The sequence below is a fragment of the Vicia villosa genome, linkage group LG1 (assembly GCF_029867415.1).
Source record: "Vicia villosa cultivar HV-30 ecotype Madison, WI linkage group LG1, Vvil1.0, whole genome shotgun sequence".
In the NCBI taxonomy this organism is placed as follows: Eukaryota; Viridiplantae; Streptophyta; class Magnoliopsida; order Fabales; family Fabaceae; genus Vicia; species Vicia villosa.
Genome location: NC_081180.1, coordinates 68,299,045 through 68,370,750, shown reverse-complemented (window position 1 = coordinate 68,370,750; position 71,706 = coordinate 68,299,045). Strand labels below are relative to the sequence as shown.

The 71,706-nt window shown below is 31.3% G+C and overlaps 6 protein-coding genes across 12 annotated transcripts; 4 read left to right on the top strand and 2 right to left on the bottom strand.

Annotated features, from left to right (window-relative positions):
- Positions 1–832: 832 nt before the first annotated feature.
- On the bottom strand, positions 833–1,903 carry LOC131608652 (glyoxylase I 4-like). The gene is made up of 3 exons (XM_058880203.1): positions 1,591–1,903; positions 1,384–1,501; positions 833–1,292 (listed from the first exon to the last, which is right to left on the bottom strand). Exons 1-3 carry the CDS (start codon positions 1,755–1,757, stop codon positions 999–1,001), a joined length of 579 nt encoding a protein of 192 aa, XP_058736186.1. The 5' UTR covers positions 1,758–1,903; the 3' UTR covers positions 833–998.
- A 10,965-nt stretch (positions 1,904–12,868) lies between these two features.
- Positions 12,869–19,676, top strand: LOC131640602 (kinesin-like protein KIN-7G). 5 transcript variants are annotated; one of them, XM_058910989.1, is made up of 15 exons: positions 12,869–13,039; positions 13,121–13,179; positions 14,002–14,392; positions 14,925–15,014; positions 15,136–15,236; positions 15,313–15,426; positions 15,499–15,580; positions 15,728–15,795; positions 15,882–15,947; positions 16,055–16,179; positions 16,631–16,967; positions 17,429–17,533; positions 17,617–18,651; positions 18,788–19,092; positions 19,189–19,676. In XM_058910989.1, the coding sequence occupies exons 3-15, from the start codon at positions 14,179–14,181 to the stop codon at positions 19,508–19,510; spliced, it is 2,964 nt and encodes a 987-aa protein (XP_058766972.1). In that variant the 5' UTR covers positions 12,869–13,039; positions 13,121–13,179; positions 14,002–14,178; the 3' UTR covers positions 19,511–19,676. The 5 variants fall into 5 exon arrangements, with proteins under 5 accessions (XP_058766972.1, XP_058766981.1, XP_058766990.1 ...); XM_058910998.1 differs by having other exon boundaries at positions 13,112–13,179; XM_058911007.1 differs by lacking the exons at positions 12,869–13,039; positions 13,121–13,179 and adding an exon at positions 13,561–13,585.
- A 5,716-nt stretch (positions 19,677–25,392) lies between these two features.
- On the top strand, positions 25,393–30,733 carry LOC131640591 (probable serine protease EDA2). Its single transcript, XM_058910979.1, has 12 exons — positions 25,393–25,658; positions 25,836–25,961; positions 26,910–27,065; positions 27,651–27,833; positions 27,918–28,034; positions 28,155–28,208; positions 28,309–28,380; positions 28,528–28,733; positions 29,084–29,178; positions 29,466–29,540; positions 30,125–30,208; positions 30,444–30,733. The coding sequence occupies exons 1-12, from the start codon at positions 25,443–25,445 to the stop codon at positions 30,557–30,559; spliced, it is 1,500 nt and encodes a 499-aa protein (XP_058766962.1). The 5' UTR covers positions 25,393–25,442; the 3' UTR covers positions 30,560–30,733.
- Positions 30,734–34,021: 3,288 nt separating this feature from the next.
- LOC131608626 (protein CHAPERONE-LIKE PROTEIN OF POR1, chloroplastic) lies at positions 34,022–36,582 on the bottom strand. 2 transcript variants are annotated; one of them, XM_058880202.1, is made up of 5 exons: positions 36,330–36,557; positions 35,919–36,135; positions 35,708–35,811; positions 34,613–35,057; positions 34,022–34,439 (listed from the first exon to the last, which is right to left on the bottom strand). In XM_058880202.1, the coding sequence occupies exons 2-5, from the start codon at positions 36,059–36,061 to the stop codon at positions 34,283–34,285; spliced, it is 849 nt and encodes a 282-aa protein (XP_058736185.1). In that variant the 5' UTR covers positions 36,062–36,135; positions 36,330–36,557; the 3' UTR covers positions 34,022–34,282. The 2 variants fall into 2 exon arrangements, with proteins under 2 accessions (XP_058736185.1, XP_058736184.1); XM_058880201.1 differs by having other exon boundaries at positions 34,023–34,439; positions 36,428–36,582.
- A 14,712-nt stretch (positions 36,583–51,294) lies between these two features.
- LOC131644764 (AP2-like ethylene-responsive transcription factor AIL7) lies at positions 51,295–53,486 on the top strand. Its single transcript, XM_058915358.1, has 8 exons — positions 51,295–51,602; positions 51,722–51,804; positions 51,975–51,983; positions 52,091–52,179; positions 52,271–52,344; positions 52,426–52,476; positions 52,555–52,631; positions 53,056–53,486. The coding sequence occupies exons 1-8, from the start codon at positions 51,295–51,297 to the stop codon at positions 53,484–53,486; spliced, it is 1,122 nt and encodes a 373-aa protein (XP_058771341.1).
- Positions 53,487–60,289: 6,803 nt separating this feature from the next.
- Positions 60,290–67,006, top strand: LOC131640579 (uncharacterized). 2 transcript variants are annotated; one of them, XM_058910972.1, is made up of 15 exons: positions 60,290–60,726; positions 60,812–60,885; positions 61,002–61,514; positions 61,800–61,968; positions 62,080–62,232; positions 62,836–62,933; positions 63,114–63,205; positions 63,441–63,511; positions 63,619–63,754; positions 64,148–64,207; positions 64,288–64,370; positions 64,544–64,620; positions 64,717–64,787; positions 66,397–66,454; positions 66,590–67,006. In XM_058910972.1, the coding sequence occupies exons 1-15, from the start codon at positions 60,525–60,527 to the stop codon at positions 66,761–66,763; spliced, it is 2,031 nt and encodes a 676-aa protein (XP_058766955.1). In that variant the 5' UTR covers positions 60,290–60,524; the 3' UTR covers positions 66,764–67,006. The 2 variants fall into 2 exon arrangements, with proteins under 2 accessions (XP_058766955.1, XP_058766951.1); XM_058910968.1 differs by having other exon boundaries at positions 60,291–60,726; positions 60,804–60,885.
- The last annotated feature ends 4,700 nt before the right edge of the window (positions 67,007–71,706 follow it).

The window sequence follows — 71,706 nt, the reverse complement described above, 5'->3', positions numbered from 1 at the left end:
ACCATTTATTTCCATGCTCCAGTTGTCTAGTCCTGGGTATGAGGGGGTGTGTTAAGAATTTCAGGGTGTGAGGGGGTGTGTTAAGAATTTACATGATAGAGATTAGCTATAGTTACACATAGGGGTGGGAATAGGCTGGGCCGAGCTAGGCTTTGCCAAGCCTGAGCCTGGCCTGCTAAAAAATTCAAAGCCTAAGTCTGGCCTGTAGCCTATAGTAGGCTTATTTTTTTGGCCTGAGCCTGGCCTTTTAGAAGGCCTGATTGGCCTGTTAGCCTACTTAAAAGCCTATTTCATTTGAACATTTGTAAATAAGTCATTCAACTCAACTTTATATAGACTAACAAATTAAAAGATCAGTGAGATTAAATGTTTGTTTGCATTGACTTATTTGAGTTTACCTAGTAGTATAAATTTTGTGATACTATTTGTTTGAAAAAACTTATGGAAGTAACTTATGACATTGTTCATAAGATTTTTTTTCATCTTATTTTCATAATTTCTTTAAGATAACTAATATTTATTTTTATATTTTAATTCAAAATACAAAATACAATATAATATTAATAAAATTATTCAAATTTATTTAAATAGGCCGGCCTCATAGGCTTAAAAGGCTTTTTATATGGCCTATGGCCTAGCCTTTTTAGCTAAATAGGCTTATAAAAAAGCCTAGGCCTTTTCTATTTATGTAAAAAGCCTGGCCTGGCCTTGGCCTATGTAGGCTGGGCCGTAGGCCCCTGTTAGTCGGCCTGGCCTATTCCCAGCCCTAGTTACACATAACATAGGAGTATCATGCAACAAACCAGTCTCACAAATTTATCATTATTATTTCAAGCACTTCAAATACAATATATTTTTGGATATAATGATTACATACATAAACTAACAACAATGTTATGCACTTTTTCCTTTTCTTTTTTTATGAACAGACACTTTTCTGATCTTACATACAAAAAAAGAAAATTATTTTCACCAACTTATTTTGACCTTATGAAAACTTAAAACGCAAAGTTCATCATGTCCATGCTCAAGCTTCGCATCATAACATTTTCCATGAATCCACACTTGGTGGGAGCCTTCTTAATGCTCGGGCTTCTTGCCTTGAAAGAGCACGAAGAAGAAGAAATAGGCACAATTGGGATATTCTCACAGTTGCAAAGTTCTATCATGTATCCATCTGGGTCATGGAAGAACACCTGCTCCACCTTGATTCCTTCATCTTCTACCAAAGCTGTAACATACTTCATCCCCATTACTTCCAACCTCATTTTCACAAGTCCAACATCTGTACACTATACAAAACCAAATTGCAAATACTTTCAATAATTGTTTGTTTAAATTATATATTAATTCAAAACTTACTAGACTGCTTAGTTTAATTACCTGGAAAGATATGTGATTGTCCTTGGGATTAATGGGTCGTGGTTCATCCATAGGGGTATCAAATGCATCATAGTTTGGATTCTCCAGCAGGTGTATTCCAAAACCATAATTATACAACCTACACCAAAACAAAATAAAAAATTAATGCATTGAAAACTCATAAAAATAAATAAATAAGATAAGATGGTAATGAATCAAAGTACTAACCAGGCTCCATTGAATTTGAAAGAGGAAGGGCGTTTGATGAGACCAAAACCCAAAACTTCCTCATAAAACCTCATAGAGTCTAACACAGATCTGCATAATATAGAGACATGATTGAGTGAGAGAAGTGGGAGTGGTGCTTCATAGCTGCCAGTTATCTCCATGTTCATATCTTCTCTTTTTCAACACTTCACTCACCTAAACTTTTTTAGATGTTAGCTTTGAAGTGTGAATTTCATTTGATACGTTGTTTCCTATATATACATATCAGGAATTTCATAACGTAATATTTTCTTGTCCTTGTGAGTAGGAGATTTCCGGGAAAGTTCTTGGAATTTTCATGAAAGGAAACAATGCTGCAACGGTGCAGTTCATATATAGGATAAAAAACCAACTGAGTATGAATAAAGTACAAGAAAGAAGGCACTATTAATATAATTTTATCAATTAGATTATTTTTTATTTATATATATTTATATTTCTTTATATTTATATATTCTAAAAGCATAATTTAAGATATGTTTAGTTTCCAAGTTATAGTTTTCATTTTTTCGCTTTCACAAATAAATATGATTAATATGGGTTAAATTTTAATAATATCTCATCTTATTCTTTTTCAATTATCCATTATTGAGGTGCTTAAAAGAAAATAAAAAGCAATTGAGGAAGGTTTGTGCGGCGGTGGATGTTTTTAGTGGTCGGAGAAGAGGATGTCTTTTAAGATTCACACTGTTAGACTTGATACTTCACACACAAGAGAGGTGAATTATATGGTCTGGAAAAATTTTGGTTTTGAAAACTTTTGGCAAGTTAAATCATAATTTGAAAATATTTTAAACATTTAAGCATTGGAGAATAAATAACAGAAAATAAAAGTTAAGGGAAGAAGAACACAAAGAATTTTAGAGGTTCGATAAAAAAAGACTTACTCATCTCTCTAAGATTTGGTTTTGAGAGTTTCCAATTATACTTTAGAGCTTTTAGTTGGAAAGACTCACGAACCCCCTTATACAAGGAAATTGTGGTTGACCTTTAACCAAAATATTACAAGACGATCTATATGGGCGTTTGCGTCTTTTCTCCAAAATATTGTTGAGAGTGAAGTGGTCAAGCTTCCTTCCCAACTGCGGATTGAAGAGGTTAATCTCCTTTCCACGAACACGGACCTTGTAGCGGTTAGTCTTCAAGTTCCAAAAAATTTGAGCTCAATTTTTATTTAACAGTATAAACAAATAAACTCTAAGATTTTAATCAGGCTGATCTCCAACCAAGGAAGATTTTACTATCGACTAGTATTCAACCAGTATTGGTTTTACAGGCTAACCAAGAACCAGGGAAAGATTTTTATAATGGCTAATCTTCTACCAGTCTTGGTTTTAACCGGCTAACCAAGAACCAAAGGAAGATTTTGGAATCGGCTAATCTCCAACCTAAATAGGAACTGATCACACAATCTCCAACTGAAGATTTTATCGGGTTTAGCTTTTAACCGCAAATAATCCCTAATTGGGCAATGTTCAACCAAGGTATATAAAACATTTCCTTGGTGAATTTTACAATTATATCCTTCCAAAAGTACACAAATAACCTCACTCACAAAGAGACTTTTCTCACAAAAGCATTTGGCTATAACATCTGACTAGATAAAGTGAAAATAAAAGTTAGAGAGAGAAAAGGTAGTGTAAAAACACTTTTCTGGAATATTTGAAATGAGAAATGAGGCCTCTATTTATAGGCAAAAGGTGTGCCCAAAACTAAATTCTCATTTAATGAATTTTACCGTTGTCTAGTCGATTATACAAAAATGCTAATATATTTTATTTCAAAAAACAATCGATTATATGTTTCCAAAATGGAAGTTTTGGATATGTTACAGTTGCACATCATTAAGGCGTTGTTTAAATGATTTAGGGCTTAAGTTTGATTTGCTCTAATCGATTATACCAAAGTCCTAATTGATTAGATGACTCAAATATTTCTCTATAGCCATTTCCATAGCTCCAAAGTCATCTGGCACAACTCCAAGACATATTTGAAAAAGTTTTCTCTTTAATAAAATATATTTAAAGAGGGCTTTAGTGTGTGTGTGTGTGTGTGCTTATAGCCATATACTTTTACGGAAAAACCCATTTTCTTTTAATTAAGATCACTCACTTACTAATCTAGGAGATTAACTTCTTCTACGAGCCTTTTTCCAGATATTATGTTCTCTGTTGACATTGCTAGAGATCAGTTGAGGTTTTAGATTGTTTGCCTTCTTTGAATAGTTAACTTCATCAAACCATATTACATGAGTTTGTATCTTTAACCGCTTAAGCATTATGCTTGACTTATCATCAGTTGTCTCTATGATTGACCTTATGATTGACCTTATAGATGCCTTCTTAGTTATCTTTACAGTTGTCATATATTTCAACTCATCAAAAGATAATGTCTTGGTTAAAGGTCTGTTACCTGCAAAATAAGGTTCCACAAACACTTCAACGCTCAAGTTAGCAAAGTCATAGATAAACTTGAAAAGGTGTAATGAATCTGGTGTGGTGCAAAGTCACACTTGTAAAAAAATGACAGTTAGAACCGTCCTTAATGGACTTGATGCTAGGTGTAGGAGACCATTAGATGAACCCTAATAGTTGAGATGGAGTGACGCCTTGCTTTATTGCGGGGATCTTTGCCTAAACCTATATTATAGCCCATGGGTGCTCTTTAATTGCGACCCTACTGACTAGAAAGCTAGGTGGTGGATGGAATTGTAGTTGTGTACCCTTATTCATGGTCATAACTTTTTATTTGTTGACGACATTGGAGAAATGGCGTGTAGGGGCTTATGAGATGTTGAATTTCCTATGGATGTTGATCAATCATCATTAATAGATCAAGAAACTTTGGGGACAACCTCCATCTTTATCAATAAACAAAGTTTGGAGACCGCCTTCTGGTATGTAGTTCATTCTTCTAATTGGTGGTGCACCACCCTGAAGGTATACCTCCACATGAGTGTGTCATACCCCAAAATTTGCCCATCTCATTTCACCTTTCAAACTCATACCAAGGTTCAGGACTCAAAGACACATTCTCCTAAACAATGGCTCAATGAACTAGGGTTCTGATTTCTCTGAAGAAAATCAATGAATCAAAGTATCCAATGGATTTCATATGGCTTATGATGTTTCAAACTATCTCTATGGAAAAGTACAAGCTTCAATTCCAAGGATTGCCCAGTCAATTGCTCAGAAAGCCAACAGTCGACTAGTTTAACCTAAAAGTCAACTGTGGTCAAAGTACAGTCAAAATTCCTGATTTTTTGTCAACATCCTCATTTTGAAGTATCATTCATCATTTGATCAAGGATTGATCATGATTCATCAAGGAAAGTTCAGAAATCAACAAAACCTAAAGTTTCTAAATTAGGGTTTTTGACCTAAAGTCAACTGAATTTTAACCAGCCATAACTTTCACATGGAATATCAGAAATTTCCCATCCAAAGCTCATTTTGAAGGAAATTGAATTCTATACAACTTTGTCTCTCACATGCCAAGGCTAGAAATGTTTCATTTGAGAGATATGGATCAAAATATTATAGGTCCTTTTTGAAAGTCAACCAAAAGTAGTTTTTGTCAAAGCCCATATCATCAAAATAAAATCCTCAAATGGAAAAAAGCTTCCAAAGTGGCTTGTAGAGAACATCCTGAGTTTTCCAAAAAGTCCTAGAACTCCTCCATACCTTAAATATTGAAGGAGATATGCTTTGTCAAAGTTGGACAATTTTAAGGGAAAAAATGTGAAACAAAAGGCTTCAAAATGGATTTCTTTGTAAAGAGGCCCAACTTTTTATGGTCCAAACTTGTTTCCCAAGTATCCAAGAGTCTCAAATCTGAATGCCACGAATTTTTTATTAATATTTGATTTTTTATTGAATTTAATTCATTAAAAATACAATATAAATCAAATAATTGAGAAAATATTCAAAGATTTGATTTGAGAAAGAGTTTTAATCAGAATCAATAATCAAAATACACATTATTTGATACCAAATTCGTGCACAAGGAGATTGGTGGAAAAAGATTGAAAATTGGCCATAATTAGAAAGATTGAAAACTAATTTCCAATCAAATCCCAAAATCTATGATTCAAAGAGATTCAACACAAAATTGTTAACCTAATATGTCCCATTATATAAACCAAACAATTCCAGATGCAAGGCTCACGAAATTTTGGCCAAGAAGAACCCTTATTCAAGTGCTTTTTTTCAAAAAATCTTGAAGTCGGTTTTAGAGTTGGAGAAGGATTCAAAGAATTCTAAAGGTTCAAACACAATCCTTGGAGGTTCTTGAAGAGATTAGGATCACTGCACGACATCAGCACCCCCAGAAACACCTCCTATCACCCAAGGTAAGTCGCTAATTTTTTGAGTTCGATTTCACTCATTCATGCATCATTCTGGAAATTTAATTACATATTTGTGATTGTTATGATGCTGTGACTGTTTCTGGAAAATTAATTGTGTTTATATGACCATATGAGGGATCTGCCATGAATAGGGTTTGGGACCTTGAATTAGGGTTTTTCGTTTTAGGACAAATTACAGGCAATTGCAGGTACTATTGTGTTCGTGAGGATGAGACGATCTCGTCCATGACCTCGCGAAACATTTATATGGTGTTTTGACTGTATTCGTAAGAGGGAGTTTGTAGTGACGTTTCAATACCGTCACTAAAAGTCTTTACAGACTTTAGACGACGGAGCAAGGTTAGGGATGACCTCGTGGCACCCATTCATTGGCCGATTCAAAAAGGCGCGCGCGTTTCTGTTTTGATTTCCCCTTGGATCCGGTGTGACTCATCTATACCAAGTAGGGGTGCTCGCGGTGCGGTTTGGGCGGTTTTGACGAAAAAATTCATCCGAACCGCAAGAGAAAAAATAATGCGGTTTGGTTTGGTTCGGTTGGCTTTTAAAAAAAATCCGAACCAAACCAAACCAAACTAATGCGGTTTGGTTCGGTTCGGTTGGTTCGTTTTTTTACAAATATTTTATTGAGCCATACATACACATATAGATGATAACATAATTTTGTATTTATACATTCATACACTATCAAATAACAACAAAACTCGTCATATTTTGACAACAATTATTCATTTAATATATAAAAATTAAATTAGACAAAAGTGGAATATTAAACATAAAATAATAGCATAAAACAATATAATAACTATGATAACGAAACAAAAAAATAGAAGAGACGAAAGATTAGTGAAAGTGAAAAAGAAAAAAAGTGTTGAGAGATTAGAGAAGAAGATATGCGATAAAAATGAATCTGAAATACGAAACATTTACATAAAAATGAAAAGGTGAAAATGAAAGAATATAAGAGAGTAGAGATTATAGAAGAAGAGGGAATATATATGTGGCAAAGAAGGTGCGATAATGTTATTAGAGATTTTAGAAGATCGGGACTGAAATTATATGTGTAAGGATGAGAAAATTGTTCGTAATCATAATGCTAATGTATAATGAGTTTAAGTTTGGGTTGGATGTGAGTTAGTAAAATTTAGGTTGTAACATAGTGCGGTTTGATTCGGTTTGGTTCGGTTTACAAAATACAAACCGCAAACCGAACCGAACCGTGCGGTTTTGTAAAAACTGACCCAAACTAATCCGAACCAAATGCGGTTTTTTGCGGTTTCGGTTTGGTTTGGTTTAGTTTGCGGTTTTCTATTGGGTTGGTTTGGTTTTGATCACCCCTAATACCAAGCACCATGCTCCTGCGTCATCACAGCCATCTGATCTCATTAATATCAAATCCAATGCCTCCAGACCTGCAGACGTACCATGCACCTTCACCAGCTTGCCACACTGGATCGCAAGCTAAGTCTTCTAATTTTTTTTTAATTACATAATAGTTTTGTTTTTTTCTTTTTTTTCTTTTTTCTTTTATTATAATTCTTTTCTTATTTATTTATTTATTTTTAAGTTATTTTTTTTTATAATAATTTTTTACTTATTTATTTTTTGTCGAAAACTCGATTTTTTTCTCTAAATCTATTAATAGTTGTTTATATATTTAAAATTCAATATTATTTAATATACTTTTAATCAATTAAATAATTAGGATTTAATCCAATAATTATTTAATTGTTATATTTAATCGAACTCTCGATTTTTCTTAAATTTAATGTTTATTTAAAATATTAATTTTATCTTAACCCTGATTTATCCCGATAAATTAGGGTTGACGATCTTTAATGCACTAACCTTTCTCTTCTTCCTTCTTGGTTTTTCAGGGTTGATCAAGGAGTCGACGAAAGCGCGAGGCATTGGCATTAATTTGCCTTTTTTATTTTTCTTGCCTTTATTATTCTGTTTTTTTATTTTTCCCCGTCCCTGCAGGTGTTTATTGTAATAGCGTAGGATTTTATTCTTTCTGCCTTTTATTTTGCCTTAATATTATTTGATGTGGTTAGTAACCCTAGGGAGTTTAACCCTGAATTGAATTAGGATAACTAAATTACAAGATAAATAATTGAATTTAACCACATGATTGTGCCACACACACACTTTAGGGTAACCTCTCTTGTTGCCTTTATTACTGTTGCCTTATTACTGTTGCCTGTTTCCTTCAATTGTGAAAATATTCAAGTCCCTCGATTCCGAGGATACCTAAAGCAAATGTTGCCCTCAGTTCATTCATCATCAAATTCGTCCCTCGATGTTGCCTCGGTAAATGATGATTTGTCCCCATTGCTAAGGTATCCTCGCCTGCTGCCTAAGAATGACTATTATATCCTTCCCTTAGACTACCTGCCCTCTTTATGGCAAGGTCAGTCTTATGGCGAACGATAACTTCGATGACCCTTTACATCCAATAAAAGGACTTTCTACCCTTTTATGGTATGGATAGCCCTGAAAGGCTAAAAGAACATTTTTTTTTTCAAAACTTAGGGTAGTTGCTATTAATTGCTTGCTCTGGTTTAAATTCAAATTTCCTCTTTCAAAAAAAACCTTCGAAAAGGCTACGCTTATTTTACAAGCTAAAGTCCTTATTCAAAAAAATCTTTTCTAAACATATTTCAAACATTTTTGAAAACAAGGTGAGCTAAGCAATTAAGAGCCCATGGATAACCATGGATACAAAGGGTGCTTTAAACCTTCCCTTTGTTTAATTTACCCCCCGAACTCGATCTTTTCAAAAAGATTTTTTTTTGTACTTTTAGCCTTTCTATAAATTGGATAAAATAAAAGTTGGTGGCGACTCTTGCTCACCGCAACATTGCTTGCTTAAATATAAAAAGTCAGTTCACCGTATTACAAAGTGTCTCTTATCTTAAATGGGGTTCGGGATTCCTTTTAATGGTTTTGGGGCCAGGATTATAATTCATTTAAGAATTTCCTTTTTGAAGTTACTCTCGCTGGGTTTGGCTTATCTTAAAGTTTTCCAATAATGGTATGAATACAAGAATAACACCCTCACTTTGACACCCATCATCTATCTTTTCAACATATAAAGAACTTCAGCCAAGTCGAATCGTGGTCAAGGGTTGCTATAGTTTAGGTAGTGCAAGAAGATGTTGAAGTATATATAGGTAGACTCTAGAATTTCAAAGATAAATGTTATTTAGTCACCCCTCTCAATCGCATTTATCATGAGAGGGGTGAATCCTAGCAAATAGAATGAAGTTTTGTTTGCCTAAGTGTGTCTCGGAGGAACAATCAGCTTTTGTGGAGAGTTGTTCTATTTTGGATAATGCAATGATGACTATTGAGATTATTCACGCCCTCAAGAGGAGGACTAGTGGAAATAATACTCATATGGCTCTGAAGATTGATATTAGTACGGTGAGTGATAAAGTGGAATGGGGCTTTCTAAGATGTAAGCTTAGTAAGTTGGGTTTTGCTGATAGATGGATTCACAGGGTGACGATGTGTGTGACTTTTGTGAATTATTCAGTCATAGTCAATACAGATACAATTGGACCAATTCAACCAAGTAGAGGATTGAGACAAGGGGACCCACTGTCCCCATACCTCTTTATCCTTATTATAGAGGGTCTCTCAGCTCTTATCAAGGGAGCGGTGTCTCGAGGGGACATTCATGGTGTCCAGATATGTAGGGGGGCCTAATGTGTCCCACCCGCATTTCGCTGACGATTTTTTTTATTTTGCAGGGCTACCGTTGAGGAGGTGTCTCACCTTATGAAGTTACGTACGATCTATGATAATGCGTTAGAGCAAGAGATAAATTTGACTAAGTCTGAGGTTCTTTTCAGCTGGAATCTTAGTATACCGGCCCAAGAGGATATTGCTAATAGCATGGGAGTATGACATGTGTTAGGGACATGTACATATTTGGGGCTGCCTTCGATGATTGGTAGATGTAAAAAAGAAGACAATTTATTTTATTAAGGATCGTATCTGGAAGAAGATTAATTCTTGGAGGGGTATATCGCTATCTAAAGCTGGTAAGGAGGTGATAATAAAATCAGTTTTTCAATCTATACCATATTATATCATGTGTGTGTGTGTGTAATACCAGACACAATAGTAAACGATATTGAGAAGATGTTTAATTCCTTCTGGTGGGAGGAGGAAGTAATAATAAAGGAATCGGTTGGATGGCTTGGGATAAATTATTGTGTTCTAAGAATGAGGGTGGCTTGGGTTTTAGGGACTTCCGAGCCATCAACTTAGCTATGATAGCCAAACAAGGGTGGGAGATGTTGGCAAAATCGCAAACTTTGGAAATAACCCGACTTTTGTTTGGAGAAGCCTTTGGAAAGCTAAATATGTTTTATAACTTGGGTGTAGGTGGAGAATCGGTGATGGCAGTAGCATTAAGGTTATGAATAAACCTTTCCTTCAGGGGAGCAAAGAAGGGTGTTTAGGCGGACTGTATACTTAAGGTGTGTATGATCTTTATGTTAATAATCTCATGTTACCCAATACCAAACAGTGGGACGTGCAAGTTATTAACTCCTAGTTTGATCATGTAGTGGAAGATGAGATTTTGAATGTTCCTTTGATGGAGGAAGTGGTTTATGATGAGCTGGTTTAGAAAGAGGAAAGGAATGAAGAGTATAGTGTTCGATTGGGGTATAAATTGTGGAGGAATTCTCATATGCATCAAGTGAATAAAAGGATAGAAGGTAACTGGGATAGTTTGTGGATCATTATGGCGCCTCCTAGAGCCAAGCATCTCTTATGGATATTTCGTAGGGGTTGTCTGCTAACTCGTACTAGACTCAGGAAACACTATGTAGAATGTCCGTTGAGATGTCAGATTTATGAAAGGGGGATGAAGAGGACATCAGGTTTGTCTTCTATTATTGTGTCTCGTTTACATGCCTTTAGTGATGCCAACTCTCTTATCCTTGACATATGTAATAAAGAGGATATGAGGATTGCTAGGAGATTTGTTGTGATGATTGAGGTTCTTTGGAAGAATAGTAATAATATTGTTTAGAATAATGATATGGGGATGTTTCGAAGATATGTTTAGAAGCCTACTTCAATTGGCATGATTGGTTCGTTGCCCGTGAGGTTTAGGAGAGTAACAATGTCGCCCAGAATTTCCTAACCTGGAAACCTCCGGAGGATGCTGATGACATGTAATATCGATGTAAGCTTCAACAATTATCATAGATCTACGAATAGGAGCTGGTGTTTCCGAGATAATATTGGAAGATTCATTATTGTAGGTATTGCTTGGGATTTTGACATTATGTCCATTGTAGAAGCGGAAGCCATGGCTATGAAAGAAGCGATGCAAAATGTTATTAATATGAATATGGATTGTGTGATCTTTGAAAGTGACTCTTAAGTGGTGGTTCAAGCTATTCATTCTAATGTTACAGGTTGCTCGGAATTAAGTATTATTTTTCCTTCTATTAAGCGGTTGTTAGACTCTTTTCCTAACTTTTGGGTTAAGTTTGTTAAACACCAGGACTCTTTTCCTAAGAAGGAACTTTTTCACTCCTTCGACACTAGGACAACTATAGTGAAAAATGAATTTTAGAAGAAAAAAATAGTATAAATAATTGTAGAAATGTTTCTACTTAGAAATCTAGTTTTTTTTTTATATATATATATATATATATATATATATATATATATATATATATATATATATATATATATATATATATATATATATATATATATATATATGAAAAGTTTTTCCTAAAAAAAGAAATGATTCATGGACATTTTTATTATTTTAATTGGTTAACTCTATGTGCTTAATCAATTAACCAACCCAAACAAGAAAAGTTTGAGTTTCGATGTCACCTAATCGATTAACAACTCATTTAATCAATTAAGAGGTGTTGCAAATTGATTTGATTGATTGGAGGAAGCCTTTTATCGATTAATAAGGCGCAATAATATCTTAGAGTGTGCAATGATACCCTCGAGGTTGTAACAAAACTCTAAAGGGCAAAATGATACTCCGATATACACAATAATATCCAAAATGGTCCAACAATACCCTAGAGGGTGCAACGAAATTCCAAAAGGTGCAATGATACTATGGGTGCAACAAAGTTATGTGTAATTCTTAATAGAATTGTAGAAAATGAGAACTTAATATATTAATTTTACAAAATCAATTTTTTAACAGCAGAGCCAAACATACTTTAAATAAGACAAATTGTTAATTACCTCTATCATTGGAGGGGAGAAGTGTCACCCAACCACTTCATTAATGTTTTAAATCACAATTTAGAAAAAAATTATTAATAACAGTAAATCCTTTAAAATTCTCTCAACCAAAATCTTATGATTTTTCACAATCCTTCCTTTAATATTTATATTTCAAAAAAGTTCTAAGATTTCATACCTACATTAGAAGTTTGATTCTAAGAAGTCAAGATATAGAGTCATATGTTCTGATTTTTCAACTTTATTTGTGTATCACTTCCCTATCGCATAATAATAAAGAAGAAGGGGTGGAAAAATAACTCCAGCAGTAAAAAAAGACAAAAGCAAATATTCAAATTTAGAAACGATTGAGCTAAAAATTACTTTTGGTGAAAATAAAAGGATAAAAAATGCATTTAAGAGAAACTTCTAAATGACACACTGTGGGGTACGTTTGCAGTAATCTCTACCTGCAGAGTGACAGTGATTTATTAATTACAGAATGATAGTTTCTTTAGCGCGGTAGTTAACTTTTGTATATTTGAAAATCCAAAAAAATAAAATTATAAAATAAAAAAGAAAAAGCTGAAAATGTCTAATGGACTGCAACTAACAAACTAAGAAGGAGACGCCATAACTCTCTTCACATTTTCAAAATCAACGCACACGCATTTCCACCACAAACAACCTCTCACATTCTCTCTCTCTTTTTTCATTCTCACTTTCCAACTGCATTCACCTCAACCGTTTTCAATTCTCAATTCCTTTCATCTTCTCGCATTGTTCTGTTTCTCCATTTCAGATCGCATTTCAAAGGTGAAACAACTTTTCACATGCAATTATTCGCATTTTTTTCCTTTTTATTTTATATAATTTGTATCGTTTCAGAATTTTCAGATTCTGATTTCGAGCTCGGAATCGAGGACCAGAACTTCCTGAATTACACTTTACTTAAGGTTATATTATCATTAATTCATTATTGATTATTGATAATTGATTATTGATTATTAATCATAGCTTAAATTTGATCTAGATTTTGTATTAGATGAAAATGCGATAATTTCCTTGTGTTTGATCGATAGTAATAGATTGATATTTATTACTAACTGAATTTCGGATTTGAATTCAGTTTTGATTTTAACGGTTTCTTTCTAAACAAGGCAAAATTTGCAATCATGATAAGGAACTTAGCGATTTTGACTTGTTTTTTGGATTTATTCTTACTGTGATATTTATTTTCTGATTTGTGTCCTATTTTTGGAATTTTGCTCAAGATTTGTTTGGATTATGTTTGACTTGCTAAATTTAGTTGAACTGAAATTACTCCAAAAATAATAAAAGATACAGCTATGATTTTTAGTGGTATTATTACATCCATTAAGTTTTTTCTCTTTTGATAATTCGTTTACGGTTTGTTTTATTTCTGAATTTCTCAGCGTAGAAAATTTGTTAAGATTCTTGATTAAAAAATTGAATCCCCAGACTTTTCTCTCACCTTGTTGGTAATATTTTTTACAGATTATGATTTTAATTATGTTCCATGTGAGGGAGAATTTGACAGCGTGTTTTCTTGTCTTGGGAACTATCCCAGAAAACTCCAAATTTTCTATTAGAATAAAAAATGCAACGCATTTTGACATCAAAGTTATATTAAAAGAGTTTGTATTGTTGGGCAATTTCTATTTGTTTCCTTCTCTGTATAAAAAATTGCATGAGTTTTTGTTTTATTTGTTTGTTTATGGGGAGGTAACCTTGGATGATCTTGTTTGTTGCTGCAGATAATGATTGGGGCCTGAAAGTTGCGGTGGCCCGTGTGTTCCACACCGTCCCAAGTCCTAACAAAATGATAATACAAGCTTTGTGATACAACTTGGAATGTAATAAAATAATTGAATGCAGAATTGGTGAAGTTGGAATTGAAGGTTTTGAGAAAAGGGGAGAAGGAAGTGAGAAAAATGAGTTCCAATTCAGGGGATGAAGCAACAACACCAGGCTCTACAGGAAATGAGGAGAGAATTCTTGTTTCTGTTCGTGTGCGGCCATTGAATGATAAGGAGCTAGCGAAAAATGATCTGTCTGAATGGGAATGTGTTAATGATACTACCATCATGTACAGGAGCAACCTTTCAGCTTCTGAAAGGTCTCTGTATCCAACAAAATATACATTTGGTATGAAGAGACTTATCTTACAAATCTGTAAATAGATTTATTTACTTGGTGTTTGCATGAAAGCTTGTGATAGATCCGAAATTCCAAATTCTGATGGCTTTTGACATGAAAAACACCCATTTTGTTTAATTTAGTTACAAGTTGCATTGGTGTCTGAATTGTGTATTTTTTCATTTGTTTGAATGGTTTTTTATTTATAAGATTAGGCTGAACTGAATTAACTTGGAGATTACAGTGGTAAATTGGCATTCACCATAAATCATAATGGATGTTGATTCACAAGTTCCTAGAATGTTGTGAACTTCAGACACGGCTCTAAAATCTCGCCTGGTTCTTTGTTCTATCTGGCATGTTATGTAGTTAAGATTTTCTGTATTGGAGGAAATTGTGTAAATATATAATCTTGATTAATGTTGTTTTGGTTAAGCAATTTTAACAAGACCATATCTGGCTTGTATTTCATCAGATCTAAAAAATTTAAATACTTTATTTGCTTCCTTTTTTGATCCACCTTCATTTCTTTTCACTGTAGACCGAGTTTTTAGGACTGATTGCCCCACAAGGCAGGTGTATGAAGAAGCATCTAAGGAGGTAGCTCTATCTGTTCTCAATGGAATCAACTGTGAGTTTTTCTTTCTTCCCCTTAAACTGGCTTTCCTCTATCATATGCATCTATGTCCTTGAACTTCTACTTTAACATCTTTCTTGGGGCTTATTGGGTGTTTGGTTATCTATTTGATCAGCTAGCATTTTTGCATATGGACAAACAAGCAGTGGAAAGACATATACCATGAGTGGTATAACTGAGTACGCTATGACTGACATTTATAATTACATTGAAAAGGTATATTAAACTGAACACATTTCTGCATCGTTTTTGTCATTTTTAAAACCTTGTTTTGATTAGATTTTCTTTACAGCACAAAGAAAGGGAATTTGTCTTAAAGTTTTCAGCGATGGAGATCTATAATGAATCTGTCAGGGACCTCCTTAGTACCGACACCACACCTCTCAGACTTCTTGATGATCCAGAGGTAATTATCTTTTCCAATTTTCCAAAAATGGTGATGTGTACGAAATTTGGTGACAGTTTGTCTTTTAAACAGAAAGGGACAGTTGTTGAGAGACTCACCGAGGAAACTTTGCGTGACTGGAACCATTTTACCGAACTTATTTCTTTCTGTGAAAGTAAGGACTACAAATAGTTATGATTATTCTTGCTTCAACAGACTTTTTTCAGATTGTCTTCTTTATATATTTTTCTTGTTTTTTCTTCTTTACAATCCCTTGTCCAGCTAGACCTGACTGTATATACTTATCTAACAATTTTTTCAGCACAACGTCAGATAGGGGAGACATCTTTGAATGAAGTCAGCTCCAGATCACATCAAATTCTAAGACTGGTATGTGGGTTCCTATGTTTGTTGAATGGAAGTGAAATCTTCCATTGCCTCATTGCTTATATTGCCTAAATAATGTTGCTTTTCAGACTATTGAAAGTTCTGCAAGTGAATTTATGGGAAATGACAAATTGAGCTCTCTTGCTGCTTCTGTGGTATGACTGATTCACACCTATTAAAGGAAAATTAAGAGAATCACTTTATTACGTTTAAGTACCACAATTGGAAATCGAAAAGGTAATATTAGTTTTCCTGGATACAGAATTTTGTTGATCTTGCTGGAAGTGAGCGAGCATCACAAACTAATTCAGCTGGTACGAGGTTAAAGGAAGGATGTCACATAAACCGTAGTTTACTGACTCTTGGAACTGTCATCCGCAAACTCAGGTTAGCTGAAATTGTTGCACTTCAACATGTCTTTACTTACAGAAATGTATACTGTCTCCATATTCTTTCAGTCCTACTCAGAACTTTAACCTGCATGCAAGTGTCATTTGAGGGCAATTGAAAGAGCACAGACACTTTTTTATTTTATTTAATTACGGTGTGGCAAGATTGTTCTCTACTTTTATCACAGTAAATTATAGGCAGCAAGTATCGACCAGCAATGGAAGAAACACTATGATTTACCATAAATGCCCCAAACTCTAGTGCATCCCCTTACCATGAATTTACATTCTTAGAATCTTGCTATGCATTCATACTTAGCCAACAGATGCCGTTACTAGTAAATTTATTAATTTCAAATGAAAATCAGATGAAACTCTTTTAGACTATCATAAATTTATGAAATCTGTTGTTTGATATATTAAAGATGTTATATACTCTTTGATAACAGCAAAGGACGAAGTGGACACATCCCTTTCAGAGATTCAAAACTAACCCGCATACTGCAGTCCTCAATAGGAGGCAATGCTAGAACAGCAATCATATGTACCATAAGTCCTGCACGGAGCTATGTTGAACAAACCAGAAACACCCTCTTATTTGCATGTTGTGCTAAAGAAGTATCAACTAATGCAAAAGTCAATGTAGTGATGTCTGATAAATTGTTGGTCAAGCAATTGCAAAGAGAGTTGTCTAGACTGGAAGGGGAGTTGAAAAATTCAAGCTCAACCCGCCGTAAACCTGATTCTGCAGAGTTGCTGAAGGAAAAAGACCTCCAAATTGAGATGGTAATATCAATATTTCTGTAACAGTTTCATTACACTTTATGCTGTATAATTTTTCCCACTTCTATGATATTTAGTCAAATTTATATATCATCCACAATGATATAGTAGTATTAGTTATATGCCTTTCTTGAAAAGTTGTAAGGTAGTAGGTGTTCTCACTGTTGTTCAACTATTTGTTACTGTTCCTGTAACATTTTGAAATCTACATCTTCATTCACTTTCTGCATTGACTTTAAATTTTCAAAGTTGTCAAAATCTATGAGACTCCTTCAATGTTGTAATGCCCTACCTGAAAATATTCACTTAACCAAACAAGTGTTCTTTTTATTAAGTATATGGTTACTGAACATTTTTGTGAAACAAGCACATGCGTTTTGTGTAACAAGGAATGAGACTAATGTATTTACTTTTGGTAACTGTTTTTTTAACCTGTAAATATGGACTACTATCTGTGCTTGCAGTTAAAGAAAGAGATAATGGATCTGGCTATGCAGCGGGACCTTGCCCACTCTCAAATTACGGACATGCTTAAAGTGGTTGGAGATGATATGTCCTCAAGTGATATGGTTAGTTTATTTGTGTACTCTAGTCTAAAGCATTAAAGTTAACCTTCCTTTTCAATTTCATTTATGTTCAAACCAATTTTCAGGATAGTTTGGGTCCTCAGTATCCCAAACTACGTGTGCGATCCTCAATGGACTTTGATAATCAAAAAGAGGAACCAAATTTATTAGGTTTTGACACCTTGGAGACTATTAGATCTTTTGATGCTTCTCAATATTCAGATGGACATAGTGTAAGCTCCGAAGAGAACTATTTCCAGCTCCCTGATTTGGAAAGGAATCTTCCCATCAGGATTTCTTCTCGAGCGCTGTCAATTGCAAGTCATGATGATGATGAAACAAGTAATTCGGATCAGAAGAGTGTTCAAGAACAGTCCAATGATGAATTAGGAGACATTTGTATAAAAGTTAGGTGCATTGAGTCAGAAGATACAATTACAAACACAGATACACTTTCAAATCCTGCAAGTTTGAGTCCAAATAGAGACACAGACTCGAATGCATCATCTCCAGTAGAAAAAACGGTTGTCTCAGGATTGACGGAAGTTGATAACATAGACAAAGAAAATCTTGACTTGTGCTCATCTCCTGGGGAAAATACGGCTGTCTCAGGATTGACAGAAGTTGTTAATATCGACAAAGAAAATCAAGACTCGTGTTCACCTGAGTTAAAAGAAAGAAAAGAATTGAATCGCTTTCATCAAGGTTCTTTTATACCGCCTTTAGAGAGAATGAGTCCGTGGATGGTAGGAAAAAGTGTATCTAGTTCTAGAATCTTGAAATTGACCAGAAGCAGAAGCTGTGAAGCAAGTCTCATGAAGGATTCATCTTCGGATTGGTTTGACCTGGAAGAAATAATTCAGAAAACCCCTCCAATAGGGACCTATAAAGACCACATTAGAAGACCAGAGGGATATGATAGGAGAACCTATACACTAAACTATAATCCCAATGCTGAGAGGTTATCCTGGTCTGGTTTTGGGAATTGCGTGAAATGTTCTACGGTTGACATGCAGAACGCGAAACCATCATTTGATATGGAAATTGATGATGGTGATTTATCTCCGGTAAGAAAGGAAAAGAAAGAACGTGAAAGTTCAAAACCACCGCCTTACCGTAAGGTATGCTTCAATTATTCACGTTCCTTTATCTGTTTCTGTGTCTTTTTTATTGATCTTATATATATTGTTACAAAAACCAATGTTATAATATTGAAAACTTTCAGCCAGTGATTCTTTAAGTTGTTTTGCATGGCAGGCTTCGGGGACTGGAGTTGAGTCCGCTGTTCCTGCCAAAAAGTTCAAAGATGTTGGGTTGAACACATTGCAATCTGATGAAGAAAAACATTTGGAATGGTCTTCAGAATTTAAGCGGCTGCGGAAAGAGATTATCGAACGCTGGCATTCTTGCAATGTTTCATTGGTCCACAGAACTTACTTTTTCCTTCTATTCAAAGGGGACCCTTCAGATTCCATCTATATGGAGGTAGAGCTGAGAAGGCTGTCTTATCTCAAAGAGAATCAAATTTTGGAGGATGGACGAACCCTTACCCCTGAATCAAGGTAATTAAAAGTTGCTTTTGGATATTTAGTTTAACTAAAGTTTACATTGTGTAATACTCACAAACTTATAATGTCATTTGTTTCCTTTGCAAACAGCAAGAGATATCTTCGAAGAGAGAGACAAATGTTGAGCAGACAAATGGAGAGAAAGTTGTCAAAATCCGAAAGAGAGAACATGTATTCGAAGTGGGGTATTAGTATGAGTTCAAAGCATAGGAGATTGCAATTGGCTCATCGCCTTTGGTCAGAACCAGATATAGACCATGTTAGAGAGAGTGCCACCATAGTTGCAAAGCTGGTTGGTACAGTTGAGCCAGATCAGGCTTTCAAGGAGATGTTTGGCCTCAACTTTGCACCACGACGCAGAAGAAAGAAAGCTTTCGGTTGGACGTCCAGTATGAAGAAGCATATTTTGTGAGGGTGATGTTGGAACAAAATCACATTATAGGAAGTTTGATTGGGCCATGTACAAATTTTCCCTGGCTTCATTTAACATAAGAAAGTATTGTATTACCCATTCTGTTAACAATATGATCTCTATGTTTCTGAATTCAATGGCTATAACAAAATATTGGATTTGGATCCTCTCATGCTCCTTCTCTCATGCTTTCTCTCCTTTTCCTAATCTAATGGTTAAATATCACACCAAGTAAAAATAATACTACAAATGAAAGAGAGAGAAACTTGAATCAATGGTTGAGATTGGAGCATGATGGAAACATGAGAGAAAGAGCGTGAGAGGATCCAAATCCCAAAATATTGCTCCGGGTTCTAATAGTGAGCAAAATTTAACCCAACTTCACCGTATTTAACGTGAAAAAAAGTAAAAGAAAAGAAAAAATAATGAATTTCTTATTATGTCACGGAAACTAAATACTACTTCCGACTAAATTTATGCAAACTTGGGCTTTCACAATGGACCGAATTAATTTTAAAATAATTTGAAATTTCATTTGACAATTAAATTGTTGAACTAGATTCATGAATAGAATGAGCAAAATATGAGTTAAAAATTATGTTTGTTAATTAAATGAGCTGAATTTTATAGACTCAGTTAAATCTATGAGTCAACTCGATTATATATGAGATGAATTATATTGCCTTTCATAATAGATTTAAAGATTTTCTCCAAATCTAAGTCCTATATTTTTTTTAATTTAAAAATTTTAATTTATAATTTAAAAATTTTAATTAATAATTTATATTCTCAAGTGAGAAAAAAAATTTAGAAATAATTATACAAATAAAATCAACATAGTATAAATTTCAATCTTATAAATTTTATTTTATTTCTATATTTTTATTTTAAAAAAAAAATATTAACTTAAAAAGTCATATATATATATATATATATATATATATATATATATATATATATATATATATATATATATATATATATATATATAATAGAATTTAAAAAATGACTTTTAAGTCTTTAAAACAAGCGAGTTAAATCTAACGAATTAAATCGAGTTGTTCGTAAGCTTTTAATTGAGTTTGAACTGGGAAAGAAGTTCGTGAGAAACTCAAACTAATATTTAAGTTGAATAAATTCTTAACGAGTCGAGCCGACTCGACTCGACTAATTTCTAATTCTTATGCAAACTCATATTAGTATCTAAGAATAGTGAGAAATGGATAGTTAAAGTTATATATGATGTGTCATACCCCAAAATTTGCCCATCATATTCCAATATACTTTGACTCATATGACTCAAGACTATGCAAGAATTGGGCTCACTTACCTGTCTCCTAAGCAGCAAGCCTCCAACTGGGGTTTTTCTCTCTCCTAAGGAGAAATCAACTTCTGATATCTCAAATAGACTTCATGGTCTCTCACATGCCTCAAAGTATCCTCATTCCAAGTTTCAAGCTCTGATGCATAAGATCGCTCAGTCAACCGTTCAAATGGTCAATAGTCGATCAGTTTGACCTAAAAGCCAACTATGGTCAAATTATAGTCAAAACTCCTGATTTTTGGTCAACATTAACATTTTGAATTAACATTCATCGTTTGATCAAGGGTTGATCATGATTCATTAAGGAAAGCTCGGAAATCAACAAAGCTCATAGTTTCTAAATTAGGGTTTTTAGGAGAAAGTCAACCCAACTTTGACTGATCATATCTTCCACATGCTTTATCAGAAATTCCCCAATCAAAGCTCATTCTCAAGGAAATTCAATTCTCTACAACTTTTATGTTGGGCCCAAGGTCAAGAAATGCTTCCGCCTAAGAGATATAAGTCAAAACATTACAGGTCCTTCTAGAAGCTCGCAAAATGCTATTTTTGTCAGGAGCCATATCATCAAGATAAAATCTCCAAATGCAAAATATGTTCAAAAGTGGCTTATAGAGGACATCTTGGGCTTTCCAAAAAGGCCTAGATCATATCCATATGATAAAAATTGAAGGAGTTATGGCTTGCACAAGTTGGGTGATTTTGTGAAAAATGCATGAAAGCCAAAGTGGTGAATTTTAAATTTTGGACTAATGGGCCTAAGATTTTGATTTCAAACATTCCTATGACCTAAAAAATGACCTCTAAATCCATTCCCATATTTTTGTCACTTTATTTACATTTATTTGAATTTTATTCAATTGAAAATCAAATAAATCAAGTAAAAATACAAAATAAATGGAATAAAATGCATGGGCTTGGTTTTAATCACTTAAAAGTCCAAAAAGAATCCCATGAGGGTCCAAATTCGTTGGTGCAAGCCATGAAGAAAGATTTGCCAAAATTAGAAAGGAATCATATTATTTTCAATCAATTTTTTTTCTCTCCAATCATCAAAGATCCAAGCCCAAGTTTAAACCCTAATTCACTCCATAATATATAAAAAACATCAGCAGAGGAATAGAGGACGAAAAAGGTTGAGCACAAACCCTAACCAAGTTTCCAAAAGGTCAAAGAATTAGGGCATACACCAAAACCTTTCACAGCAAGTATTAAGCGCCTCCAATCGTTCCATTATCATCAAGGAGCTCCAAGGAACTCGTGCCAATCGTCTTTGAAGCGTGAAGCATCCTGAAACCTCCCCTTTAAGTAACATCGGTTTGTTCATCTTCTTGAATTTCAAACGCTTAATACAGAGTCTTTAAATGAATTATATGCATTCATATGTGTTCATGATCATGTTTAGGGCCAATTGAAACCCTCGTTTATGAGTTTTTATGCAGAATCAATAACTTGCCATTGTTAGGGCATATGCTTTTGTTTCTTCGTATCACATCATGCAGGGACTTTCTGGCCAAACTAATACTTCCAATGGATTCGCAGCCATCGAATTAGGGGGATAGGGTTCTTTGTACGCATTTGTATTTGGTGTTTTGCAGGTTCAAGATCGTGATCATGGAAAGCTTCGGATTCGTGGGAAATCCGCAGGTAATTTGGCAGTTATGGCCGCAGCTATTCCCGCAGGTAAAATGAAGAAGAAGATGAATAAGGGAACAGACCATTTGACTAATGCGTGGAAGTGTCTGGTTGGCCGATCAACACGACCAAACTCTCTCCCTGCGTCTGATTGGCTCATTCAAAAAAGTTGGGACCCATGCGCTGACTATTCTTTATTTCCTTTTCTATTTTTATTTTTTATTAGCCATGATACTAACAAACTGATGAAACGGCAAAGCTGGCAAATGAGGCGTTTTGGAGTAACAAAGAACCTGGGTTCGATACCCAGGGGAGACTATTTAGATGTTGTATTTTTTTCACATCTCCTTTTATTATAGATCCGGTGCAGGTGATCCTTTCAAGTTAGTGTTGCATCTTCACATATCAACCGTTGATCTCCTCAGCGATCAGATCCAACGCGCCCAGCAAGCAACCTCATCATGGACGCTCATAGACATGGCACACAGGATCTATGCCTGGTTCTTTCTTTTTTTTCCTTTCTTTTTTTTGTTGTTTATAGTTTTATTTGTTTTGTCTTTTTAAATTTTAGCCTTTTAATTACTAATTAACTAACTAAAAATGAATCAAATGATTAGAATTAAAATTTTATTTTAACAATTAGGTTTAGTCTTTAATAGTTTTATTTTAATTAGAATTAATTCTTTTTTATTTAATTAGTTATTTTTAACTTAGTAATCAATTTAACTTAATCTTAATTTTCCTTTAGTTAATTAATTTAATTAGATAATTAAGTTAATAATTATGATTAGGATAAATAATTTAGGTTTAATTTTAATTAATTTGTAGGTTTAACCTTAATCAAGAAACCGTAGATAACCATAGATAATTCAAGAGGTAGGTATTGTCCATTAACTTAGCCTCGGGTTTTTAGCCACTAAGTTAACCTTTAAGATTTAAGGTTTATCACCACAAATTGTTTTTAAACAATGAATTTCTTAATTACCTTGCGAATTTCTCTTCTTATCCAATACTCTGTGATTGTCGCATGCATGTTTATTATTATGCTTTTATCTTAATTCTGCCTTTATTTAATTATGCTATTTATTTATTCACCTTCTTTAAATTCTAGAAAATATGTATAGGTCGCAATAAGTTTTCTTGTAATAGTTTAGGTTTATAATTTCTGCCTTTTAAGTTTTCTGCCTTTCCCCCGGTTTTTTGGTTTGTAATTCCCCATCCCCGAAGCCTTGTAATAGCGTAGGAACTTTTAATTTCTGCCTTTATTTTTTTATTAACTGCGTGGTTAGTAATTTAGGGAGTGATAAGACTGTTAAAATTAACCTAGTATCACTCTAATTACAAGATAAAATATTTGAATATTGATCACCTGATTGTGCCACACACACACCTTTAGGGTAACCTCTTTTGTTGCCTGTTGCCTGCTTCCTTTCGATTTAAAAATAGTCAAGTCCCTCGAAGACGAGGATACCTGAAGCAAATGTCGCTCTCAGTTCATAAATCATCATAAGATCATAGTCCCTTCGAAGTTGCCTAACAGAAAAATGATCTTGTCCCTCGATGTTGCCTCGGTAAATGATGATTGTCTAAATTACTAAGGTATCCTCGCCGGTTGCCTAAGAATGACTATTCTATCCTTCCCTAAAGACTACCTACCCTCTTTATGATAGGGACAGTCTTATGTCGAACGATAATCTTCGATGACCCTTTTTAAATCCAATGAAAGGACTATCTACCCTCTTATGGTATGGATAGCCCTTTCAAACTAAAAAGCTTAAAGAACAGGAATCTCAAAATTATGGTAGTTGCTACTAATTGCTTGCCCTGATTTAAATTCAAAAATCTTTTTTCACACTATCTCTTCTAATACTTTCAAAAACAAGGCTACGCTTATTTACAAGCTAAAGTCCTTAACAAAGTTTTTACTATTCACACACTACACTTCAAACATTTTGAAAACAAAAGTGAACTAGACAATTAAGAGCCCATGGATACAAAGGGTGCTTATACCTTCCCTTTGTATAACCTACCCCCCGAACTCAATCTCTTTTAAAAGGTCTTTTTCTGTTCTTTTAGCCTTTCTAAAAATTGGATAAAATAAGAGTCGGTGACGGCTCTTGCTATTCGCAACATTTTTTAAAAGTCAGTTCTCCCACCGTATTACATGATGTTCATAATTGTAATGAGGAATGGATAGTTAAAATCATGTTATTAGTTGGACTCTTTAAGATAAATCAATGCAATCACTAATAATCCATTTGGTGGGGTCAGGTTGATATGCATAAGGTATATCCTTATGTACGGTGTATAAGAGTCTCGTACGAGTAATATTTAAATTGTTCAGAGTAACATTTTAGTTAGAAGCGTGTAATAATATCATAATCCATTAATAATATATGCATTATTTGTAGACATCTATTAATTATGAGTAATTATTAATTGTGAGTAATGAATACACTATTCTGAGTAATATTTACACCATTTTGAGTAATATCGAATTTTAACTATTTTGAGTAATATATTCATTGTTCTGAGTAATATTTATACTATTTTGAGTAATCTGTATATTATTTTGAATAATAAATATAATACTTTGAGTAAAATATAAACAATATTTGAGTATTTATGCACCGTACATAAGGATATACTTTATGCACATCAACACATCCCCGTTTGGTGCATTAGTTACCGATCGAGATCTATAATTTTAAAAGATATATAATTTTTAATTTTCAAGTATAATTTAAAAAATAAAACTTAAATTTAAACCGTTTGACATAAATCATACGGTCCGAATGGGAGAATACATGAGATTGAGAGTTACCGCGCTAGTGAAAAATTGTAAACGGTAATAGTGATGAGATAATTTTGAGTCTTATTTAAGTCGCCATGCGTCATATCATATGCCTCAAAAAATAAAAATCGCCATCTGTCCCACAACATATATTTAAATACACTTTCTTCTTCCGCAATATGCTATTTTATTTTTTGTTTAAAGAATCAACGACCATGAAACAGGGATTACCAGCTTCATCTTCATCGCTGTTGGTGTTGTTCTTGTTCCTTTGTTTCTCTTACTCCCTTGCTTTCATTCCACCTCATATCCACCTAAATCACTTGTCTCAAGGCAAATACCTCACCAATCAGGAACTATGGTTCAATCAGACTCTCGATCACTTCTCTCCCTATGTACTTTACTTTTTCTCTTCTCAACAAAATTGAACTTAGATTTACACGGAACTTGATGTTAATTTTAGCAACTAAATGTTTTTTTAAATTTGACCTGCGTCTCTGCATCGGTGTGCTTTCTTAATTTTTATTTGCTATATGTTATTGATTGTTCATATTTTGATTGTTGGAATGCAGGACCATCGTCAATTCAAGCAACGTTACTATGAATTTCTAGATTATTTCCGGATTCCGGATGGACCCATTTTTCTGGTGATAGGTGGTGAAGGAACATGCAATGGGATATCAAATAACTATATTGCTGTAAGTTGCAATTCCTTTCATACGTTTATGGTTTAATCACTTTTACAACTTTACCTTTGAACTGAATCCACTTATTAGAAAATATGAAGCTTACACAATCATAAAAGTTTTATGTAGAAGATGCTTATGTTTCTATAATTAAAGAGGAAATAAAGAGAAACTCTGCATAAGCTTCTTGGGAGCTTATAAAAATAAGCTGAAAATAGTTTGTTGATTTGTACCAAACTGTTGGGATTCAAGTGTGAGGGGTTAAATCCCACGTCGACTAGAAATGACTCATACCCCTAATGCCTTAAGGTTTGGGTGGACATGTGGTGTCGAGGTCTCTTGGATCCTGAACATATTGATATTCCTGGCGCTCTCCGTACTCCCCCAACGAGTGGTATAAGAGCCCTAATTAGGCTTGATGGGGGAGCGAAAATGGACTCTAGTATAGATCAAGGTTAGTAATGTAGGTGACTCACACTTGTGGAGGCGATTGTTGGGATTCAAGTGTGAGTGTTTAGGTCTCACTACATCGATTAGAAATGGAGGAAATGTTGGATATATAAGAGAAATGACTCATACCCCTATTCCCTTAAAGTTTTTGGTGGATATGTGGTGTCAAGGTCTCTTGGATCCACGAGCATTTAGCCCATTGACACTTCCGACGCTTCGCTTCCCGGACTCTCCAACACAAACTATTTTTACAAACTAATTCAAACACTTAGGTAAGTGTTTATATAAGATAAGACCAAATAAACTCTTCTAAATGTTGCCTTATGGATTTGAAGAGCTTAAGATCATGTATTTTGGCACAAGCACAAATCCTATCTACTGTAGTGACTTATGACCAACAACACTAGCCTTGACTTTCCATTTGTAAGCAAATAAAAGAACGATGTGGGTTTTGTGATGGAAACATATTGGTATGAACAAATGTCTGTATTTGTCTTGTTTTATTTTTAGGTACTGGCAAAAAAGTTTGGAGCAGCTGTGGTTACTCTTGAACATCGCTATTATGGAGCAAGTACCCCATTTGATACTCTATCAACGGAAAATTTGAAATATCTTTCATCCAAGCAGGCACTATTTGATTTGGCTGTTTTTCGGCAGTATTATCAGGCAAGCTTTACTTTTCTTTTATTTTCTTGGTTGAACACAATTTGGTAGAAGTGAAATCAATAAAAGGGTCACCCAATAATTTGGTTGAATACAAAAAATTGCAGACCTATTTTTGTTTGAAGACTTCAGTATACTAAAGTATAGTTAATATAAGGTATCGACCCGGTTGACATTTAAGTTGCTTGAAACTAAATTTGGTAAAAAGGTTTGTGAATATTTACCGAAAGGGATTTGTTTGATTATAAATGACATTGAAATATTGATTAAGGTCAGTAATGATCAATGGCATTGATATACTTGTCACAAGTTGCTTTACGTTACTCAACTTATTTTCCGCTTGTTTGAAACTGGTTGAATAGCATTTGCATGCAGAATAAGAAAGACATCTTTGTGAACCTGAATTGGCTCCCAAGACTTAAAAGATATTATGAAAGAAGAAAGTTTATCTTCTACTCACTCTGATTTTTACACATCTCTTCAGCTTTTATAATGAAAAATGTCAAATTTTTAAGTACGTCTTTGTTCTGTGTGGTACTTATTATATCGCCTCCCATTTTATGTTATTTTTCTGTAATTTTCGTGTAGGATTCTTTAAATGCAAAGCTGAATAGAACAAAAGTTGAAAATCCATGGTTCTTTTTCGGTGGGTCATATGCTGGAGCACTCAGTGCATGGTTCCGTCTTAAGTTTCCCCATTTAACATGCGGAAGTCTTGCAAGTTCTGCAGTTGTTCAAGCTATTCAAGACTTCACAGAATTTGATCAACAGGTGAAGATACTTATTTTTAGTAGCTCAAACTTCCTTCTTATTTAAGTTCTGACAAATTGAGTCATGAGTTCTATCTATATGCAGATCGGCGAGTCAGCTGGTGCTGAGTGTAAAGCAGCATTACAAGAAACTACTCAACTCATCGAAACAAAACTCGCAACCGATGGAAAGGCACTGAGGGCAATTTTTAATGCAGATGATGTATGCTTTGTTCCTTGCAAAATTAAATTAGTTTTCCCCGAAACATGAATCATCTTCCTACTAGAACTACAATTTTTAGTTATATTCCCATGATGTATGTTGACTTGCCTTATTTTGTAGCTTGAAGTTGATGGCGACTTCTTGTATTATCTGGCTGATGCTGCCGTTATAGCGGTAATTCATATGATAGTAGCTATTTTTCTTATGCATTGCAATTCCTTGTACTCAAACTCATTATATCATCTTCCCTTTTCTTGATCTTTGAATATTACAGTTTCAATATGGAAATCCAGATAAGTTATGCAACCCTTTGGTTGATGCAAAGAAGGCTGGCGAGGATTTGGTGGTATGTTTTTCATAATTCTTTTTTCTTATTCATTTGTGATAACGTATCATGTATGTGCTCTCACGCCTCTCCCAGATTCTTAAGCCAAATATAAATGGATGCTTATGTTATGTTCTATAATTGAAAACTATATAATTCAATATGCAGGATGCTTATGCAAAATATGTCAAAGAGTACTACGTTGGAACCTTTGGCGTCAATGTACAAATTTATGACCAGAAATATTTGAAAAGAACTGCAATCAATGAAGACAGTTCTTCTCGATTATGGTGGTTTCAAGTTTGCACTGAAGTTGCTTACTTTCAAGTGGCTCCTTCAAATGATAGCATACGTTCCTCAAAAGTTGACACAAAGTAAGTTCTTGATCTCCGCTACTCAATATATTGTTAGAATGCAGAATAGTGGTTAGTTAGAGTAGTTAAAGTAGTTAAGGGTTGTTATAGAAGTTAGTTAGTTAGTTTTTTAGTTGAAGTTGTTATAGGGCTATTTGTATAAATAGGAGAATGCAATGTACATTTGGTACTATTGAATATTGTAAATCATTTGTGAATAGAGTAGAAACTCTATTGTGAAGGGGAAACCCTTGAGGAGAGCTTGCTTGACTGTATTCTTTCCCATTGTTTTATACGTCTTTATTTTATTGAAGTTTTTTTTTCTCTGGGATTTTGTTAACATCTACGAAATGGTTTCTCATGCAATGCAGATACCATTTGGACCTTTGCAAAAATGTCTTTGGAGATGGCGTCTTTCCCGATGTTGATGCCACTAATTTATACTATGGAGGCACAAAAATTGCTGGTCTAGTAACTAACCTACATCTGAATTTTTGTGCTAGTTTTATTTTTTCCTTATTATTAATGATATATGTACAAATTTATCAACAATGTGTTTACATGACTCTCTTACTTTACTATAGTATGCACATGTTATTTCTTTTTATGTTATCATTTGTATTTGTGGTCTCTCATGTTCGGGTACTACATATTATACATTTCTTTTACGGTTTTACTCTGAATACAATTTTATTCAACCATCTTAAATTCTACCTGGTTTAATTTATCTCGTAATGTAATGTGCATGAACAGGTTCAAAGATAATATTTACAAATGGCTCACAGGATCCGTGGCGTCATGCTTCCAAGCCAACTTCATCCCCTGATAGTGAGTTGCCATTTACTTTTTTTGTTAGTTTAGTCAATAACATTCTTTATCATTGCCATCACCCTGGCAATATGTCAGCCTACATTTATCTAGAATCCAACATGAATTGTTTATTTGATGGCTATCTTTTGACAAATGACTCATTGATTTCCCATCAAAGTTTGACCAAGTAACGTGTTCCGTTTTTGGTGGCATTTACGCTACACAACTTAAGTTTTGTATGCCGCTATACACAAATGGTTGATTACTGCCGCCAAGATACTATTTCAGCACCAGTCCACCACCGCACCCACTATTCTCTGGATATATTGACCTTTGTCGACTGATATGTGTCTTACGCCTCCGCCACAATACCATGCTCCAAAACTTAAGTTGTATGCTAGAAACGCCACCTCAGGTGTTTGTACAATAGCCACATTATCTAGTTGTAGTCTTAGGTTGTTTATTCAATAAAGGGGAAAAGAAGAGTTCCGAGTCATATCATATGATACAATCATTAAGTATATAGTTTATGCAATGCAAAACATTTTTATTTGTCTGTTCAATGAATGCTCTTTACTGACTTAAAAGTTAAAATCTTTCAGTGCCTTCCTACCTCATCACGTGTAATAACTGTGGCCATTGTTCTGATTTGAGTGGGTGTCCTCAAGCTCCTTCGAACATTGAAGGTATGTGTAACATTATCACTCAAATTAATGTCATTCTGAATTCTTTTCAATGTCTAACCTGAATTGCATGATCGCAAAATCATCATCTAACAAATCTCATGGATAAAAAAATGGATTAAAATTAGTAGTACTAAAATGTCATGTTAGATATAGATACAAATTGTGCTAGTTGCTTGTTACATGCACAGTTGTCGAATATCAAAAAACATTCTGGTTGTGATTTTTGTTTTTCCAGGTAATGAGAAGAATTGCAGCTCCCCTGACGCAGTTCATAAAGTAAGGCAAAAGGTTCAAGAAGATATGGACTTATGGCTATCTGAATGCGTTGACACGGGAAGGAGTTTTATATGATTAATTGCATACGAGGTGCATGAAACCATAAATTATGACTCCTTGAAATATGTATATCACACTTTGTATTAACTCAACAATCGTATGGCTGAACATATGTGTACATATAATGCTCGAGTGTGTGATGATTTCATCCCCCGATAATAATTGTGATCCTTCCATTTTGTTGATTAATCATTTTGCTTCGTCGTGTTATTGTTTATTATTTAGCTTTTGTTTCTTCTGACCTGGCAGTGCTCGCCCTAATAGAAAAATAGGGAGAGATAAGATTTCATCCTCTAGAATATTATAGAGGAAAAGAGAAATAATTTTTTCGAGAATATTATTGAATTGATAGAAATAGTTCAATTGTTACAGAAACTAACATACTGTTATTTATAGGCTGGCGTAATTAAGCTATGGTGACTTAACATAGAGTTTGTTGTAACTGCATTCTTACTAGTTACTACATTCTAGATAGTTCTTAACAATGCTAATTTGTTCAGCTCAATACACCTAGTTTATTTACTCTAATATTTCCCCCTCAAATCCAAGAGAATTTCTGAGAGGGTATCCTTGTAAACATATCTAAGTTTGTCCCTCATAGTTAAAAACTTGAGCTCAACTAGGTTTGTTTTTTGGGCCTAATGAGGACAAGATTTGGTCCAAGGTAAATGTAAGACCATGAAGGGGACACCTCTCATCAGGGTTAGCTTCCCAATCAACGTAATAAAAGGCGGTAACAGGGAAAGTTTTGAAGATGAAGCAAGACTGAGTAGCAGTCCATGATATTGAATGCCTAAGATATTTCATAACTTTCTTGACTATAGTCCAATGGCTTTCACAAGGTTGAGAGAGAAATTGGAAAGCTTTGTTTATAGTGAAACTGAGTTTTTGTCTAGTAATTGTGTCATATTGCGAAGCTCCAACTCCTAGTATGTAGTCATTGAGATAATCAGAGCTCATTTTAGAAAATTTGAGATTATAAGCCATGGGAGTGGGATGGCCTTTCACATCACTCATATTTCTATTCTCTAACTTTGTCTAACTTTAGTTGTCTATTTCTCTCTCATACTAGATAAATTAGAAGTATCTCACAATTAATTCTTTGACTAACAACTAGAAAACCTGGACTCCATTGACCTCGGGTAAATAGGGATGGATCATGGATCACAGTTTACTTGAAAAGGACTAATTGAGAGATATTTTTTTTAAAATTACTATAAAAAAATTTATATTATTTAGAAATATTTTTTTGTCAAATTTTAAATTAAATTAAAATTTTTCAATTTAAAATAAAATTTATTTTTTTAAAAAACGAAGGAAATTATGATAAAAGAATAACTAAAAATATTTAAATTAGCCTATTGAATGGATGAATATTGATCCATAAGAAATAGGTTATAATGGATAGAGGGGATGAATTATTTTTGTAATTAATAAATTGAATTAGATATTTTTTTAAAAGAATTTAATGGATTTTTAATGAACGGGTTTACTTTTTGCATCCTTGAAAAATCAATAATGTTCCTAAAATTCGAAGATGTACGCACTTCAAACAAACAAAACTCAGACACAAACCAAAATGAAGCTGAACAAATTTAGAACTTTTGTTTTACAGTTTCTGAATTATATGCGAGTTTGTGTTTTATTAAATTTTTTGTACTTCTAAATTATTCGCTGAATTGTAAAATAAAAGGCACTCTGGAGATAAATTTTCAAATTATTTTTTAGGAAAATGATGGGTCTCAGCTACAACGTGTTTTGATGTGCATTAGAGACACCCGGAAGCATACTTACAAAATGTTAGAAAGGCAAGACTCATTAGGGTGCTCTTTACAACGTGTTTTGATGTGCATTAGAGACATCCAAAAGCGTACTTACAAAATGTTAGAAAGGTAAGACTCATTAGAGTGTTCTTCACCATTAAAGGTGAGAAGAGCAACCCCTTTAGGATCTATTTGAGAGTTATTTTTTGGAGGATTTTGGAAAGGAAGACTTTGGAGGGTTGTTTATATATCTTGAAATGCATGTAATATTTTAAAAAATTTAAATATATATATATATATATATATATATATATATATATATATATATATATATATATATATATATATATATATATATATATATATATATATATATATATATATATATATATATATATATATATATATATATATATATATATATATATATATATATATTTTGATTTAGCATATAAAATCATATTGTTTTTAATATTTTTTTTAAAATATAGACGCAATCCTTTAAGGTGCGTTTGATTTGTAAAATAATAAGTATTTGATAGAACAGTACATGACAGTACAATACAAAATGTTTTTTTGTACTATAGTCTGTTTGATAATTGAGACATTGGACAATTTATTTAATCTATTTTGTTTGGTAAATTTATATATTGAACACAATAAAATAATTTTTTTATATAATATTCTTTATTGTTATATACAAGATGATATTTTGATAGTTTTTTGATAATTTGGATTTGGGACAAAAAACTGTCCCATAAATTGTTGAAGGACAAAAATTCGAGTTTTTGTCTAATCCCTTAAAACATGTTTTATCCAGTTTCCTAGTTAATTTCTACATCAAATAGGGTATAAAATAAAAAATTGTCTTTTGTCCAATCCCTCATTTTTTTAATAAATCAAACGCACCCTAAAATCTCCTCCTTCAAAATCTTCCAAAAACTAATTCTCCTTAAAAGCCTTTTCCTCCATAACCTTCCAAAAACTAATTCTCAATCAGATGTTAATGAATTGCTTTTATCCATCTATTAACATCCAATTCCATATACATCTAATCTATACAATCAACATAGATTGTCATGAGATTCAATTCCATATATTCATCTAATTTACATCTAATCTATACAATCAACATAGATTGTCATGAGATCCAATTCCATATAGACATCTAATTTATACGATCAACATAGATTGTCATTAAATTTTTGAGAAAATATATATGTAGAGTTTGTACTTTTGAGATAAGTCAAAGCTTAAAATAAACAAAAATGTCAAAGTGGCACATAAATTGACGCTAAAACCGTATAAAATTCCGTTGTTTTATTTTATTTTCTTAACACTTTACCTTTATCTTGAACACGTCCTAAAACAAAATTGAGTACAAAGTTTGTATAATGAATTACACTGTATGGTATTCATGTCAATATTTGTGTCACACTAACATTGCTCTAAAATAAAACGTAGGAAATGAGTCGAGTTGAATTGCCGGTTGGAATTTTCTTAGTCAACAAAACAGCCTCGACAAACAATTACTTGTAATAATGCTCTTTTCCTATCGTTTTTCTCAGAGGGAAATTATAGGCAAAGGGTAATATCAAAACTTCTGAATAGTTTCAATTTCATGAGAAAATTCACTCAGAGCAAGAGAAATTTGCATTTTAATTTGTATAAGCAAACTAGCCAACAATACAATTTGATGATAGTATAGACAACAAGAAAAGCTTTGGTCATTTACCCATGTCAAAATAAGAACATGTCCAATGTAGTATGTAAATTTGGAAGACACAATCATTGTTTTGCCTCTAAAATTCCAGTACGTATGCTCATTTAAAAATTTAAATGACGAAAACAAAACCCGATTCAACAGAAAAGCTATAATTTGACAATGACATCTAGATAAGTGTAAATTTCCACTGCAAAAACTAGTCTTCAACTACAAACTCAGCAGTCAAATTGAGATACATAGCTTTAGCCTTCACCTAAGATAGGTTGATGAAATCCACAATAAAACATACGTTATCAATGATGAGATCACTTCAAATGCTCTTGGTCCCTTAATTATAGGAATAGGAGGAATTACAGACACCATCAAGAAGGTTCCCAATAGCCACGAAAAGATAAATGCTCCAACCCTGCAAAAAAAAGAAACGCATCATCCAACAACAACAATTACAACTAAGCTTTATCCCTGTAAATTGGATCGGCTACATGGATCAACTTCCGCCATAATGTTCTATCTAGTGAAGTGTCAAGTGAAGTGTGCTTAACATATTAAGAAGAATGAGATAAATCACTGTTTACATACCCATAAAACAAAGCTCTTAACTTGCTCTTCAGCCGATCATATATGAAATATGTTGTGGCAATCAGAGATAATGCCACCTGAAGTGTTGGCCCTTCCTCAGTTGGAAAGAAAACAGTCAGAACACCGAGTAACAAAAATGCCAGTGAAGTTTTTATAATGAATATGGTGGATGGAGTGCGAAATCTGCCTCTGACGGCCTGAACAAACCGGGATTGATTGACTGCCCTAACTTTTTTCTTCAAGTCAATTTTTGGGTTTCTACGCTCATAGAATTTCTGCATGATTATTTTGTCATGAGCCGACTCAATTGAATCTATACTTGGCTTGTGCCCTGCATATTTTTGGATCAGGAAGTTCCTAGCTCCTTGAATTTCTTCTTCAGAAGCTTCCTTGCTTATTCCAAGTCGTTTATACGGATCACTCACACTAATTCTTGGGAAAACAGCTGCATTTGTAGCAAAGGAGCAGCAAAACAATAAGTTAGGCTATAATATTTTGCTGGTTTTATATAAGGTGTTTCAAATATCATATGCAAGGTATTGATTCCTGTATAGAGAGAGGATGCCCCTTATATATGCAAGTAAACATGTCTTACATATTCCGGCAAAATGGTCTGAATGGAACATCCCGTGTTGAATGTTCAGGTAAGACCTTGTTATGTGAAATTGTGTCTCTCTGTATATAGTAGACATTAAATAAGCGGGTTCTACCAAAATATATGAATAACAATTGAGAGAGAGATTTTTGCGTAAGGCGTAACAAGGCTGTGACTTGTGAAAACTTAACACGAGAGGGTCCCTTCCTGAGGGTGATGAAGAAGGGAAACAGTCATTCTGGCTAAACAATAAGGCACTATCTGCCTGTTATTTAACTGGAAAACAGTTACCAGCTTGAACTCCTTATGGTTTAGCCACTTACCCATTAAGGCACTATCTGCCTGTTATTTTTACGATACCTATTGTTTCAGAAAAAAGTAGGTGCTACTTTCTAGTACTATTTAACTTAAATCCCAATTTTACAAGATCCTGATCTTGCAATGAAATTCTCTGTATCATGAAATATCAGAATTGAGTTTCAACAAGATTGAAAAGTTACCGGTAGAATCATTTGACGTATCACCAAATGAAGCATCCATGGCACTTCTAACTAACTGAACCTGTCTTCTATCGCATTTTATTCTAGGAGATGAAAAACTTGTTCTGTAAATAAATTGACAGGATAAGTAAAATAAATTGTTAACCATTCAACAAAACATGAACCTTGCATCAAGTTCCAAGTTCAAGAGGTAATGACTAATAATTCAAACCTTTCAACTCCGGGAAAGTTGGTCCCTTGTATACATCTAGCAGCCACGGGAAAAGGGCTGACCCGAACACGGCGTGATTCTAGGCAACGAGGAGGTAATTGGGGGCATCTTGAGAGAGTACCACTCAACCCAGATACAATCATTGTTATAAAAGAATATCAAGTAAATAAGAGGCTATCTGTTTTTGCGCGACGAGAACAGATATCAGCGCTTGATGCTGTAAAATTGGAAGACACAAAAGAGAAGCAATGAACAACACAGGACAAAGAGAGCAACAACAGGTAAACACTAATAGATAAGATTACAGAGAAATCGTATTGTGTTCATCAAATTCAAGTACAATAAAACTCAAGTGGATTCTATAGCAATAAGAGTAGTTAACATAAAACAATATGGGACAGAAAGTAGAACCTCGTAGAAATCGTAAAGGGAAATTGGATAACGGAAGTAGAGGAGAAATTCATAGGAAGAAATACATGTAATGAAGAAGGGAAAGTGTGTTTGTTTACCTTTCCAGTGTTGAGAGGGTAATGATGTGGTTTTTGAGAAGGGAGGAGAGGGAATGAATGAATTAACAACGGATAGCAATTGAAGAGCGAGCGAGAAAGGGCTTACCGAAGGACACACACCAAAACCCTGCTTGCTTCATCCAATTTTTATTTCAACTTTAATTATATATGATATATATATATGATATTATGTTTGTAAAAGTTTATAATTTCGTTTAATTTTCATTTAAAATAAATTAGTACGGTATTGAAACTTATATTTATTTTGGTTTAAATTAATCTTTGTTTTTGTCATGAATAATTGGACATTTGTTTTCCAATAATTTTATTTCTTATTTATAATTATTTGTGTTTATTATATTGTTGGAATATTATCCTATAAATAGGACCAATTTTTTTTTAGAAATACAAAGATGAAATAATACATAATCATTCTATTTTTCTCTCTATTGATCTTTTCTTTTAAGTTTTTTTTTTACCTTTTATTATATAATTATTGACTAAATTACCAAACTATCTTGAAGCTTTTTTTTTACCTTTTATTATATAATTATTAAATAAATTACCAAACTATCTTGAAGGATAGCAAAATAATAGTTTAATATTTAGTTCGTGAAGAACAAGTATCCATGAATGATAGAAATATAATAAGTTTATATTGTTCCTGAAAGAACATATGAAGAATCCTTAAACGATAGAGAAATATTGAATTTCTTATATTGTTCCGGAAGAACATATAAAGCATCCCTAAAGGATCAAAATATATTAAATTTCTTATATTGTTCCTGAAAAACATTAAATTTCTTATATTGTTCCTGGAAAAACATATGAAGAATCCTTAAAGGATCGAAGTATATTGAATTTCTTATATAGTTCCTGAAGCATCCCTAAAGGATAGCAAAACAAGTTATTTATATAGTTCCTGAAGAACTTATAAAGCATCATTGAAGGATTGCAAATATTATTATTTTTATGAATAAAAGATTTGTGATTGAGTTCCTAAAGAATCACTGAAGGATTGTAAATATTATTATTTTTTTGATAAAAGATTTGTGAATATTATTATTTTTTAGTAAAAGAATTGTGTGATTGAGTTCCTGAAGAACTTATCAAACATCCCTGAAGGATAGCCCAGTAATAATTTATTATATAGTTCATGAAGAACTTATCAAGCATTCCCGAAGAATAGCAAAATAAAAATTTATTATATAGTTCCTGAATATAACTTATCAAACATCCTTGAAGGATAGCCAAATAATAATTTATTATATATTTCATGAAGAATTTATCAAATATCTTTGAAGGATAGCCAAATAATAGTCTTTTTTATCCGAAGAACTTATAAAACATCTCAGAAGGATTGTAAAATAATTGTTTGTTATGATTCTTGAATAACTTATAAAATATTCTTGAAGGATGGCACAATGAAATTTTTTTTTGATGAATTATAAAAACGTGAATGTTATAGTTCTTGAAGAATTATAAATATTTGTATTATTGTAAAGAATTTTTTATGTTAGAAACTCTCTAAAATTGTTAGGGTACCAATTATTACCGGTTTGAGATATTATAGATTATATCAATTATTGCTTATTTGAAAAGTTATTATTTTGTTGAATATAAAAGTATGTCCCCTTACTAGTTGGATAAATTTATTTTTGTGATTTTGAAATATAATTATTCTGAAATAAATAAAAATTTTAAAGTGAATGTTTATCAATTAAAATTAACTTCGATTTTAAAATTATTTGTGATATTTTAATTTTTTTAAAAATTAATATATTTTATTATAACAAAAAGTTTTGTGTGTATAAAATATATTAATATCTACTTTCAATTTGAGTGTAATATAATTTATTGTGAGGGCGTGCATATAATATTTATATTGTGATAATATATTTGATATGTGTATTTATATGTACAAATAATAAGATTTAAGATATTTCATTTTATTGTTAAATACTACTCAATTAATTTGTTGAAAATAAATTAAATAATTTTCAAAGATCTATATATATGATATGATTGAGATAAATAAGTAAAATGGAAATTTTTTATTTTTGAATATATTTTTTGAATATTTGATAGAATCATAAAATATTTGTGAGATAATCACAAATTATTATATATAGTATTTATTGATTAATTACTATATTAATAATATGATGATTAATGAAATTGATCTGATGAGAATAAATATTTATATTCAATTTATGTACGATGAATGCGTATTGTAAAATATTTTTATGATGATAAAATTAATGCCTTCTAAGTCATTTAGAGATTCGTGATTTCTTTGTTTATCTAGATCGAAAATTTTATCACTCGCAAGTCATTTAGAGATTGAAACAAATTAAAAGAATAAAATCTTATGTATTATTGTAAACCAGAAGTTTACACATCACACGTTGGCAAAATTGGTTGGATCATCTCAGATGTATTATGATGCGAGAATTAGTTTTGAAGAACTAGAAGTTTCTTCAATCCAATAAAATTTGTGTGTTTCCGAAGGAAAAATTGAAAAATTGAGTTTTTATGACATTAATTGTTGCATCAACTAAAAGATCATGCATATGTCTACTCACAACCAGAAGTTTGTGAAATTATTTTCTCAACTAATTAGACTAAGAACTTGTTTTCTGGATTTTTTTAGAAATTCATGTATAAGTATCACATATATTATTAAAATTGATATTTAACATCATATAATATATGTTCATAAAAAGAAAATGGACCTGAAGATCCATTCTTTAGACGTCTAAAGTTAATTATATGGTTTCATACTTATGGGATCATCAATTATAAAGTATATATTTGAAACATCCAAAGTATGATATTAAGATATTTATTCGCATCAAGCCAACAAGATACTATATCTTAGTCCTCGATAATTTATTCTAATACTTCTCATCTAAGTGAACATTTGGATGTGTGGTGTATATTTCAATTGCTCCAATATAATACATTAAGATGGGTCATGAAAGAATATTGGAAAAATATAATTAATATGAATCTCAATTTTGAGGATATAATTTGAGCAAATAATCAAATACTTGATTGCAGCCCAATAGGCTGATTATCACTTGATAAATTAATTTTTCCAATATTAGGGGGAGAGAATAAGCAGCTGAAATCATGAACAAGAAGTTCAAATGAACAATTTTAGATCTTGATCCTCGTACAAACCAATATGAACCAGAAGTTCGAAAGATTATTCAATTGCAAATTTTATACAACCAATTACATATGCTAATACTACAATCGAAGTGGATTCTCCTGTTGGATAATCTAATATAGCAAATGAATTGAAACCGTGCATGAAGCATGGTAGAAAATTCGGTTCCAATATTAATAATCATCTACCAAGCAAATAAGCTAAAATTAAAGATGACCCATGTGAGGATATAGAAAATCTAAAAGAATCTTCGGACATAATAAACATTTCATTTCCAGAAGAGATTGATCAGGTACCTGAAACTTATGAAAATAAAGAGATCTCGATAAATTATGTCCAAAATGGAATACAATGGAACAGATACGAAGTCAACATTGATAATATATTTCTGTACAATATAGCGCTAAATGTCAAAGAGGATCATGAGTCAAGGTCTATTAAAGATCGTAGACAAAGTGAGAATTGGCCAAAATAAACATATTCAATTGAATAAGATTTAAACTCGCTTTACAAGTGACTCAATTTTGGACCTGTAGTCCGAACACCTTAAGGTGTAAAAATCAATGGCATATAAATGAGTTTTTGTGAAAAAGCAGAATAAGAATGGTAAAAAGTTTGATTTGTTGCTCAATGATTTTCACAAAGACCTAAGATTGGTTTTGATGAAACATATCCACCTGTAGTGGATTCAATTAATTTTTTTGATATTTTATTAGCCTTATAGTACTTTAAGGGCTTAATATGAACATGATGTATGTTGTAATATCTTATTTATACGAATCACTTGATAGTGACATTTATATGAAACTCCTTAAAGGGTTATTATACTAGAGACACATAATTCTGAATCTCGAGAAAGCTATTCCATAAAATTGAATAAATCTCTCTATGGTTTGAAACAATTTGGACGCATGTGGTATAACCGTCTTAGTGAATATTTGCAATAATAGTTGTCTATGTTGATGACATAAACATTATTGGAACTCCTGAAGAGCTTCCAAAAGCTATGAATTGTTTAAAGAAAGAGTTTGAGATGAAGGTCCTAGGAAAGACAAAATTATGTCTAGGTTTACAGATTGAGCATTTTGACGAATGAATATTTGTACATCAAGAATGCTATATAGAAAATGTTTTAAAATACTTCTATATGGACAAATGTCACTCGTTGTCTACTCCAATGGTTGTTAGATCATTAGATATAGAGAAAGATCCTTTCTGGTCTTGAGAAAAGGATGAAGAATTGCTTGGTCTTGAAGTACCATATCTCAGTGTGATTGGAGCACTTATGTGCCTTGCTAACTATACACGCCTGATATATCATTTGCGGTCAATTTATTAGCAAGATACAATTCTTTACCTACACGAAGACATTGGAATGGAGTCAAACATATACTTCGTTATCTTAGCGCTACAATAGACACAAGTTTGTTTTATACCAAAGTATACAGACTCGAATTAACATGTTATGAAGATGCAGGTTACTTGTCAGATCCTCGTAATGGTATATCACAAACAGGTTATTTACTTACATGTGGTGGTACAACTATTTCATGGAGATCGGTGAAACAAACAACAACAGCAACTTCATCTAATCATGTAGAACTTTTAGCACTACATGAGGAAAGTTGAGAATACGTTTAATTGAGATCCTTAATCCAACACATACAAAATACTTGTGGTTTGTCTTCTAGAAAAATAAATACAACGACCATATATGAAAATAATATGCCATGTATCGCTCAATTGTAAGATCGTTACACTAAAGGAGACTGAATAAAACACATCCCTCCAAAGTTATTTTTCACTCATTATCTTCAGAAGAATGGTGATATAAACATCCAACAAATCCGTTCATGTGATAATCTTGCAGACCTTTTCACAAAGTCACTCCCAAGTAGAACTTTTAATCAACTAGTACAAAAGTTTGGTCTTCATCGTCAAAGAAATGAACGTTCAGCTGAGGGGGAGAAATAAATTTATTTTAAAAGGATATTGTACTCTTTTTCTTTCACTAGATTTTTTCCCACTGAGTTTTTCTAGTAAAGGTTTTAACGAGGCATATCCAAAACAAACATCTAAGGGGGAGTGTTATGAATAATTGGATATTTGTTTCCCAATGATTTTATTTCTTATTTATAACAATTTATATTTATTACATTGTCTGAATATTGTCCTATAAATAGGACCAATCTCTTTGTAGAAATACACCGATGAAATAATACAGAATCATTCTATCTTTCTCTCTTCTCTTTTATCTTCTTTCTCCTTATTTTATAACAGTTTTTGACTTTTTGTATGACTTTTAACAATGTATTGTTACTAGGTTAGGCTAAATTTTAGAAGGTCTGGATCTGACCTACGATAAACTTAAAAGGTTTTAGTCTGACTTATGATTTATTATAGACTCTTTTTTTACCTGACTTGGCCATTTTAAAAGTCTTGCCTCGCCAAAAGTCTTGTCTGGCCTAAAAGCCTATTTAAAAATAGGTTAAATACTTTTTTTTGTCCCTTAAGAGCACCTCTAGTGTGAGGTATTTTGAACGAGTCTGCCAAGTGGCAATGGAGAGAGAGTAAAATTTGGTCATTTTATGATTTTGGAGTATTCCAAATGACAGTCCGGTTCCTTCAGCAAGGGATCCATAAAGTTAAGTCATTTGATTAAAAAATAATATATTAATTATTGTAGCATTGTGAGGTAAAGGTAATATATTTAAAATTATGAGTCATTTGAAAATTTTAGTTATTGAACTGAGAAGGATAGTTAATGAACTTTCCTATTTACAAATGTGTGTCTTTGTCTATATATTAGGTGGTGAATAGATCAGAACTAGAAATTTCAAATGGAGCAAAAACTAACTCACTATAGACGACTTAACCGTCATTGAGGTTCTCTCATAATTTATGTGATACTACAGACGACTTAGTTGTGGGTAATATAAGATAAATAATTTATGTTTAAAATGATTATTATCCACAACATATCCACGGTTGAGCCGACGATAACACGGTGAGATTTTACAGTCATTTGTAGACCATGCCGATGAGCGTTCTACCAAGGGCTAAGTGGTCATCTGTAAGCCCTGGGTAATTTAATTTTACCCACGGATTTTACAATTTATACTAGGCTTCTGGCTTTGGGTAAATGCCAACTTTCTTGTAGTGAGGACCACGGAGATCATCCAATCCATAACGTTGTTGGAGTTACTTCTAAGTGGGTCATAACTTAACACTCCCTTAATAAGGTATGTAACTTTATGGCCTTTTATCCAAATTAAACCAAAGAATGGTAATTAAGCTCTCATCGATAGACATTGGTATCTTGCTATGCAATATGAGTTAAATAAATTTGAGAGAAATATTATTCTGAAACTTGTTTCCAGACCTTCATCTAATGTAGTAATTGGAACCAAATGGGTCTTTCAGAACAAACTTGATGAAAATGGAAATGTTTTAAGAAATAAAGAAAAAATCATTGAGAAAGGATACATTCAAATTGGATGCATAGATTTTGATGAGACACATGCCCATGTAGATAAATTAGGGGCCATATTAATGCTTCTATCTTTTTCATGCATTTTAAATTTAAATTGAGCATGTCATTTTACTTGTGAAAGTATATGTCGATGATATTATATTTGTTGCAATTTCTTACTTGAAAACAACTGTCAAAAAGGGAATGTTGATATAACATTTTTCATTAATTAAACCGAGCATGAAATTTTACTTGGACAAATATATGTTGATGATATTATATTCGGTGCTACTAGTGTGTCCTTGTGCAAAGATTTTTATGATATGATGCATAATGAATTTGAAATAACTATGATGAGGGAGATGTAATACTTTCTTGGGTTACAAATTTATCAATCAAAGGAAGGAATTTTCATCAATCAAGCTAATTACACTAAAGAGCTATTAAAAAGATTCGGCATGGAAAAGGCAGAGCCAATATCAATTCTAATAAGTAGTTCTTGTAGTTTAGATACGGATTGGGAAGAAAAGTAGTTGAAGAAAGCTAATATCGAGCTATGATCGGTTCCCTCCTTTACCTTACTTTATTTTGTCTTGATATTATGTTTATTGTCTGTCTGTGTGAATTTTTTCATGCAAACCCTAAAGAATCACACCTCTATGTGATTAAACACATTATCAGGTATCTCACTAGCAAACTATTTATGGGTTTTTGGTACCCTAAAGGGACATATTATACTTTTGTTGGGTACTCTGGTTTCGATTTTGCTAGTTGTAGATTGAATCAGAAAATTACTAGTGGTACGTGTCATTTGCTTGGAAATTCGCTTGTCTCCTAACATAGCAATAAACAGTCAAGTATTGCATTATCCACAACTAAAGCCAAATGCGTCGATGCGGGTAATTATATGCATAAATTATCTGGATGAAATGATAATTAAGTGATTACATAGTTAATCTCAGAACTATCCCGATAAAATGCGACAACACTAGTGCCATAAATCTCACTAAAAATCCAATACTTCACTCTCAAACTAAACATATAGAGATTTGACATCATTATATTATGGATCGTGTCGAAAAAAGGGGATTGCGTAATTGAGTTTGTGTCCTCATCTAATAAACTAGCATATATATTTTTACAAAACCTCTTTCTAAAGATTTTTTTTTATAAGAATTAAGTTAGGGAACTTAAATCAATCATGAATGGATTAAATTGCATGTCTCATCATTCAAATATATCAAGTTGTAGTTTAAATTGCAAAAATGTTTAATCAAGCAAATAACTTAAAGTTATAAAGTTGTGAACTATAAAATGAGAAAGTGTGAAAGCTCGTTCAATCACGCGCTTAATGCTTTAGTTTTTATCAACTAATTTAAAATGAAACAAGAGTAAGTCTTGAGGTACTAAGGCAAGTCACACACATACACACAATATTTCAAACTTCTATTCTCTTTTGATAAAACGTTTTAATAGAAATTTAGGCAAGTGCTTGATTAATTAGAAGCTTGTTTAATTAATTAGGAACGTAAAATACACTTTCTAATAAATTAATAGTTCATTCTAATCGATTAAATCAAAATGTAACTCCTCCTAATCGATTCAGGAGGTTGGTAGTCGATTAAGTGATGTTGAAATTCAATCTTTATAATTTTGGCTTTGTTAATCGATTAGTACATAGCTTTAATCTATTGAATCATTAAAACAACCCATAGATTATTTCCTTTTTGAAGTAGATTTTTTCCTATTTAAATTAGGTTTCTCTGTGATTCAAAATACATCATTTGTATGAATACAATTTCTGCTATCATTCCTTCTCTTATTCTTTCATAACGTTTTTTTTACTACGGTTGAATTCGTGACAAGAGAGTGAAGATTTTCATTTAAGACTTGTGTTGTAATTGCTTATTCAATGGCCTAGTTATCATGTGATATTTTTTAATAAATTTAAAGGTTGCAAGCTAAACCTGGAAAAAAAGATTCGTTGAAGATTATTAAGTTGAGTTTGTGTCAAAGTTCTAGTTAAGATTATTAAGTTGAGCTCAGGTAAAACTTGTGGTTGTTTGTAGAATGTTTGTGGGATGATCATGTGCAAAAGCTCAAATTATTTGTAAGGTGATAACTTCCAAAATATGCAAAATAGATAAGCTCTTATTAACTTATTTTGCTAGAAATCAATGAAAAAACCTTAAAATCATCAGCAAAACACGATAAAACGGCTATATGAACTTTTTAATAGTGTATTTACTAAGTACATGTAAAAATGACCAAGAAAGCACCAAAACAGACAAAAAGCATAATTCAAACACCAAAAATTTCTTAGCCAAGAATAAGTCATCTTTAAACAAGTAAAGCTGGCAAAATAATGCTTAAGAGCCATGCAACTTTCAAGCTAAGCAACAAAGCTTGCTTAGTGTCGTATCAGGCACACTAAGCGATGTATGGTAGTTCACAGACTTAAGGGCTAATTTAATTCATGGCAAATAAATGGTTTGCTGGCTAAGCGAGCTTGGAGTTGTGCTAAGTGAATTTGGAGGTGCACTAAGTGAGGAAAGACGGAAAATACCACTTTTCGAACGAGCTGGCATTACATAAGGGTGAATAAAGTAGGCACGTTGAGCGAGCTCCAAGCCTCGCTTAGCAAGAATAGTAAACCAACACCCTATAAATAGGGGTTTAGGAAGTTCAGTTGAAAATTACTTAGTGTAATTAGGTAGTTTTCTTGGTAGTAAGTAAGCGAAGTCCACTGTATACCCAAAATATATCAAGAGAAGAAAAAAGAGGAAGATTGAGTGCGGAAGGGCTATCTAAGGAATCGCCAACAAATGATTTTCAACATCTTTCTTCTATGGCTTAATTATAATGCTACAATAAGTAATCTTAGTTAATTTCTATTTTATTTGGATTAGATGTAGTTGTTCTAATGCGCATGATTAGTCACAATCATGGTCTTTTATGTAATTCCTCTTTAGCTACCTAAAACATGTTTTCAGTATTTGTATGAACTATTGAAGCTTAATGTTACCGTAATGGTTAATATGTTAAGAGATCGTTCTATTAGGTAATACGATTGATCTCTCATTGTTGACTCAAACATGAGTTGCGATGATAGAAACGAGAGGTAATATTAATAGCTAGCTAGAATTGCATATTACTGATAAATGATATTACATGAAAATATGTCAATGAAATCTAACCTAACAAGTTTTCCTAACTGAAAAATTTTAAAGTTTGTTTACTTTTTGTTATTTTATTTTCTATCATTTCAATATTCATAAATAGGGATGGTAACAGGTAGGGTCGGGTGCAAGTTTCACACTACCCAAACCCGCATCTGAAATTACCACCCGAACTCGAACCCAAACCCAAACCCAAAGGCTATTCGAGTGGCAAAATAACACCCACGCCCACACTCGTTGGGTTCAGGTTTTTCCACTTGAACCCGAACCCGCAGCAAACCAAATAAAATTCAACAATAACATTGAAATTTTCCATCAATTTTCCTACAACTTTCCAACACTAACACTACAATTTTCCATCAATTTTACTGCAACTTTCCAACATCAACATTACAATTTTCCAACATCAATATTACAATTTTCCATCAACATTGAAATTTAAATTAAAGTCTACAACTTTCCATCAAGTTTGGTAACATTACAATTAAAATTAAGATCTTCAACATCTTAACATTAAAATTAAAATTAAAGTCTACAATCAAATTACAACTTTCCAACAGCAACATGGTAGCATAGTCTCCAAGGAAATTCGATCACAAATATATATTTATGGGCACTTATGTAATTTCATGTCTAGTCACTAGACTTGTGTTGCCGCCCTGCCATACTTCTGTCAAATCTCTTTAAGACATACCCCTACCACCACCGATAGCCCCATCGTAGACCGCCCCTTGCATTTGGGTGTTTCGTAGACTTTTCAGTTGCTTTCTAGTATTTTAATTTATGACAATCTCAAAATATATTTTTCTTTATCTTCATCATTAAAGATTTTAAAACACTGTTCTAATAAAAATTATGTTACATGTTTAAGCACGTCATATCCTCTCTCCTCACTTTACTTTTATTAGTGTTGTTTAATAAATTTACATATAAATAAATATTGTTTACATATAATAATAAAGATTATTAATATGACTCATTTAATATATTTTATAAAAGTATGTGAAAAAATATTTATTAAATCTTGGTCTTTGATATTTTTGATTTTTTAATATCAGAAATAGTGAATATTTTATGAAAAGTACAAAAACTCATCCATAATAATATTGTGTCTTCTAAAACAATAAATTTTATTTTTAAAAGAACTAGTAACAAACCCGTGCATACGCACGGGTTCTGTTCGATTACGCGAATTTGGATACATCATTTATTTTAAGTTAAAATGTTAAAAAAGAAAAAAAAGATAACTAATTGATTATTTCGTATATAAAAATATTTAGATCAATAATAGATTTTTCTCGAATACCATTTTTGGATTAAAAATATTTAATCATAAATACCATTTCTCGTATATAAAAATATTTAGATCAATAATAGATTTTTTTTTCCATTTACAGATTTCATTTTTGTTTAGGTATCATTTACAAAAATATTTGGATCAATAATAAATTTCGTATATAAAAATATTTAGATCAATAGTAAGTTTTTTCTCGTATAGCATTTTTGAATAAAAAATATTTGAGTCATAAATACTAAATTTTATAAATAATAGATTTTTTTCCGTATACAAATATTTTTTTTTTTAGGTATCATTTATAAAAATATTTGGATAATTATTAAATTTTCGTATATTAAAATATTTAGATCAATAATATGTTTTTTACCATATACCATTTTTGGATCAACAATATTTGATCATAAATACCATTTCTCGTATATAAAAATATTTAGGTCAATAATAGATTTTTTCCCGTATACAGACTTGAGTTTTGTTTAGGTATCATTTACAAAATATTTGGATTAATAGTAAATTTCGTATATAAAAATATTTACATCAATAGTAGATTTTTTCCCGTATACTATTTTTGAATAAAAAATATTGGATCATAAATAACATTTTTCGTAAATAATAATACAAATGTTATTTTTATTTGGGTATCATTTAAAAAAATATTTGGGTCAATATCAAATTTTCGTATATAAAAATATTTAGATCAATAATAGATTTTTTGGCCTATTCCATTTTTGAGTAAAAAGTATTTGGTTCATAAATAAATTTTTTTTATATTAAAATAGAGTGAAGACCCATTTTAGTCCCTCACAAAAATCACAGAAACCCAAATTAGTCCCTCACAAATAAAATGACTCGATTTAATCCCTTACAAAATTTAACCGGACCATATTAATCCTTCTGTTAATATTTTTATTAAATCGGTTTTTTCATATTTTTAAACCGTGACTGGACTGCCACGTTGGCTTTTATGTTTTTTTAATTTTTTAAATACTAAATTAATTTTTAATTATAATTTCATTTTTAAACAATTCTGATTTAAAAATATCAAAAAGGCAAAATTGTTTTTTATAAGGAATCGAACCCATTACTATTAAACAATATCTTAAGTCTTTACCATTAGGCCAATATGCATTCATGAAAAATAATTTCCAATATTTTTAATAATATTAAATAATTATGAATTTAAAACAAAAATTATAAAATTTATATCAATGGGGTTTCGAACCTCTTTATTTACTAATTTCAAAGAATACACCAATTTAAAAATAAAATTTATTAATGTAAAACCTCAATATATTTAATCAATTAGAAATAAATTAAATTATATGTAATTGAAATTAAATAACACACAAATAAATATTTACTTATTTCAAATTAATTCAAATTAAATAATAGTTAATTAATTTAATAGTAATTCAACTAATTATTAAAATATTTAATAAATTTAAATTAAATAATCAATTAATTTTTAAAATTATTTAGTTAATAAAAACTAACAGTAATCAATTAATTTAATTGTAATTCAATTAAATATTAATTTATTTATTTTTATTTGATTAATTTAATTTAAGATTTATATTTTATTAATTTTATTTTTAAATTTTTGTATTATTTAAAATTAATAAATATTTATTTTTTTGTTATTTGAAATAAGTAAATATTTGTTCTGAATTATTAACTTAAGTATTCATTATTAATAATATTATCAATATAAATTGACTTGTCTAGTTGTAAAGTAACTATCATTTAACTTGAACGGATTTGAATTTGAGACCCCGGTGGTACAAATTTAAATTTTTTTTGTTTTAAATTCTATATTATTTAATATTTCTAAAAATTATAAGAATTATTTGTCATGAATATACATTGGACTTGTGGTAAGGACTTAAGATATTGGTTAAAGGTCATAGATTCAATTCCATATAAAAAAACAATTTTGCCAAAAATGAAAAATGAAAAATAAAACCCAACGTGGCAGTCTAGTCACAGTTTAAAAGTATGAAAAAAATCGATTTGGTAAAAATATTAACATAAGGACTAATATGGTCCGGTTAAATTTTGTAAGGGATTAATTAATCGAGTCCTTTTTTTGTGAGGGACTAATTTGGGTTGTGTGATTTTTGTGAGGGACCAAAATGGGTCTTCACTCATTAAAATATTTAGATCAATAATAGATTTTTTATCCCGTATACAAACTTCTTTTTTGTTTAGGTATCATTTACAAAATATTTGGATCAATAGTAAATTTCGTAAATAAAAATATTTAGATCAATAGTAAATTTTTTCCCGTATATCTTTTTTGAATAAAAAATATTTGGATCATAAATACTATTTTTCGTAAATAATAGATTTTTTTCATATACAAATATTATTTTTATTTAGGTATCATTTACAAAAATATTTGGATCAATATTAAATTTTTGTATATAAAAATATTTAGATCAATAATAGATTTTTTGAATAAATTTTTCCCGTATATCATTTTTTACTAAAAAATATTTCGATAATAAATATCATTTTTCGTATATAAAAAAAATATATCAATAATAAAAAAAATTGGAAGAAAGAAGTGAGGAAGTGATGAAAGAGAAAAAAAAAATAGAGAATGAAAAGAGATTTGATAAGTTTGATAAAATATAAGAGTTGTATTATTTTAATAATAAAATTAAGAACTTTATGGTGCAAAGACCAAAAAACCACAATTTTAATGTGGTGACAAAAAATTAAATAAGGTTATTTTTTATTTTTCCACAACTATTAATTTTCTTATATTATCAATAATAAAATTAAGAACTTTGTGGTGCAAAGACCAAAAAACCACAATTTTAATGTGGTGGCAAAAAATTAAATAAAGTTATTTTTTATTTTTCCACAACCATTAATTTTCTTATATTATAAATTAGTTTTTCTTTTAAAAAAATGTAGCAACGTTGTCGCAAGTTACATGTTTGCCTACTTTGATTAAATTTAAAAGTTATTATAGTAGAACAAATGGTTGGAATAAAAAAATTTAATGTGTAATTATAAATTTCATCTAGACATTCAAACGGATATGTTCTAGGAATGTATATTAAAAAAATTAAATAAAAGACTATTGTCTTAAAAATTGTGCATTTAATTTTTAAAATTAAGAAATATAAATTTTTTATGTTTAAAATGCTTAGTATGACCACGAATTAAGGTTACTCTTTTTTTAATTTTCAACTTAAATTATTGTAAACATTATTATTATTTATGTTAGTATTTAATACTCCCTCTGGTCTTATTTATAAATAAAGTGTTTTAAATTTTTTAAATTTCAATAAATTTAAGTATATTTATTACTGTATTAATTACTTAATTGTCTCTTTTTTTATAAATAAGATCTAATATTATTTAAATTAACAAGTGTAATATTGTGTTTGTATACAATCAAATGTATGTGTCTCAATTTATGTTCCATATCAACACACTTCATTTTTATCTTAATTTTTTCTTAATTCTCATAGTAGTAAGTAACCCCCTATTACCTCAGACTCACTAAGAGAGAGAGAGGTTACTTGACTTTTGGGCTCAATTTGTTTGTCTGTATGCGCGCGGAAAACCCTCTCATTTGAAAATGGTTGTTTCTGTTATTACTAACTGCCTTAACTTTCTTTGACTCCATTAATATGCTAACCTCCTCAAACTCACTATATATATCATGCCAATGCTATACTTACATAAACCAAACACACTGCTTATTTGTTATTTTCTTCTTCTTCTTGCATGGATCCAAACTCATTTTCAGTAGATGATTATAGTCTTACTTCCTTGTTTTTCAATGACGAACTAGAACCTAAATCAATTGATGAACTTTTAGCGGTTTCTACTACTGCTAACAATTTTGGTTCCGAGTTGAATGGATCAGAATCGAATAATGAAACTCGTTCTTTAGGTGCTGAGTTAGGTGACTCGTCCAAAGAGGCTATCACGCTTAGTTCTGAGAAAACCCTTGTTGCTGTAGATTGTGATAGTTCCATAAACACTACTCGTAGCTCAGCCCAAAGAAGTTCGACATACCGAGGGGTTTCAAAGTATTCATTAAATTGATATTTTGCTATTATAGAACTTTAATTATTACTTCTATATTCATAAAATTGCCATTTTCCATGTATGTTCATCGTAATTGCACGTTTTTTTTTTTGTTGTGTAGGCACAAATTGACAGGTAAATTTGAAGCGAATCTATGGGATCACAATGGTAAGCTAGAGGGAAGTGTCAAGAAAGGGCGACAAGGTTCTTTTCTCTATCTCCCTTGTTTTTATTTTGAGATTCTTTACACATTATTTTGATTTGAACATCGGTTGAAATATTTTGATTTCTGACCATATGCTGAATTTCTTGTTTTTTTCTTGACATGGGTACAATTCTTGGCTCCTGTCACATTGCTTTTGATATTCCTACAGTGTATTTGGGTGAGGAATGTTTCTACTAAATTCTATCATAGATTTTTCTCTAGCTTCCCTCAAGCATGATATGGTTAATTCGTACATGATGAACTAATTGTTATGATTATTATTAGGTAGTTATGACGGTGAAGAAAATGCAGCAAGGGCTTATGATTTGGCAGCATTGAAGTACTGGGGACCAACAGCAACCACAAACTTTCCTGTAACAATCATTTTGATTTGAAATTTATGATTTTGAACATTCCTATATGCACTTTCATCACTTAGCATATTTGTATTCTGTAATATCTCAGGTTTCCGATTACGCCAAGGAAATAGAGGAGATGAAACATGAAGGAAAGCGAGACTATATTACTTCTCTGCGAAGGTTTGTATGAGCTAAGCTGCTAATTATTTAGCACTATAATTAAGTTCCTCATCTAAGACTTTACTTCCTCTTTGCTTGCAGGAAAAGCAATGGTTTTTCTAGGGGGACTTCAAAATATCGGGGTGTTACAAGGTTTGAAATTTGAAACAACTTACTATATTATCAATATCATATGATACCAAGTGATTATCATTCCCTTGTATCCTACAGGCACAGGCACAGTGGTAAATGGCAAGCAAGAATTGGCCGAGTTGCTGAAAACAAAGATCGATACTTGGGAACATTTCGTAAGCTTTTATCTTCTGATATTAATAACTCGTTATTTTATACAATATAATTGGATTTAGAGAAATGACTGATAGTATAACACTTAAATCTGCTGATATATTTTAACCAATCTTGTAGATTTTTATCCATTTATGTTTCAGGATCAAGATTCAATGCATTTTAGATGCCTTGAATTCATACACTCATTACATGATTCTGGATCAACATTTTCAGACAGTATTTTAAGTTCAATATTCTGAATTTAAAAAAAAAAAATCTACATAATTTTTAACTGTCTTATATTTTAACATTGAATTTGAGTCCATCATCAATGTTTTGTCACCCTAATTTTCTATACGAAAAATAATATCATCTTGATTCTTGCTCGCGATATATGTTTATATTTTGAAGATGAATATTCTTGATTCTTGTATATGTTTACAGAATCCGAAGAGGAAGCTGCAGAGGCATATGACATTGCAGCCCTAAAATATAAAGGTGCCAATGCTTTAACTAATTTTGATGCAAGTATATATGATATGGACTATATTTCGAAGAATCCCATTCCGATTGGTCGAGAATCAAAACGCTCGAAACCTTCTCGAGGATCACAGAAGAAAGCTCCTACGAATATTACTGATCAACCACATTGTACCAATGTGAATAGCAGCATCAATTTTCCTCCAATGGCTTATATACCATATGATTCTGCAACACCATATTTTCCATGCAACCCTTTCCACCATTTTCACCCTCCTACCAATGCAGAAACAGGCACATCAAAGTCTTCTGAAACTACAACCAATGCAGGCGCAATACTCACTCCAATGCCAGCAGCAGCTGAGTCATTTCTTTGGCCTGATCAGTTCTATTGAGCTTTGCTTACTTGACTGTTCTGATACAATATTTTTCCGAAAGGATGATGAGGAATATTGAGTTGCGCATTTAGGTTTGAATAAATATTGCTTGTTAGTATCAGCTGTAATATGATAAAAACCTTTGTTTACTACTTAGCTTTTGATATTTCCATGTGATACATGAAATGTGGAGTGTTTGTTAGAAATTTAATGTTGAAATTGCTACAAATTTCTTCTTGAATATTCTTAAATATAATGTGTATGAAAATGGTAGAAGAAAGTAGAACTATAATGTGTATGAAAATGGTAGGAGAACTTAGAGCTATTATGATACTAGTCTATCATGAAACATCTAGAAAGAACTAAAATAATATAAAAACATTCATCACCATTGAGAAGTTGGTGACTTAAGCCTATAAAAAAGCAACTGGTACTTTGTAATTTATTATCTACGAAACCAATGTCAGAGCCTTCTTTCTAAACAATTCTCTAAAACTATCTTATATCAACTATCAACTATTCAAATACCAATAGTAACATCAGAGCTATGTTCGATTATACATTGGGCGTAGTTATATTACCTACCTACTATTCCAAAATCTTTCTAACTACTTTTAAAAAATTTCCTTGTATTATTAACTCACTCCAATAATTTTTCTAAGCTATGAATAACATCACTCAATCATCATCTATTTATGTCTCCAAGCTTTTCTCGGGAAACTTACAAGATCTCTAAGATGGTAGTGCGCTCGAATTAAATCACTTTGCACTTTCCAAGATCTCGTGCTTCAGAGAGTGTGGATTAAGATAATTTATTTGGGCCTAAAAAAGGGATGGTACTTGATAAAGTAACCTATGTCAAAAGTGAACTAAGTGTAGGAAGTCTGATCAAGTGGCCAGAAATAGGCTGAGGTGCCAAAAGTAGGGGTGACAAAACAGGTCCAGCCCATCGAACATGCCCGTTTTGCTCGTAAGTTTTTGTGAAGTGGACCAAAGTTTTAGGCTTGCACCATATAATATGTTTTCCCTTCCTCGCATCATATTTTTGCAAGTGTGGGCATTAACATAATTATTTGTAATTTTAGGCTTTAAAAGTTAATGTCCGTAGACCTGCCATGCTCTACACTTTTTTTTTTCGGCGTAAACTAAAGTTTTAGACTCACACCTTTAACTATGTATGCTCCGAACCGACCCATTTTTTGAAGGCTCTTAAGGGGTGAGTCTAAACAGGCTGGGCATCCCGTTTTCCATCCTTATCCCAAAGTGACGTGGTTGCTCGAAGGGTAAGGCTAGCTACCCGATAGGGATTGGATTCGACATCCATGATCTAAATCACTTATCACACATGATTTTTTAGGTGTATAAGAAATAACGTTTAAAGGATGTTAATGTTAGTAAATGAGAAAACCATTTTCTCCTCGATTAAAGGAAGAGTCAGTCTTCCATACTCCCATGTTTCTCTTGAGGAAATTTGGGAAACCAACTTCTTGGATAAGCCCATGAAATCTCTAAAAATTCACTCATTCCATAAAACTCTAATATACACAAATTCTAAGTAAAAATAAAAAGTATTTCACAATTTATATGTGAGTAGCCTCTTTCTCTAAACTATTGTACGTATAGCTAGTACATCATGCAATAATTACTAATGCAATTCATACTTTTTCCATTTTGAGATCAAATCATTGGGCTTGGTCTTATTTGTTCCATATCTATCTCTACTACATCACAATTATAGTAAGATCAACATCCACATTTTTTGTTTGAGTCTTCTTTTGTTTATGTCTTCCTCAATATTTTATTTTATCCGATATTGAAAACCTGCATATACATTATTATTTGCTTCCACTTCACCTTTTATTTAGAGCTGTCAAAATGGGCCGAAGCCCATGGACCGGCCCATCAAACCCGAAAATAGTTAGGGCTTGGGCCTTATTTTTCGAACTCATTTACATCCGGGCCTTTTTAAGCCCGGCCCTAAAAAGCCTTAAAAAATATGGGCCGGCCCGTATGGACCATGGGTAGCCCGCGAGTCCGAAAAAAATTAAAATTTTTAATATAACTAGAAATTATCCTTTCCTAATTCATAAAAGTATGCTATAAACAATTTGCGTATTATGTATTTTAATTTATTTTTGGTATTACAAAGGTATAAATATCAAATAAAAGTTGATGGTTTGACTTAATTTCAAACTAAAAGGTTTCATCCTAATATAATTATGTAAATAGTATAGAAAAGACACCATGATATATTCTAATTAAAAATAAGGTTGAAATGTACAAATCATATATATAACAATAACAATTTGCTATAAAATAATATCCTATGAGTCTAATTATAATTGTTATAAAATTTTATAATAGTTTGTTGTTATGATTGTTATAAAATTATAATTGTCGTGAATATTTATATCTTAAAATTTATTGGAACAAGTTATTTAATTTTGTGTGCAAAATTAAATATAATGTAAGATATATTTTGAATAATTGAAATTAAGTTAATATGTTGTTTTACATTTTAACTGTAACTATTATTTAGAAATCGTAATTTTAGATATGAAAATTATATATATATATATATATATATATATATATATATATATATATATATATATATATATATATATATATATATATATATATATATATATATATAGGTCCACTTAGGGCCGAGTAGCCCGCAGCCCAGACAGGGCTGAGCCTGGGTAGTAAAAATGGAATCCATTTAAAAATGAGTTTTTTGGGCCCGGCCCTGAAAAGCCCGAGACTCGTATGAGCCGGCACGTTTAGGGCCGGGTAGCCCATTTTGACAGCTCTTTTTATTCCCACCAAGTGACGTTTGATCATGTTAATTCCTCTTCTCATGATAATTTTATCACGGTAGATACACAAATTAACATCTTCAATTTATTTACGATGACCCCCAAGCTATATCTTCCCCTATTACTCTAGAGTTGGGCTGGGGTTTTAAGATGAAGCCTTTTTTCATATTGGTACTTCATTAAGTGATGACATATCTAATATCATTAAAAATCTCAACAAATCAAAATTCATATAAAAATTGAGGAATCAATTCACAAAATTCCTCTCTCCCTATGTGAACGGGTTCTCTCTCCTCTATTGTATTTCTTTTGGCAAATTCAACATGTGTGCTACAAATTTATGTGGGTTCCATATTAATTTTAATTAATTAATTTTATAAAAAAAGTGTGTAGTGTATTTTTTTTTAAATAGATCACTTTTGAAAAAATTTATTAATTTTTTTTAAATACCTTACTTAATATATTTAGGCGTGGAAAAAATGTCTCGCCATAAAAATTGTGAAAGGAAATAGTTGATGAATTATCACCATTCTTACGAATTTTCTGGTGGACTAATATCTAAATTAAATTTAATAAAATTCACAAAAAGTTAGTAAATATTTCACATTTCCTATTTCATTTGGCAAAACCTATTTAAAAACTTAAAAATACAACACTTTCACCGGTCACAATTATAAAATGTTAATTAAATATACATCCTCTATCCCAATTTATAAGACGCTTTAGAGAAAAAATTTGTCCCAAATTATAAGTCACTTTACAATTTCAATGCAACATTAATACTGGGGGTATAATCGGATCGGTTTGGACCGGTTTTTGGTCAAAAAAAGTCTGAACCAATAATATCTTCATCGGTTTGTTTTGGTTCGGTTTTTAACATTTTTTAAAAATGGAACCGAATCAAACTAATCGGTTTGGTTTGGTTTGGGTTGGTTCGGTTGATCGGTTTTTAATATTTTTTTCAAACATTATATTCATCAATGTATTTTCCAATATCGTATTTTTTGATATATTTTGTGCTATTATTTTTTAAAATAATACATTTCATGTCATTTATTTCATGCTATAATTTTTCAAACAACTTACAAGTTGCACTTAATCCTTATATGAAACAATGATATAGTTTCATTGCATAATGAAATAAATTCACTATAAAAGTTGAATCTTGATATCGGAATGTTGAAAATAAATTTGAAAGTTTAACAAATAGAACACAGAAAAACACACATCAATTAACATGTTTCCGCCTTAAATACACATAAAAACTATTTTGTAACAAGACTACAAGGAGTTTTGTTGAAGAAGAAATCAGAAAGGTAAAAATAAATATGAAAATTAACGATGAGAATTTGAACCCGAAGAAGGATACCATAACATATCATAGTGGCGATGGTGAGAGCAACATTTGAGGTAGACAACTAGAGAAGTAGTTTAGTGAAAGCAAGTTTTTGTGACTTATGATTTTTACTTTATATGTTTTGGAGTATAGTTCTAAATGTGTGTTTTGCTTAAAGGAAGAAAGTGAAAACAAAGACGGAGAATGGTTGGAAAGGTACAAAATTTGAGCTTAATGAAGGATGGAATAAGGATTTCGAGCGTAATTATTTCCATTGGTTCGGTTCATCGGTTTGACGGTTCCTAAAAACTAAAACCGAGAACCGAACTAAACCACATCGGTTTTTATTGGTTCGGTTCAGTTTTAGAACCGAACCATAAATAATCGGTTTTATTTTGGTTTAGTTTGATTTGAATTGTTGGTTTAATTGGTTTTTATGATCCGCTTACACCCCTAATTAATACAATTTTTCTCAATATGCCCTCTATCATTTATTGCTATTTCTTGTTCATACTCTTTTGATCTCTCTTTCCAATATAACTAGTAACAAACCCGTGCGTTCGCACGGGTTCTGGTACGCAACGCGCATTTGTTTCAGATGTATATTTTTTAATACAAAAATGTTTGGTTACCCATGAAAAAATAATAATTGAATGTATAATTAATAAAAATATTTTGATTAGTAATTTCATGTTCCCGTTAATAATAAGTATTTTGATCAATAACTTTATGTTTCCGTGTACAAATATTATTTTTGTTCAAGTATCGTTATAAAAAATATTTGGATCAATAATAAATTTTTTCGTTTATAAAAATATTTAGATCAATAATAAAATTTTCCCCATATATTATTTTTTGATAAAAAATATTTAGATCATAGATACCATTTTTTGTGTATACAATTAGTTAGATCAATAATAAATTTTTTCATGTATACAAATTTTAATTTTGTTTAAGTATCGTTTACAAAAATATATGAATCAATAGTAAAAATATTTCGTGCTAGTACAATTTCCATTGTTATTGTTATTGGATCACATGTATGATTTTCCGTGTATAATATTTTATGTGTAGAAATATTGTTTATTATTTTGACGTTATTTATAAAAGTATTTGAATCAACCATATATTTACAAAATTATGTTATTAAAGAGATTCCAACTTGACAATTGATTATTCAGTCATTTAAAAAAAATCTACTTGTTCCACCATATTAGTTTTTGTTAGATGAAGTAGACGATAGATATCAAATGTGGATGATAAACTTTAAGAAGACCCTTATTCGAAAGAATTTTTATAATGACTAAAATTGAATTGTGAGTTATTTATAGGGATGACAAACAGACTCGCACCCTCGGGATCCACCCGCACCCGAACTTGAGTCGACGGGTGCCACTCGATATTTTCAGGTGCTGGTTTGGGTAGTGTGAAATCTGCACCCGAAACCTGAAATCACACTCGCTTATATGTATAATATTGTGGAAAGTAGTAGAAAAAAATATATTTTATGTATTTTACTGCGGGTTCGGGTTTGGGTGAAAAAACCCGAACCCAACGAGTGTGGGCGTGAGTGTTATTTTGTCACCCGAACAACATTTGGGTTTGAGTTCGGGTTCGGGTGTGGTTTTGGATAGTGTGAAACCTGAACCCGACCCGGCCCATTGTCATCCATAGTTATTTATAAGGACATATTTAACCTTATTATTATATTACATATTGTACTTTGAATTAAAATATAAAAATACAACTTAGTTATCTTAAAGATCTTATAAACAATGTCATTATAAACAATGTCATAAGTTGTTTTATAAATTTTCCTCAATAAACCGTCTCAGAAAATTTAAGCTATTAAATAAACTTTAATAAATCACTGCAAATAATTTTTTAATATCTTTAATCTTTTATATAATCTATATAAAAATTATTTAAATTGCTTATTTATATATCTTTAAATAAAATAATTTTTAAATAGGTTAACAAATAAAATCAATTAAATAGTCAAAAAGATGAGAGAATATACGTCATGATAAGTCTATGACATGATATATGTGAGACTTAGACTTTAATACTTTTAAAAAAATCAAATTAAAACATGTCAACGCTTAATTCAACCCAATTTATTATTACTCTTACCTATAAACTATTACTCTATCAGTGATCAAATCTAACAATTAAAATTAAAAGTACTATTTTTTTACAACAATGACACATAAGAAGAATATTCTAAAATTTTCTATTTTAATATAGAATATCTTGAGCTATTTTTAAAGTGAGTTATAATAAAAAGAAAAAAAAATTGAATATAGAGCTGAAAGTATATACTCCCTCCGTTTTTTATTATAAGTCGTTTTAGACTTTTCACACAGATTAAGAAAAATAATAATTATTGTATGAAAATGAGAAATTATGAAGATTTTTACAAAATTATCCTTCATTAATGACATGTGGAAGATAAATTTATATAATTAAAAAGGGAGAGAATAATAAATATTTAAGAATATAATAAAAAAAATAGTATTAATTATTCATTAAAATTGTAAACCAACTTATATTTAAATATAAATTATTTTTTCAAAACTACTTATAATAAAAAACGGATAAAAAACGGAGGGAGTATAAAAAAAAAAAAAAAAAACATTTACGGTTTACCACATTAGCACAACACTTTGTCATTTACGCGCCTTTGTGCCAAACACCAACTGGCAAGAAGCCTCCTTCAAGAAACACAAACCTCCTTCAAACAACCACTTCACCCAAAACGACAAAACCTCCCTAGTTTCTCCTCCTACTCAACAACAATACGACACCGTTTCATCTCTACCATAACAACCACTTCCCAAATGGCGACGGCGTCGCCGACGACCACCACGACGTCGTTTCTCTCTCCAACTCAGAGGTATGCCGCCGCCGCATTGTTCGGACTATCCCTTCACGAATCCCAAGTCAATCAAACTCGCATTCTACCCTTACCAGCTTTGGTTGACTCCGTCTCCAACTCCGATCGAATCAGTAGTAGTAGCTCTAGCAGCACTGATTCTGTTTCCGATGATCCTGATCTTTGGGTTCACCATCGTTCCGGTTTACTCCAACCCGTTTTCAAGTTCGTCCTCGTTCCACAATCTTTTCTTTATCTAGTTAGTTAGTTTTTTTTTTCAATTTTGATTTGAATTTGAATAGGTTTCTAGATATTGATTCATCCGCGTGGTACGGATTAGAGGAAACTGCTGGTTCTTCTTCTGCTACTCATCATGTTGGACCAGTAAGTCTCTTCACGTGTTCCTCTGATAAAAAAAGTGTGTTCGGACGCCGACACTTGTAATTATGTTTAATTTATGATTATGATTATGATTATAATCATGTATGTGAATGTTTCAGTTTATGAGACTGCTTTCACAAGAATTTGACGAGGGTTCTGCGGAATCTTCTCAAAGGCTAGACCAAGAACTTGCATTGTCAAAAGCCGTTGATGCTATAGTACTTGAGTTGGAAAAGAATTTGCAGACTTCCAACTCTAAAAGAGAGAGGCTTAATGAGTACGAGCATCAGTGTCGCGAGAAGTTTTCGGCTCCTGATGTTCAATCTAATTCTGAGAAGGTTGATGTAAACTTTGAAACTCAGAAAGAGACTGATGTTGCCCCTTTAATCAACTTTGAAGATATAGACCAGGGGTCGAGTAATAGTAAAATTGATGAGAGACCAATTGAAGAAGTGATGATGCTTAGTGATCAGAGGAAAGTGGTGGTTCTCTATGAACTTTTATCTGCTTGTCTGTCAAATTTGGGTGTAGATGACAAAGAATCTAAAAGGAAGAGAAAGGGTTATGATGCTCGTCATCGCGTAGCTTTGCGGTTGTTGGCAACATGGCTTGATGTCAAGTGGACAAAAATGGTTTGCAACTTTGCTTGATGAATGTCTTTTAGGATTGAACTTTATTGATAATGAAACAAATTGTTATATGTTTGTGAGTTGTGTGCTTTCTGATTGTCTATACTGAATTAACAAGTCATGTCTAAAAGTAATCTTTGTTGTGGTGATTGCTGCCTATACATTTACTTTGTTCCTAAGATACTTACATCCAAGTTGAGCCTTTGTTTTATATTATTGGTTATTAAAATCTTGCATTTTTACTGGTTTGATATTTTCTAAAGACGAAGATGATTGTTTGCTCTGTAGGAGGCCATTGAGACCATGGTTGCTTGTTCTGCAATGGCTATCATTAAAGAGCAAGAATCAAATCAAGAAGAAACTCAAGAAAAAAAAAGCAAGTGGGCGAAATTGAAGCGCGGTGGTATTATTGGTGCTGCTGCAATTACTGGGGGAACCTTGTTGGCTATTACTGGTGGTGCGGAAACCCTAATATAGTTTCGACTGTACTATGGAATATATAGTATCTATAAATGAATAATTTTCTGCATGGATTTGATTGTTTTTTCTTTCTAAAACTGTTCAACAGGGTTAGCTGCACCAGCAATTGCTGCTGGTCTTGGAGCTCTAGCTCCAACTTTGGGTACACTGATCCCTGTAATTGGAGCCAGTGGATTTGCTGCAGCTGCCGGTGCTGCAGGAACTGTTGCTGGTTCTGTTGCAGTTGCTGCATCATTTGGAGGTACGAATATGTGGTTGGATTTGCCAGAATTTTCTCACACTGTTAATATATCTACCTTTTCTTTTCAAATTTCATTCGCAGTTTAAGTTTTACGGAAACAGTTGGTATCACCAAGCCATTTTGTCACACCAATGTGTCTTAGATGTATTGTATTCTATTTGGGTTTTGAGTGTGTCATCAGGAAAGTGTTGTGGCATAAGGTTGATTTATATTTTTTGCTATAATTAACTATTGACATGCTTACATTAATTGCTTAAAGAAGATATATCCATGTCCCACTTCAATACAAATCTTTTAACGCCATATTTTTATTGTTTAGGAGAGAATATACAAAGGTAACATGCGAGTTTGTCTTTACTTTTCGAAAGTAACTAACTGATGGAGTGATTTGTTACCTTTACTATCTGAAATATGCTAAAGACAGTCCATTTGATTTCTTTGCAGTACATGTCGGTTTTTTATTTTACTACATATGATTAAATAAGCATTTGTAGAACCATTGGTTTTTCATTCTTTTAGTCATTTTACCTTTTATATATGTCAGTGATGTTCTGTTTTAGGTATGGGAATTTTAATGTATCAAATTTGTTCTACTTCTACCAGCTGCTGGTGCTGGTCTTACCGGAAGCAAAATGGCTAGGAGAGTAGGGGGTGTTGATGAGTTTGATTTCATATCCATTGGCGAAAACCATAACCAAGGCGTACGTTTTTATATCTCTCATGTTTCTATTTTCTTGCGACATGACTTTCCCCAGTTGAATTATGATCAGTGTTGCTGTATTCTCATGTTTGAACTTTGTATCACCTTTCTTGTGGTATCATAAAATTTTGGCACTTGGTTTATTGTTTCAAATAGATTGTTCTTGAACTTTTGATTGCAGAGGCTAGGCGTGGAGATCTTGATATCTGGATTTGTCTTTGAGAAGGAAGATTTTATTAGGCCATGGGAAGGACTGAATGACAATTTGGAAAGGTAAAATAGTGAATATCTTTCTTCATTAAAACTGTTGTGTGTCAAGGAAGGTTGTTTCAGCCTGGAATGCTTAGATTGGATGCAACATGTCAATTAAAAAATACTTTATTACTGAAATCACCTTATATATATATTTTACTTCCATTAGTCTCAATTTTTGAAATTGCATTGATATCATTCTTATGATTGATGGTCCCTCAAAAAATATGACTTTTATGGTCTTGCCAAAAGTTAGGTATTCACTTCAATGGGAGTCAAAAAAACTGATTGCTGTGAGCACTGCGATTCAGGATTGGCTAACTTCAAGTAATTGGTTTTGACTTAGGGTTCCTGTCAATGTTATTATTTGTGTGTGTGTGTGTGTGTACAAGCAGAATTGTGTATGATGCTAATATTTCCAAAACTTGTATCAGGACTTGCAATGCAGCTGATGAAGCAAGGGGCAATGATGACCGTTTTGAGCACTCTTGTAACTGCTCTGGCTTGGCCAGCTGTATTACTTGCAGCAACTGATTTCATTGACAGTAAATGGACACTAGCTATTAACAGGTTTACTTTGTTACCTTGTTTCTTGATTCGGAGTAGACTAGATAGAAAGTATGCTTGTCTATGAGAAAAACTTCTGTGTGCTGTTATCATTTGATTCATGTATGCAATTCAAGTTGTTAGATGCTTGGAGTATTGGGAATTATGATTGTCATTATGTTTGCAATGTTATTTATTGGGCTAAGCTTTTGTTAGTGGCAGACTGTTACACTACCAGGTGTATAAGATTTATATTTTGCATCTCTTCAATTATCTACCCACAACTATTAGATGTCAATTTATATTTTGTCTTTTTGTAGACAAGGATGTTTATGAATATGATTGATTCAGAAAACGTATGAACAGTTCCTGTTCTTAGTTTACAGATAGATATGCTAAAATTAATTTGTTTTTCAGATCAAACAAAGCAGGAAAGTTGCTTGCCGAAGTATTATTAAAAGGATTGCAGGGAAATAGGTATTTTACTATTTCTTTTAGTTTTACTTGAATTCTTAGAAATGGTAGATGATGCAATAATAATGATCTATGAGTTTCAGACCTGTGACACTTGTTGGTTACTCTCTCGGGGCAAGGGTTATTTTCAAATGCCTACAGTGTTTGGCTAAAACAGAAAATGGAGGTAGGTATTTCTAGTTTCTCCTCCTTGTTTGTCTTTGACTTGTTAGATTATTTGATATTATATATTAAACTGATAACTTTATTTTATGTTCCTTTATCTTTTCAACGCTTTTCATGTTTATCCATTGAATAGGACGTTCTTATTAATTTTATGGTGTACCCTTTTATTGGCAGCTGAACTAGTAGAAAGAGTTGTACTTCTTGGAGCACCGGTCTCAATCAAGGATGAGAACTGGGAAGCTGCTAGAAAGGTTTATATATGGATATAATTTTTCTCTTTATAGAACTTCCTCACCTGTTTTATTATCAGATGATTTTTTTTCCTCTAAAAAGCTGGTATTCTGTAGATGGTAGCAGGAAGGTTTGTTAATGCTTATTCAAGGAATGACTGGATGCTTGGAGTTGCTTTCCGTGCCAGGTACATCAAAACATAGTGGTAGAACTTCTGCAATGCAAAGTTGTAGGTACTGAAAGTTGGCTTTAACTAATCTTTGGTCCGATTAAATGCTTGCAAATAGAGGTGTAATGGAGCTCACCTAAGTATTTGAGGTTCAAGCTTTAGCTTGTGAGTGAAAAAACTTGCTCATGTTTGGCTTTAAGTCAACTCAAGCTTTAACACCTTCATTGCTTGATAATTTCTTTTTCATTATTAAATTTCTTCTTGAATTATGTTGAGTCTGTTAAATTTAGTATTTAAATGGCATCTCCATGCTCGAAGATGATCTAAAAATATTTTATAATAATGCATTCAAGAACATGACTCAAAATTAGTTAAAATCTTTAGCTATGGAAATGGTATGATTTTTATAAAAAGAACGCAGTTCACTCATTTTAAATATAACTAGTTAGTTGGAGTTAAGTAGTAGATATAAAACAATAATAAATAAAAATACATTTCTCATGATAAATGTCAATAATTGAGTCTATTTCAAGCCTGAAATATTAGTGTCAACCCTACAAAATTAGAGCTTAGGTAATTTAAATAATTGAGTAAATAATAGAGCTTAGGTAATTTAAATAATAGAGCTCAGGTAATTTAAACAATTGAGTCTATTTCAAGCCTGAAATATTAATGTCAACCCTACAAAGTTAGAAAACATCAACAAGAAGGTCATGGGATGAGATGTCATATGTTGATCCTCATGCCTTCTATTTTCTGCCCAACCAACAAATGAAAACATGTGCTTAGTCATGTATCTATATGCTTGTTATTTAACTAACAATAGAACTCGTTCGACCTTAAAATGAAACAAACTCAAATAAGACATGAATACTTCATTAGCTCATATACACTCTTACATGTGAAAGTTCACTGTAAAAACCGTCTTATAATTTGCAGAGTAACTTTAAATAAAACTGTTGCAAGATTTAATTTTTATAATTAGAATTTTGAAATTATAATTATAATTATAATTATAATTATAATTAATGATTAAATATTTTACTTTGAGGCTTTGAGCAGTCTACTTACAAAATATTTAATCATTAATTATAATTATAATTTCAAAATTCTAATCATTTTGAAAATTTTGAAAATACACACGTTGACATACACAAGCTACTGAAAAGAGTTATTAGTGTTAGCCCTCCAAAGTTAGAGCTTAGGTAATTTAAATAATTGAGTCTTTTTCAAGCCTGAAGTTATTAATGTCAACCCTGCAAAGTTAGAAAACATCAACAAGAAGGTCATGGGATGGAATGTCATGTGTTGATCCTCATGCCTTCTATTTTCCGCCCAACCAACAAATGAAAACATGTGCTTAGTCATGGATCTATATGCTTGTTAGTATTTAACTAACAATAGAACTTGTTCGAGCTTAAAATGAATCAAACTCAACTAGTACGTGAGTAACCTTACTACATTAGCTCATATACACAATACACTCTTACATGTGAAAGTTCACTGTAAAAATAGTCGCATAATTTGCAGAGTGACTTTAAGTAAAACTGGTACAAGATTTAATTTTAATGATTAGAATGTTGAAATTATAATTGTAATTAATGATTTAATATTTTACTTTGAGCAGTCTACTTACAAAAGGATTAGCTGGAATCGAACCAGTTGATATTCCTGGGATCCAAAATGTAAGATGCTTCATCTTTTTGTTTTTGTATAAATATTTCTGTAAAGTTGCAATCATATGAATAACACAACATTCAGATCATTCATGAAATTTAAATATTCATATTATTTAATAAAATGTGTGTTTTGATTTGCAGGTTGATGTCACAGAACACATTGAAGGCCATTCATCTTATCTGTGGGCTACACAACAGATCCTAGACCAACTTCAGTTGGATACATGTTTTCCAGTTTATAATGGTGTTTCTTGCCTACAGTCCAGAGCAGAGCCAGAAATTTGGACAGAGGGAGGGCAAAACCAAAAAATATAGGAAAAAAAAATTTATGTGAAATATATATATATATAAATATTAGCTATATTGAGTACATGAATAGATTATTAGATAGAAAAGGAAAGAAAGGAAAGCATGACTTTTTTTCCATATATTTTTAGAGTGTTGTTCTTTTATACTGTATTTCTAACAGATCCTGTACAGTAAATACTCCTGTCGAAAAGTTATCTCCCAAGAAAGTAACTTCTAAGACGTGAGTTAAGACATATCTTGCAAGAGGAATGCTATCTTTACATAGAATTTTAGAATTTTGATACCGTATAGGTGTACACCGTAACTTTTAAGCTCCACTTTACATGGGCACAAATTTCAATTTTTATGAAAACTAGTAACAAACCCGTGCGTTCGCACGGGTTCTGATACGTGACGTGCATTTATTTTAGATATATAATTTTCAATAGAAAAATATCTGGTTACCCATGAAAAAATAATAATTGAATATACAATTCATAAAAAAATTATCTTGATTAGTAACTTCTTGTTCCGTTAATAATTAATATTTTGATCAATAACTTCATGTTCTCGTGTACAAATATTAGTTTTATCAATAACTTCATGTCCCCGTGAACCTTAAAAAACATTTTGATATGTAACTTCATGTCCCGTTCATGATCAATATTTTGATTAGTAACTTCATGTCTCATTAATAATCAATATTTTGATCAATAATTTCATGTTTCCGTGTACAAATATTAGTTTGATCAATAACTTCATGTCCCCGTGTACCTTAAAAAATATTTTGATCAGTAACTTCATGTCCCGTTAATAATTAATATTTTGATCAATAACTTCATATCCCGTTAATAATCAATATTTTGATCAATAACTTCATGTCCCGTTAATAATCAATATTTTGATCAATAACTTTATGTTCCCACGCATTTATTTTAAATGTAAATTTTATTAATAAAATAGTAAGAACCACACCTTAAGAATTGTAACTAAGTTTTGTCCAAAAAATAAAGGTGAACAATAATGGTAGTAATAATAATTACAATATAATATATAAAAATAAAAAGTGAATGCCTTACAGCCTTAGGCTTTTTCTATCTTGCGTGCCCCATTGACCAGGTCTAGATCACATTCTTGCAAAATATTTAGAGTGAAGAAAAATATTACTTTAACCTTTTGCCAATACGTAACTACTCCATCATACCCTTTTAATCATTTTTGACAATATGTGACTACTCCATCATACACTTTTGCAACTTTTCTTTAGGGTGTGTTTGGTTCGGGGTAGATGGAAGGAAGGGGAGGGGAGGGGAGAGAATATTTTTAATTAAATGTGTTTGGTTCAAATTTTAGGAGGGAAAGGCAGGGGAGGGGAGGGGAGAAAAACCCCTCCAAAACACACTTTTTGCGCCCCTCCAAATCGGCGGGATTTGGAGGGGAGGGGAGGGAATCTCAACTTTAATATTTTAAAAATTATTATAATTACTATAATACCCTCAGTTTTATTCTAATATTTCAAAATTATTCATTTTCTTTTGTATTATTGCTCTCTTCTGTGTGATTTTTCTCAATTGCTTCTATCAACTTATTATAATTATTCTCCACCTTCAAATTATTTTGAAATTTTTGTCCTTGATATAAATCATAATCATTTCACTTTTTTGATTTTTTTTATAACTCTTTTATGTTTATTTATGTTTTTTTTTAATTTTGTTATGTATCCTATCATATTTTCTTTTATATCATATTTTAAAATTTTAATTTCAATTAATTAATTTATTTTATTAAAAGATTTAAACCATTTATATTTAATAATAAATTATTTTATGTGTTAAATAATTCATTACGATTTCAAAGTTATTATCAACATATAGTTTAATTTGTTTTTGAATATTTTATTCGAATTAAGTGAACTCAATTTTTTAACATTATGTAGTAAATTATAACTTTTTAGCCACTCAATATTAGAAATTTTACTAACAAAAAAATATGTATAGATTTTTCACATTTGAATATCATATTGTATCACTTATATAAGATAATAAGGATAAAAATGTAAATTATTAATAAAATCCCTCCCCTCCCCTCCTGAACCAAACATATTTTTAATTAAAATCCATCCCTTCCCCTCCCCTCCCCTCGTTTAGACCAAACACACATCTGATTAAAAAAATCCCCTCACCTCCCCTCCCCTTCTCTCCCCTCCATTAAAATCCCTCCCCTCCCCCTCATTTGAACCAAACACACTTTTAGTTTTTATCATGAATTATTATATTTTAATTTTTTTATTTATATAGACTTGTCAAATCACAGTTAAGGTTTGTAGTTTGTACAATCACTCTATTTATTATCATTTAATATTTAATTTATACTACCTCCGTTCCTATATGTAAGAGACAATTCACTTTTCTAGATTCACTAAATAATTAATGTATCTAGTCAATATACATGCCAGATACATTGATTATTTAATGAACTTAAAAAGTTCAATTGTCTCTTATATAAAGGAACGGAGGTAGTACTATGTATAATATATTTCTAGTTTATAGTCTATTTAAACGTTTTAAATACCTTTGACTAATAATCTTAATTTTATTTTATTAATTTTAGTTGAAATGAATATGTATACTTAAAAAAAGATAAAATAAAAAAATAGGTAAAATACGCATCTTTTTGATTCTTTCTTCTATATGGATGTTTTCTTTTTTATCCCAAAAATTGGTAGAAGAAAATAATTAGTTTTTTATAAATATTTAAAAATACTAAAATCAATTGTGCTATTTTTTTTAAAATAATATTTTTATTTTTTATATAGTTGTCTTCTCTCTCTAAAAAATTTGTAAAAAAATATTTAACTTTATGCTAATTTTTTAGATCCAAACAATACAATAAAAGTATAATATTTTTAAATATTTAAAAATAATAATTTTTAAACTGCTTTATAAAAAAGAGAGTTACGGAGACAAAGGTGGAAAAAATATATATTTTTTCATTTTGTTTCTAAAAAGTAGATTGTATTTTTATATGTCACATCTTGAATAAAAAAACATTATATAATTAAATTTTGGGAATAAATAAGTCATCATAGATTGCTCTAACAATATGTACATAGAGTTAGAGATAGGTAACTATGCAAACTGATGAAAAACTAATATATTAAAATACAAAGAATTATTACTTTTGATAAGATGTAGATGTGTTGTCTTGTCATAGCAGTAAAAAGGGTGGCAAAATATAAACTACACAATAATATGGTCATTAAAGTTTTATGAATTTTTTTATTATTTTCTATTATTTATTCTTTAATAGGAGAGACACTTTTATTCTTTAATTAACTGATTGATTTAAATTCTACCATTTTATAGTATCAAATCGTAAATTTATATTTAAAACATGTGTAATATAAATTTATTTATAAAAAACTTATATGAAGAGAATAATTGATAGTCTAATTGATGTTGTATTTATTAAAAATTATATGCGCAATATTAATTTATTTATAAAAAAAGTGTGAGACAAACAAATGATAACCTCTATTTGATGACTTCATGTCTCGTTAAAAAATATTTTAATCAGTAATTTTATGTCCCGTTAATAATCAATATTTTGATCAATAAATTCATGTCTCATTTCAAATGTTTTTTTTTTAATATTAGATGTACATTTTTTTAATATAAAATTTTTAAAATTAAAATTAATAATTATTATTTGGGAAATAAATAATCAACATTAAGTAACTTCATGTCCCGTTAGGTATGGGCCAAATTGACATATGTATCTATGTTCAAAGAAATTCAAATAATAGAAACATAAATTTAAAACGGTTATAAATTGGATTGGTTTAGAATCAAATTGGTTAAGATCAAACTAAATTAATATCATAAATAGAAGCACGTGAAAAGTGTAGCAATATAAGTACAATTTTTTTCCAGTAATATGAATTGAGAAGTCACATGACATTGTATAACACATACCAACCTACAACCTACTAATAGACATACTATTCCTAGGATCTACTATAATGATTATGATATGCTGTAAGTGATTTATCACATCTTAAAACTCACATATTCTTTCAAACTTTTAATCCCACTTTTCTTTTATTTTCAAAAAGCAAAACTGACACTTTCTTTTAGACTTCTAATTCCACTTTTCTATAAAACTCATATTTAATTAATAAGTACATATTTTAAATTTTATCATTGACATTTATTTTTTATAAATTAGAATTTAAAATTAATTAATTAAATACTCAACACGTTTTAAGTATGAAAGTATATAAAAATTAAAACAAATAATATATTTGTATTTGTTTGATTTGATATAATAGTAGAGTTGAATTACTTGGTTCAATTCCAATCATCTATTTATTTTACCGTAATTAAATAAAGTTCAATCTCAATTATTATTAAAGCCCTTCAAAACATGGGAGAGAAGAAATATGTAGTTACTATTATATTTAGTGCATTATTATATGCAATTTCTTATGCAATTTCTTTAAAGCAGGAGGGAGAAAGGATATGAATGATTTTTAATTAGGAACAATTTTAGATTTTGTACAAAAGAGTAGTTGTCAAGTAGATGCATAGAGTTCAATCATTATGTGTGCATAAAAAAAAAGTAAATAAAAGGGGTATTATATTAAACATTGGATAAAACATCTGTTTTAATATTTAACATTATATTACATAAACTATTAAAATATTTAATAATATTTTAAATATGTACACTCTCCCACAATATAAACACATATAGTTATTTTTAAATATTTTTTTAAAAAAGTGGTCAATACATCTATCTGATTTATTTTTATTTATTTATTTAGTGATTTTTAAAAAGTATCATATATATATATATATATATATATATATATATATATATATATATATATATATATATATATATATAAAATTTAATAGTTTATATTTTAAATAAATTATTATTTATAACATATTTTATTAAATATTTTG

Coding starts and splice junctions, on each gene's coding strand:
- LOC131640602 (XM_058910989.1), top strand. CDS start 14,179: ATGAGTTCCAATTCAGGGGATGAAGCAACAACACCAGGCTCTACAGGA. Junction 15,581..15,727: donor ACTTATTTCTTTCTGTGAAA/GTAAGGACTACA, acceptor CAATTTTTTCAG/CACAACGTCAGATAGGGGAG. Junction 17,534..17,616: donor ATATGTCCTCAAGTGATATG/GTTAGTTTATTT, acceptor ACCAATTTTCAG/GATAGTTTGGGTCCTCAGTA.
- LOC131608652 (XM_058880203.1), bottom strand. CDS start 1,757: ATGAACATGGAGATAACTGGCAGCTATGAAGCACCACTCCCACTTCTC. Junction 1,502..1,590: donor TTCAAATTCAATGGAGCCTG/GTTAGTACTTTG, acceptor GTTTTGGTGTAG/GTTGTATAATTATGGTTTTG. Junction 1,293..1,383: donor ACAATCACATATCTTTCCAG/GTAATTAAACTA, acceptor GGTTTTGTATAG/TGTACAGATGTTGGACTTGT.
- LOC131608626 (XM_058880201.1), bottom strand. CDS start 36,061: ATGATTGTATCTGGGTTGAGTGGTACTCTCTCAAGATGCCCCCAATTA. Junction 35,058..35,707: donor TACGTCAAATGATTCTACCG/GTAACTTTTCAA, acceptor CTACAAATGCAG/CTGTTTTCCCAAGAATTAGT. Junction 34,440..34,612: donor TTAAGAGCTTTGTTTTATGG/GTATGTAAACAG, acceptor TTTTTTTTGCAG/GGTTGGAGCATTTATCTTTT.
- LOC131640591 (XM_058910979.1), top strand. CDS start 25,443: ATGCTATTTTATTTTTTGTTTAAAGAATCAACGACCATGAAACAGGGA. Junction 27,834..27,917: donor TCACAGAATTTGATCAACAG/GTGAAGATACTT, acceptor ATCTATATGCAG/ATCGGCGAGTCAGCTGGTGC. Junction 28,209..28,308: donor CTGATGCTGCCGTTATAGCG/GTAATTCATATG, acceptor TGAATATTACAG/TTTCAATATGGAAATCCAGA.
- LOC131640579 (XM_058910968.1), top strand. CDS start 60,467: ATGGCGACGGCGTCGCCGACGACCACCACGACGTCGTTTCTCTCTCCA. Junction 62,233..62,835: donor AGTTGCTGCATCATTTGGAG/GTACGAATATGT, acceptor TACTTCTACCAG/CTGCTGGTGCTGGTCTTACC. Junction 64,208..64,287: donor AAAGGATTGCAGGGAAATAG/GTATTTTACTAT, acceptor TATGAGTTTCAG/ACCTGTGACACTTGTTGGTT.
- LOC131644764 (XM_058915358.1), top strand. CDS start 51,295: ATGGATCCAAACTCATTTTCAGTAGATGATTATAGTCTTACTTCCTTG. Junction 51,603..51,721: donor ACATACCGAGGGGTTTCAAA/GTATTCATTAAA, acceptor TTTGTTGTGTAG/GCACAAATTGACAGGTAAAT. Junction 52,477..52,554: donor AAATATCGGGGTGTTACAAG/GTTTGAAATTTG, acceptor TGTATCCTACAG/GCACAGGCACAGTGGTAAAT.